Source organism: Acinonyx jubatus, chromosome D4 (genome assembly GCF_027475565.1).
Source record: "Acinonyx jubatus isolate Ajub_Pintada_27869175 chromosome D4, VMU_Ajub_asm_v1.0, whole genome shotgun sequence".
Classification (NCBI taxonomy): Eukaryota; Metazoa; Chordata; class Mammalia; order Carnivora; family Felidae; genus Acinonyx; species Acinonyx jubatus.
Window position 1 is genome coordinate 23,195,214 of NC_069391.1, and position 72,089 is coordinate 23,267,302.

The 72,089-nt window shown below is 42.8% G+C and overlaps 2 protein-coding genes across 6 annotated transcripts in view; both read left to right on the top strand.

Annotated features, from left to right (window-relative positions):
- The first annotated feature begins 13,935 nt into the window (after positions 1–13,935).
- On the top strand, positions 13,936–48,224 carry TXNDC8 (thioredoxin domain containing 8). 5 transcript variants are annotated; one of them, XM_053204824.1, is made up of 6 exons: positions 13,936–14,693; positions 23,841–23,945; positions 29,143–29,202; positions 32,037–32,102; positions 43,141–43,206; positions 44,134–48,224. In XM_053204824.1, exons 1-6 carry the CDS (start codon positions 14,550–14,552, stop codon positions 44,194–44,196), a joined length of 504 nt encoding a protein of 167 aa, XP_053060799.1. In that variant the 5' UTR covers positions 13,936–14,549; the 3' UTR covers positions 44,197–48,224. The 5 variants fall into 5 exon arrangements, with proteins under 5 accessions (XP_053060799.1, XP_053060800.1, XP_014924112.1 ...); XM_015068626.3 differs by lacking the exon at positions 13,936–14,693 and adding an exon at positions 20,898–21,038 and having other exon boundaries at positions 44,134–48,211; XM_053204825.1 differs by lacking the exon at positions 43,141–43,206 and having other exon boundaries at positions 14,291–14,693; positions 44,134–48,214.
- A 21,987-nt stretch (positions 48,225–70,211) lies between these two features.
- The window catches only part of TXN (thioredoxin), a 13,785-nt gene continuing 11,907 nt past the window's right edge, over positions 70,212–72,089 (top strand). The window contains exon 1 of the mRNA XM_027034809.2: positions 70,212–70,418. Coding sequence (XP_026890610.1) covers positions 70,395–70,418 — 24 coding nt within the window. The 5' untranslated portion in view covers positions 70,212–70,394. The remainder of the gene's footprint in view (positions 70,419–72,089) is intronic.

Consider the following 72,089-nt stretch of genomic DNA (forward strand, 5'->3'; position numbering starts at 1 on the left):
CAGCTAAAGCAAGAACAGCAGCAGAATGTTGATAGCAGCTGAAGCTGGGCAGGGGATACTTGGGGTTCATCATACTGTCCTCTACCTTGGGGTGTGGGTGAAATTTTCCACAACCAAACAATATGTTTACATCACACTTACTGGCTATTCGCTGAAAATACTTGTGTTTGATATACATCCATGAGCCTTAGAGAAAAGGTATTGCTATTCAATCCACAAATAGGCAAATGCATGGTATCTGGGAAACCCGTGGTCTGAGGTTATAGAACAATAAGGGAAGTCCCTTCTTAAAAAGAAAGTGTAGGGGTGCCTTGGTGGCTCAGTCAGTTAAGTGTCTGACTCTTGATACCGGCTCGGATTGTGATCTTGTGATTGTGGATCGGGTCCCGCATCTGTCTCTACACTGAGTGTGGAGCCTTGCTTGGAATTCTGTCTCTCCCTCTCTCTCTGCCCTTCCCTGACTTATGCACGTGCATACCCATGATCTCTCTCTCTCGGTCTCTCTCTCGGTTTCTCTCTCTCTCTTTTTGAAAAATAAATAAAACTTAAAAAAAAAAAAGAAAATGTAGCTGACTTGCTCTCATAGTCACTTTTTGTATTATGAAAGATCCCTGAACTTAATAGCTTCCTCCTCTGGGCTCCAGGGCACTTTGTTCACATATCTTTTAAGGCAGTTTTCTCTTTATGTCATGGCTAGTTTATGTGTCTGAATCTCCGTAATGGCAAGATTTCTTTCTTATTTATGGATATAGTCATGAAAAGCACAGGCTCTGGAATTCAACCACCCACATTCAAATCCTGGCTCCTTGCCTTACGGGCCACATCATCTGGACAAGGTGCTTGTCCAAGAGCCTCCCTTTCCTCATCTGCATTATGGAAGCAATAACAGGACCTACTTTGATCGCTGTTGTCGTGAGGATGACAAACACAAAGAAGTAGGCACTCGCACAGTTTACTGAACCAGTCAGTTTTTCTCAGTTGAGTACATTTCCTTGTGAGTCCCATTACTACACTAGCCATCCGTGGGATTGTAGCCCAGGCTGTTTTCTTTTCTAAGCCCATATTCTCCCTAGGCAACTGGACTAGACTGGAGGAAATGTTACAATACCAAAAACGATTCCTTCACAGGAAATACAGGCAACATTAGCTACAGTGCAACATTGCCGATACTCTAGACAGGTAAATGAAACATTCTGTGGATCTTATGGATTTGATGCCTTGATGGCCCCAAATCTCTTCCACTGAAGAAGGAACAACATTGAGATAACTATACGGTCAAGCTCTAGAACTGGAATTGAAGAGCACTCTTATCCTTGGCCCATTGTTATGGCTTGCTCTCAAGTTGCTAAGACAATCAATCCTATACCCTACCACCCAGTGCCTCTGCTACCAACACAGCACAAAGTCTCCTCCACTTAGGTCTACTGGCTTGGCGTTCAGCCTTCTGACCCAGGTATTAGAAAAAGGCCTTGAGGGGCGCCTGGGTGGCTCGGTCGGTTAAGCGTCCAACTTCGGCTCAGGTCATGATCTCACGGTCCGTGAATTCGAGCCCCGCGTCGGGCTCTGTGCTGACAGTTCGGAGCCTGGAGCCTGTTTCAGATTCTGTGTCTCCCTCTCTCTCTGCCCCTCCCCTGTTCATGCTCTGTCTCAAAAATAAATAAACGTTAAAAAAATTTTTTTAAAAAAAGAAAAAGAAAAAGGCCTTGAGGATTAATAAAGTCTTGGCTGGAGTCACCTGACCACATCCCTAGCTATGATGGTGTCTAGGGAGCAGTTAAAATTAGACTTTAATATAAACCACAATATTCAAAGAGTTAAGATATTTAATATATTTTATTCATCCAAAATATATTTTTATAAATTATTTTAAGTTTATTTATTTATTTAGAGAGAGAGAGCACAAGCATGGAGGGGCAGAGAAAAGGAGAGACGTAATTCCAAGCAGGCTCTGCACCATCAGCACTGAGCCTGATGCAGGGCTCAAACTCAAGACCAAGAGTCGGACGCTTAACCAACTGTGCCACCCAAGTGCCCCTACCAAAAATATATTTTTAACGTCTCTAAGATGAAAATGCATCTTACAAATGGCATGGTGTAATATAACTGGCAGTTTAATCGTGTATCTTACCATTGTGGTATCTTAGATTTAATAAGAAGCAATCAAATGGCATCTTCAGTGCCTGGCCCTGTATGAATATATTTAACATAAGGAAACTTAGAGTCTTAGGTGAATTGCTGGCCCAAGTCTCTGGAGGTGCTTTCTGGGTCTGTGAAAAGCCTTCTGAGTCTCTTTGTCCTCCCAACCCTGCTGTTGTTAATAAAAAATAAACAGCAAGATAAAGGAAAAACAAATGAGTTCTTTGAAACCCTGAACTTTGATTTGAAAAAGGCTCTTTCCTAAGCTCCATTGTTTTTGTTTGTATGAGTCATTGTGGAATGCCTCTCCAGATCCTGACCACCCCCCTCAATTCTGTTGGTTTTTCCTAATAAGTGAGTGAAGAAAACGGAAAAAAAGGAGTTGGCTAAATCCAACTTCTTTCCCCCTAAAATGCCTCATAACAGAATCATTCCCTTTCACACACGTAAACTACCTTCTCCACCCACCATCAGCCTTGTCATCAAGTTCCCTGGTGAGTCACATAAACACACATTGAAGGGCCTGTCTCTTTGGCAGTGGTATCTGAACTACACCCCCACACCCTGACTTTGTCTTCTGATTGCTGATATGATCCCCTTTCCCTTTTCTCCTGGTATGCTGATCTTTTGCTTCATAGTCCTCTCTCCTAGGAAGTATGCTTTTTCCCAAATCAGCTTCTGCAGTAACAATCACAACTGGTCATTCCCCTTGATGGCACAGTTTTCTGAATCGTTGTTATAACCAGAAGGGGAAAGGGCCTTGGGAAAGTTAAGGTCCTCAGGGGCCAAGGACTCTCTTGATTTTCAGATTTAAAAAATGGAGCTCAAGGGTGAAGGACTCACCCAGAGTGACACCATTAGGAATAACCGTGAGGAACAGAACCTTGGCCATGACCACTAGCCCTTCCCCCAGGGAATGTGTATCTCTTCCCTCAGTTTAGATTATCTCCACTGCAGCCTCAAGGAGAGCAGATAAATGGTAACACTAAGCAGCTATCATCCTCTTTGAAATCTTTCCGGATTATAATAAAAGGGTATGAGAAGGTATTGGACATCACTGTCAAAACCCAGAGAGTGGTGGCTTTATAGGTGTAGCAGTGTGGTTGGGAAATGGAGCTTGAAAGCACACCTGCAAATGACTTTATTTAAGATCAAGAGAAAATCAGTTGTCCGCATCAAAGAGTGGAGGATGTATGGAAAGGGTCAAAGCATATCCCAAGCTATATCCTTGACATCTTCACTCAACCAGGTGATAGGTTCTGTCTTTGACCCTTTAATGCCTTCTCCATTGGGGGCTCTTCCCTGGCTGGATTCATTTATCAAACATCTTTTACCGTGAAATTATATGACATTGACGTGAGGATGTATTCTCTTCCTCATGCCATTGAACATCTTGGCTATCCTCCCTCTTAAGCAAAGGCATACACACACAATCCGAAACAGATTCAGTAAAAAAATTTTGTCTCAAATAAAAGTGATAAAACTTAACAGACGTAGTAATGAGAGGTGAGGGTGCCTCTAGATGGCCTCTAGTTATCTGGTTCTTTGCTCTCTGTGACAGTGTGAGGCCTCTAGCTCCAGACTTTCATGATGTCCTCTCTTAGATGTTTCCTAAATCAGTGGAGGGAGGTACAATCTAAACCTTCCCTTCTTTCATCTCCTCACTCTCCTTTAATTTTTTTTTTCCTCCAGAAGTCCCACCTCCTGTCCCCTTTACCAGATACTACCCCCTCCCCAGAAGTTGGCCAGTCTCAAGACTCTTCATATGTATTGTTCATGTCCAGTTTCCAGCTTAGCTGTTTTCTCCTCCATCTTTTAAAGCTGCTGGATATAACAGAAGGGTAGGCTTTTTAGTTTCCAAGTAGAAAGGGAGGAATGTTGATTAAGGACACGATTTCTTTTGCTTTGTTTCTCTCTTTGGGTTGCCCCTGACTACCTGCAAGAGTTAACTCCCTACCAGTAGCACTGACTCAGAAAAAAGATGATAAATCTGGTCTTACTCTATCCAGCCAACATAAAAGAAGGAATCTAATGTGTGGCATTAAGCACTGACGCCTCCTCTGAAGGTGCACTGGGTCCACCTTCTCTATTTTTGGAAGTACATGAAATCTGGACTTGACTGTGGCACCTGTATATTCTAGATGTGTTTCCTACTAAGCACCTGTTGCTGTAGTAGAACCTCCAGCTCTCTTCTCCTGCGTTCTCAACCATTTCTGGAGGGCCTGAGGCTGTCTTACAGTTTTCCCACATAAGTAACATCTGCCATTCTTTTTCTCTTTGGCTCTGAGACATCTCTGGAATGTACATTGTGAAGTTCTTTCCAGATCTTGTCGCCATTTCCCTCCCCACCACTGAGTATTCATGCCCCTACAGTTGACCTGTGTTTATCACACTGACTTGTGATACTCTACTAATGAGGAAAAGTCTCTTTCCCCACACACCCATTGTAGTAACAGTCTAGCGTAGTGGTTGCAAATAGCACTGCTCACATTCCCAACATCCTATGAAGATTGTCTGTGAACTCCAGTTTTGAGACCAAGTTCTCCAGCATTGGCCAATGGACCCTTCTCTGAGACTCTGCTCCCAAATCTTCCTCTCTCTACTTCCAGTTACTCCTAACCTGCTTCCATGCCCTCCCCAGTTAGCCAATTAAGTAAAGCCTTGTGTTTTATTGTGAAACCTTCCATTTATGTGGTTTTACATTTTTGAAAGTGATAATATAATCTCCTAGGCATGTCTGCATCTGTTGTGCTCATGTTTTGTCTTTATCTCTTGGGGGAGGAGGTTGGGGGAGAGAAAGAGGAAGGCAACTAGGGAGGGGATGAGGGGAGAGGAGTGCACAGTGTTTTACTCAAGCACCAAACTGTTTTCGCGTGTCAATGCTGGCTGATTAAATACCAATTCAGTGCCAAGGGAAGGCTATGACAAGGTGTTTTTGTCCCAGAATTGTTCATTTAGGCAAGGTGGGAATTGCAGACTGTGTGCCTTTTCTACATCATGCAACACATAGAGCATATTGTAGTAGAGTTCTCAAATTATATCCTGGCATGTGTCCCAATGAGCATTATTGAAAAGAATGACAGTGGGAAAAGTCTAGGGAGTTACAGGTGATTGAGCTACTTACCTGACCATCCAACAGCTTCTAGAAAAATTGACTCACATATGATGAAATCTACCTCTTCTCTGTCCCCAAACACTCCTTGTGTTTGCCATATTATGTGTAGAAAAGCATGGTTTGAGAATTTTTTTTTAATGGGGAAGGGAGGAAGAAAGGAAGAGAGGGAGGGAGGGAAGAGAAAGAGAAGGTGGTCCAATCAAAGAACTATATACTCCAAATCCTCTACGTGAGTTGTTTTGCTTCTATAACGAAATCGAATTATCAAAACCCAAAAGAGGATTTGGCCTAAACAGACCAAGGAGAAGCTCCATGTCATAAATTTAAGACCTAGGTTCTACTTAATGTCTAAATGGCCTTACTGTTCATTCATCTGTATGCCTCAGTATAGGTGCCCAGTGACTGTTTGCTTGGTCTCAGAAGAATGGCAGTAGCAATCCCATGGATTTGTGGGGCACTTCAAAGCTTTCAAAACCAGTTTCCATATATAATCTCATTTAGTCCTCACAACAACTCCGTGAGGTAGGCAGGCCGGGTCATCTGAGCCCCATTTTATAGATCAGCAGTTCTCAAACTGCTTAGGTTTGGAGCAATCAGAGATCATGATCATGGTACCCTTTGAAGAACATTGTGAACTACTGACATTTAAATTACTTGGCAACTAATTATAGATTCTGGGGAAGGCAATGTCCAACTATAGGTCAGGTAGAAGCTATGTGTGGGCTTTGGGAGAGGAGGTGATTAGAGCCAGGACATGGTTAGGTGAGGGTAGAAGCAGAGTGGAGCCTGAGGAAAAAGCTCTACAGAGGTGATCTGAGGGCTTTTAAAAAAGGGATCAAATTCAAGGAGCAAGATAAGTAGACTAAACTAGGCAAACCAAGAGGCTCAGATTAACAGAAATTATGATGATACAGAGAAAGTGTGAGAAGGTCGGATAGTTGGACCACAAACAGGGCTGGGGTCCGTGAGTTCCTGCTGATTTCATGATCATCAAGTAAGGAACTGAAATTAGCCAAAAATTTGGAACCAAAATGCTGAAGTTCAGTCAGTGTCAGTGATCTTTTACCCTGATGAGATGGTCTGGACCATCCTTGAGGACTTTTCTCTAAGACCTAGGTGTAGCATAAAATCAGTTTGACCCTTTTCCTGCTTTTACATAAATTGATGATAGAGATCTCTGGTGCAAAGGGCCCACAGAAGAACTCATCCTGCATGGGACTTGGGGAGAGGGGAGGGACGTTAAGACCACCAGTAGGTCAGAGCACATGAACAGTAACCACAATTGGATTTCTCCTTAAGGATTGGTGGACCAGAAAAAAGCCACAGGAATGTTTGGATTCCCCTTAGAAGTTATTGTACAGAAAAATGGCAAGGATAGAGGCTCTTGGGGGTTACTTATCATGAATTAAGTGAGAAAAGGGTTGGCAGCAGTCCACACAGTAGGACAAAAATGTTCCTATTTTCATCAGTGGTGTTACTATTTCTTCAAGGTATAAGGCTCAGAACAGTGGCATTCTCTCTTTCCTGTCCTTTATATACCTAGAGTATATGGAAACTTGACAGATATTTGTTGAGTGGGCACCATGGTTTCTGTCTTACATGTGAAGAAATCATTGCCTTCTGCTACACTGCCACTCTTGAAAATTCCTCATGTTGGGGTGCCTGGGTGGCTCAGCTGGTTGAGCGTCTGGCTTTGGCTCAGATCATGATCTCACAGTTTGTGGGTTCGAGCCCCGCGTCGGGCTCTGTGTTGACAGCTTGGAGCCTGGAGCCTGCTTCGGATTCTGTGTCTCCCTCTCTCTCTGCTCCTCCCCCGCTCATGCTCTGTCACTCTCTCTCCTTCAAAAATAAATAAAAGCATTAAAAAAAAAAGAAAAAGAAAATTCCTCATTCTATCACTGATGAATTTCTAGAATTCCCAGCATGCGTCTCTGAATCCAGTGTCTCTGCCTCTAGCCCATAGAGCATTATCATACTAATGGCTTTTCCTCATCATTGTCCCTGTTCAAGAACCCTCAAGACCCCTTCTTGGTTGCTTATTAAACTCAAAGTTCTCTCTTTGAAGGCACTCCATATTCTGACCCCAGTTTACTTATCCAACCTTAGTTTTCTTATACATCATCTCAGATCTGCACTGTACAGGGGGATTTAATGTTCAAATATTTAACTTTCATGCAGCTGGTATCTCCATACGTCATAAACTAATACTCTGTTGTCTTTCATGTGCCAAACGTTTTTTAAAATTTATTTTAAAGAGAGAGCACGCTAGTGGGAAAGGGGGCAGAAGCAGAGAGCGAGAATCCCTTTTTTTAAAAGATTTTTTAATAGTTTATTTTATTTATTTATTTATTTTGGTGGGGGAGGGGCAGAGAGAGAATCCCAAGCAGACCTCCAGCTGTTAGCACTGAGACTATAATGGGGCTCAAATTCACAAACCATGAGATCATGACCTGAGCCAAAATCAAGAGTCAGAGGCTTAACCAACTGAGCCACCCAGGTACCCTGAGATAGAATCTTGATGTGGGGCTTGATCCCACGACCCTGGGATTATGACCCGAATTGAAATTAAGAGTCAGAGGCTCAACTGACTGAGCTACCCAGGTGCCCTGCAAAACTATTTTTTATTATATCTTTACCAGCATTGATATTTTTTTTCAGAGCTAAGAAAAGTTTTCAATGAGCAAATAATCATATTAGCTTCTATATTTTCATTAAATGTGTAATAAATAGATGTGAGTCTGAGACAAGAGTAAACACACGAACCACTGCAGGGAAAAATACTTAACATGCTTTATTAGATATAACTTCAGTAGGTTGTATAGGAAACATCACAAGACAATGGAGAAAAATTGATTGACATTCAGTAAATTGACTCTAGAGAAATGTGTGTATATCCTCATCTCTTTCCATAACAACAAATAGTGAAAGAAAGATTAAAATGTACATGGACACAACAGAGAGTATATGTAATATTTTATTTGCTGAGAGATGGGTACATCTTTTATCCTTTATGTTGTTAAAAAGAAAACCATAGGCCCAAAATGGCATCACTTAGATTAAGGTCCCACATCAGTGGTGAAATGTAAACTTTCACCAGTCAGGAATTTCCTGGTCAGTACCAATAAGGTAATCTATCACGAAGGCCCTCTTTTTTCCCCAAAGGAGGATAAGGTAATCCACCTACTAAAGCCCTTTTGTCCCCAAGTGAACGTTACTTCACCAGTAATAATCCTTCTTTCAATTTATGACTTCCTGGGTCTGCCTTTAAAAACCTCTCACTTTCTGTAGCCCTTTGGATTTCCCCTCTACCTAGTAGATCTTAACATTTACTTGGTTGAATTTTGTTTTTTTTACAGTGTATTTTGATTTTCCTAGGCTTTTATAAGTGTTTTAATTTAAAAAATTTAAGGTAAAAACTAGCATTACTTTTTGTTATTAGGAAAAAGATTATACACATAAGGAACCACAAAATGAGAGTATCTTTTCAATCTTATAACCAAGGCAAAACATGTCAAAAGACACAATCAATAGATTTGACTAAAAAAATTTAATTCCTGTGTTATGCCCAGAATTCGTGATCCCCAAAGACCACTAGGGAGCCGAGTTCGATGCAAAAGCAAAGAGCCTTTATTCGAGCTAGCTCGAGCTCAATCCCCTACCTGCACCGACGCAGCGGTGAGATACCAGGGAAAGAGAGCGAGTTGCAAAAGGACAAAGGTTTTATTGGGGCCTGGGGGCAGTTGGTGAGGTAATGGCTATGGCCTCAGCCGATTGGCTGGGGAAGGGTCCTGGGGAAGGGTCGAGTCCTGTTAGGCAGGTGAGGGGGGGGTTACTCAAGGGGAGGAGGTGTGGTCAAGGTGAAGGACACAGAACAAGATGGAGTCGGCTGGCGTAGGCCCGCCCTTTCATTCCCCCCTTGTCATGTAGCTTAGGGACCCAATCATGGGACCGGCTGCATTTATGGTGACAAGGGGAACAGAGTTTGGAGGTTTACGCAAAGTTCTGGGAACCAAGTGTCCCTGGGGTGGCTCTGGGACGTCTGATTAAGTATTGTCCCCGAGCTGGTGTCTATGATCTGCCAGGTGATGTTTTGGGGGGCGTGGGGACTCCTGGCAGCATGAGCAATGACAAGCAGAGTTAACAGAGTTACCAATATTAGGTAGGTCAAATGCGCTGTAGCTTGAGCTTGAGCGGGTTGTGTTGGTCCCGACTGATGGCCCATCGCGTGACAACGTCCTTCCGGATCGAGGAGGGGTCCGCTGGCTGAGCGTGCGTGTGATGGACCCAGGTCGCGATGCCGTCTACCTTGAGAGCGGTGGGGGTTGTCAACACCACGATGTAGGGTCCCTTCCAGCGCGGCTCGAGAGTCTCTCGGTGGTGCCTCTTGACGTAGACCCAGTCTCCTGGCCTGTACTGATGAGGTGTCGGGATCAGGCCAGCCTCGTAGATGGCACGGAAGCGTGGCCAAATGTCCTCGTGCGCCCTCTGGAGCCCGCTGAGTAAGATGTCTTCTAGTAGCTTCTTGGCCACCGTCTGAGCCGTTTCATGCTTGGTTGGGTATGCCTCCACCCAGCCAGAGAAGGTGTCTGTAAATACCAGGTCCTCGTGTAGTGCCTCGTCGAAGATGGTGGGTGAATTTTTGAATCCCTGAGGTAGCCGTGTCCAGGTGAGTTGCCCACTGTAGCCCTCCTCCGGATCATGCCACTCAAAGGCGAACAAGGGTTGGCTCTGGGGTGCCAACGGCAGACTGAAGAAGGCGTCCTTTAAATCTAGTACAGTATACCAGACCCTGGAGGGTGCCAAGGAGCTCAAGAGAGTATATGGGTTGGGAACAGTTGGGTGTATGTCCACGACCCTCTTATTTACTTCCCGGAGGTCTTGTACCGGTCGGTAGTCATTTGTGTGAGGCTTTTTGACCGGCAGTAAGGGGGTGTTCCAGGCAGACTGGCAAGGAACTAGTACCCCTAGGCTTCGTAGTCTCCGGATGTGTGGCTGGATCCCCTTCCAGGCCTCCTTTTCTTGTGTCGTCTGCCAGCTGCCGGAGACGGCGGTCTCGTTCCTCGGGGAAGTCAGCAGTGGTAGCTAGTAGTATTCTGGCCAGGTCTCGAGTCTGCTTACTGCTGGCAGCCACCATAGCGCGAGCCTGCTTGTCCTCAGGAGGCTCCCGGTTATTATATACCTTTTCGGCTACCACCAGTAAGTCCTGCAGACTTTTTTTCTCCTAGTCTATCTATTTTCTGTAATTTTCTCCTAATGTCTATGGCCGATTGGTTTACAAAGGCCATGAGAACAGCTGCCTTGCTTTCTGGAGCCTCTGGATCCATGGGGGTGTAGGTACGGAATGCCTCCATGATCTGTTCTAAAAAGGCAGCTGGAGATTCATCTTTTCCCTGTTGTACATTTCCTACCTTGGCCAAATTGGTTGGCTTTCTAGCAGCCATTCGGAGACCCCCCCATTAGAGTCTGGCGGTAGACCCGGAGCCTCTCCTTACCTTCTGCCGCGTTGAAATCCCACTGGGGCCGAGTTAAGGGGAAGGAGGCATCTATCTGAGCCTGGTTGGTGGTGGGATTCCCGTCTGCGCCTGGAACTAGTTTTCGGGCCCCACTGAGGATTCTTTCTCTTTCTTCAGTCGTGAACAGGACCTGCAAAAGCTGCTGGCAATCATCCCACGTGGGCTGATGGGTAAAAAGAACAGAGTCTAATAAATCAATAAGCCCTGCCGGTTTCTCGGAAAACTTAGGATTCTGAGCTTTCCAATTGTAGAGGTCACTAGTGGCGAAAGGCCACTAGTGATGGGGCTGATTCCCCTCCGCGTCTGGGGGTCCGGTGGCTCGCAGGGGCAGAATAGTGGAGTCGGCGGCGGAGGCGGATTGCCCCCTCTGAGCCCTTTGTCTGGTAAAGGGCAGGCTTCCCCCTGGAGCGTTTCTGCCTCCCGCTCTCAGCGTCTGCCTCCCCCGGAGGGGGAGGATGGTGTTCTTCCGGCATCCTAGAGGGGTTATACGGGGGAGGAAAAATTAATTCTTCTTCAGTACCCCTCTGTAGGACAGGGTAGAGGGGTGCTGAAGGCTGGGTAAGACTTTTCCTCTTCTCTGTCTCCTGCAAAGCAAGAATGGGTTTTGGCTCCGGAGGGAGCAGGGTTAGGAAGGGCTTAAGCCAAGAGGGTGGGTCTTCTACAAGGTCCTGCCAAGTGATAATGTAAGGGAGCTGATGAAGATGGCCCACCTTAGGCTGAGAGATGATACTCCTGACTCGGTGGATGGTAGGGAGGTCGAAGGTCCCCTCTGGTGGCCATCCGACATTGAAAGTTGGCCACTCGCTAGAACAAAAAAACTGCAACCGACCCTTTCGGACTTCCACACTGAGGTTGTTAGCTCTTCCCCTCACATCCTTAAAGTGATCAATCATAATACTTAGAGGAGTAGTCTGAGTCTGTCCCATAACGTCCATCCAGCAAGTCCACAGAACAAAACAGAGAAACACAAAAACAGACAAACAGAGGGCCCCTAGAAAGTCTTCCAACTCCATGGAAGCAAAACTGCAAGCTAGCTTAGACCTTTGAGGGGATTCCACGTCCCTCCAAAGACGACGGCCTCACGCCGACCAGCGGGAGCGACCCGCCTCGTCTCAGACCTTTGAGGGGATTCCACGTCCCTCCAGAAGGGAGAATCGGAACGTCTTCCGAAACTCCCGGCCCGTGGTCCTCCAGTGCGTCCACTTAGACCGCGTCGGGCACTACCAGAATTCCAGAAATGAGCTCACACAGAAAAGACAGAACAAACAGACACTAACCATGGCCAGTCAGGCTCTCCGGGTCGGGGGTCCCTCGGGGTCTTGGGGATCCCGGGCCGAGCCCCCAAATGTTATGCCCAGAATTCGTGATCCCCAAAGACCACTAGGGAGCCGAGTTCGATGCAAAAGCAAAGAGCCTTTATTCGAGCTAGCTCGAGCTCAATCCCCTACCTGCACCGACGCAGCGGTGAGATACCAGGGAAAGAGAGCGAGTTGCAAAAGGACAAAGGTTTTATTGGGGCCTGGGGGCAGTTGGTGAGGTAATGGCTATGGCCTCAGCCGATTGGCTGGGGAAGGGTCCTGGGGAAGGGTCGAGTCCTGTTAGGCAGGTGAGGGGGGGGTTACTCAAGGGGAGGAGGTGTGGTCAAGGTGAAGGACACAGAACAAGATGGAGTCGGCTGGCGTAGGCCCGCCCTTTCACCTGTACCTGAAAAAAAACATTAATTACTAAAACACTTAAAATACAAAGATCCTCTTACAAATTAGAATCAAACAGACCTAGTAAAAACAAATTGGCAAATACTAAATAGTTTGTATAAAAAAATAATAATGTGTTCAACCACATTAGTAAGGAAATGCAAATTAAAAGTATAATAACAAGTTCATGGACGGCCGGTGTGTGCAAAGTGGTGTAAGCACACCAGACTAAAGTTTGACATGGCACATTAAAGTCACTAAAAATAGTTATATTTCTAAGAAATCACTCTAAGAGAAATAAGAGTGTCGGCAGTGATTTATTAGACACTCATCACAGGGTTGTTTTACGATTGTAAGGTTGTTAAAAAACTTAGTAAGGAAAAAGTTAATTAAAACATAATGCACCCAAATGAAAAAGTCATATGCAACAATTAAAAATCATGGACTGTATTAGATAATGGAAAATGCCCCTGGCACAACATTAAGCGTTAAGGAATAGAACAAATACAAAATCATATAATAGTGTCATGGGAATTCAGTGAAAATGAATTACACATATTGTGATATTGTGATATACAATAAAAAAATATTTGCTCTTCGACCCGGTTCCTGGCAGAGTTCCCCAAACCCTATAAATACCTGTGATAAGAGCAGAAAAGGTGCTTTTGTTGTGTGGATGAGGTGCCTTTTGGGAAAGCCCTGAGCTAACCTGAGGTTGGGGCTGGTTGCCAGGGAAACCAACCACGTGATAGGAGGGCTGGAATTTTCTGCACCACCTCCCTCCCAAACTTCAGGGATGGGTTTGGAGGTTGACTCTTCTGTGGCCAGTGATTTAATCAACTATAGCTAGGTAATGAGCCTCCATAGACACCAAAGAGGATAGCGTTCGGAGACCCAGGTTGGTGACCAAATGGAGATTTAGGGAGAATGGCTCATCGGGAGACTGCATGGGCGCTCCAAGCCCTTTCCGCATCCTTTGCCTTTGCATCCCGGCTGTCTGGCTGTTTCTGAGTTATCTCCTTCTATAATAAACTGGTGATCTAGTAAATAAAATGTTTCTCTGGTCTGTGAGCCGCTTTAGCAGATTAATCGAATGAGAGGAGAGGGTCTTGGAGCCTCTTATTTATAGCCAGCCATTCAGAAGCACAGGTGAGCTTGTGACTGGTGTCTGAAGGAGGGCTGGGGGCTGGGGTGGGGTGTCCTTTGGGACCCAACTCTTAACCCGTGGAATGCTCTCTTTGGGTACATGGTGTCAGAATTGAGTTGAATTGTAGGACACTCAGCTAGTGTCCCCAGAATTGCTTGTTGGTGTGGGGACCCCCCACCCAAACACACACATAATGCATATAAACGTGTGTGTGACATCGAAATACAAATAGTAGTGGTAATACAATCTTAGAGATAGTATCCCAGTTACTTTTCTACTTTCTAGTTTTCAGTATTTCCAAATGCTTTTAAAATAAAAGTAATCAGAAATATATAGCTAACTATAGATTTCTACGAGGAGCATCACGTCTGTTGGAGAGATTGTAAGCTTCCTGTGGAAATGGGGGTGACCAGGAAAGTAAATAAAGAGTCTGGAGTTGGGCCATATGAACAAAATGGAAGTGTTTACCACGGTTGCCACATCTCACAGCGGAGCACCACAGAAAGCCCACAAAAGCCAGAGGCATGCGTTTGCCCCATGTTGGCAGGATTAGCTCCAGCATAATTACTGCCCTAATACTAAGTAACTCACTTTTGTGAACACTTTGCCCTTGGCCCAGTTTTCAACACTTACAACTTCATTCGTTTCCCTGAAGGCACGCTGCAGGGGTTGAGTGGAGAGGGAGAGTGGTCCTTTTCCATCTGGGTCTTTCTTCTCCGTGTAATCCAAGATGTATACAATTCATGCTGTCCACCATTGTGACTCCTGCCCCATCACCCTGAGCCATTCATTGCCAAGTGCCTTTCAAATAATGGAGCTCCTTCCTGTTCTGTTCCTGAGACTAGCCCTTGGCCTAGGGCCCTAGCACGGTTTTGCTTCCTGGTAGTCAAGGGATCATGGAAGGTTTATAAATTCCCATTTTAGCACTGAAACTCCAAGCAAATATGGTTTTTTATTTTGAACAGATTTTTTTTTTTTGCCTAGTAAAGAACTCACATCTGAATGTTGCAGTTGCCCGCCTGACGTCTGGGAAGAGCTATTATTGCCATTTCCCGTCAATATCACAGGCTGATCTTCAGTCAATACAGGTAGGAATGGCCAGTTTAACCGGTTGTTGAATTGTTGGAATATATAATGCTATAATGGAATTGTTGAATTAATGGGATATATAATGGCAGATGAGTAGCCTCTGCCCCCAGCCCCACCCCTATGTCCCCCCTCATTGAGGCTGACCCATTCACTCCCCTAGGACATCCTGGATCCAAATCCAGCAACTGAAGGTGTTGGATACCTGGCAGTGTAGCCCTCATCCCCGCCACTGAGCAGATGCACAGCTGTTGTCCCTTCTGAATGATCAGCCTCCAGGTCACTCAGGGTGTTAAATATTTCGAATGAGATTTTTGCATCGTGATGGTGTTGAAGACGTGATAACACCAGACCAACCTAAATCATTCCCGTTGCTTAAAAAAACTTCTGGCCCAGTAGTTCTCAAACTTGAGCATGCGGCAGAATCACCTGGAAGGCTTGTTAAAACCTACCCATCTGGGCCCTACCCTCAGAGCTTCTGATTCAGTAGGTCCAGGGTGGGGTCTGAGAATTGGCATTCCTCAAGATTCTCAGGCAACGCTAATGCAAGTGCTCCCGGTCCTCACCGACAGCTCCCTGATGGAAAGCTCCCTCTAGAGCACCGCTTCTCAAAATCAGTGTGCACAAGAATCCCCCGGGGGGAATCTTATAACACAGACTCTTATTCAGTGGCTCTGGGTAGGAGTCTGAAGTTCTATATGTCTATCACGCTCGCAGGTGATCCAGGTGATGCCGGTGTCTACATGACCTTGAATAGCGAGGTCTTAGGGCACTAAAGTGAATTCACTCTTCTCCACAGAAGGAACGTCCTACTTGTACATCCTTGATCCTTTCTGCATACAATTACCTGTTCATCCTCCTTCGTGCATTTATTATTCTTTTTGTTGTTCCTGTAGCTTCTGGGCTCTTTCTTTCTTTCTTTCTTTCTTTCTTTCTTTCTTTCTTTCTTTCTCTTTTAAGTATGAAATTTATTGTCAAATCAGTTTCCATACAACACCCAGTGCTCATCCCAACAGGTGCCCTCCTCAGTGCCCATTACCCACCCTCCCCTCCCTCCCACCCCCCCATCCACCCTCAGTTTGTTCTCAGTTTTTAAGAGTCTCTTATGTGTTGGCTCCTTCCCTCTCTAACCTCTTTTTTTCCCTTTATTTGCCTTAACAAATTCCCAGGCGATGCTGATACTGTTAGCCTGTGGAGCATACTGAATGGTGAGAGTCTACTAGTGAATCTAGTTCTCCGCCCTTCCTGCAAAGCACTTTAGAGAAGCCGCTCCCGTCATTCCCTGAGGATCTAGAGCTTACTCCCTCTCACCACTCACCCAAAGCCTAAACCTCCACCAAGAGGTAGATTTCACCGGGATGTTTAGTAAGAGAGCACAAACTGACTTTTTTTCCTTAGGATAAGGCTAATAACGATCTGAGTTTTATATTAGATAGTTATCTACCTATTTCTGTAGTTCCTAACAATCTGATGTGACTCCATGCATTGTGAGAGGGATTACAAGTAATGCATATGAATGACTTATCTATTTTTTCTTCTTAAAAAAAATTGTTTTTCGGGGCGCCTGGGTGGCTCAGTCGGTTAAGCGTCCGACTTCAGCTCAGGTCACAATCTCGCGGTCCGTGAGTTCGAGCCCCGTATCGGGCTCTGGGCTGATGGCTCAGAGCCTGGAGCCTGCTTCTGATTCTGTGTCTCCCTCTCTCTCTGTCCCTCCCCCATTCATGCTCTGTCTCTCTCTGTCTCAAAAATAAATAAACGTTAAAAAAATTTTTTTTTAAATTGTTTTTCGCTTTGTCCTTTCTCCTTTTTTCCCCTCCTCAGCTATCGTTTCTTCTTTTCTCTACTTCTCTTCTGCCCGCTCTCTGTTGTTTCTGTCTTTCCCAATTTTTTTCAAGGTTTAAAATCCACAGCCCACTCTCCGGATTCCACTCTGGATAAACTAAAACACACAGACACACACATACATACACACACACACCTGACTTCTCAAACAGACTCCACCCAGACTACATTGAAGCTTCCTGATTCCAACAGTGAGGTCACAAATGAGTCTAGGAAAGTACCTGTGAGTGCATGTCAGGGAAACAAAGAAGGCAGTCAAGTGCAAAGGGATTGCTCTTTTCTAGAGAAGACTTGACCAGCAGCTTTTTTCCAGAACTTAAAATTTGCCCTGCTTAACCCAAACACTTTCTCTGCAAACAATAAAAGAAGATGGCCGCTTCTATGAACCTGGCCATTTTCTGAGTTTTAATAGTGTTTAATTCTGGTTAAGAATAAACAGACTTCTGTGAGCTGTCAGTTTATAGTTTCCCCGCCTTTGGGCTGGGCAGGCAGTTTAGCAAATTCTGTGGAAAAGTTTATATGTGCTGAAGGGCAGAATTAGTGGCCTCGCCTTCCTCAACTTTCAAGAAACCCAGGATGGGGCAGGAGTTTGTCAGTACAGAAGCCTGAGAGTTAATTCTGTACTATTTTCTTTACAAATGCAGTGGAGAAAAGTTTAAGAAGAGCTCATTCTGTGAGGAAAAGGAGGGTAGAAATTGTAGATGTCATCTTGGTGCCGAGAAAAAAGGAATTCACTTTCTGAGTTCAGTTCATCCATTGCTAAATGGCTTTCTAAGAGACCTGCATATTTTAGCTGACTCCGTGTTCCTCCTTATGTGACAGGTGACCCACACTTGGATTCTAAATTAATTCCAGCAAAGATAAGTTATCGAAACTTGTTGTACTCCCATCATCTCACCTGTAAAGTGGACACAGTCACCTTAACTAACTGGGTACTTAAAAGATAACTTAAATGAAAGTGATGCCCACACTTCAATGCAGTGGTTCTTAACTGAGGGCTTGGAGGATGTTCAATACGTGTCAACATTCATCTCTCCTTCTTGGATGAAAAAGGGAGAAAAGGAGATATGATCCTCAATATAGAGCCACGAAGAAAATTCCTGGCTGTGATGGTAGAAAAATCAAAATCACGAGTCTCAAACTCAAGTGAGTTTGAGATGCCAGGCAAGTAGTATAAGTAAAACACCCTAGAGGCAACGAAGAAGGAATGGAACAGACAGTGGACAAAGTATTGGAAATACTTCAAATGCCTATTGTAGGAAACGTCAAATAGCTGCACACTCACAACAGAAAGGCACCTTGCCACTCTACCTTGAGTTCTTGAAGCGGGAAAAGAAGGTGGGGATTGTAGTCAACAGGAAAGAGTATGCTGCCTCCAGAGGGACAGTCACCACTCTCCACCTGACAGTTATGCAATACAAGACTAAAGGCTCAGTGCTGCCACATCGCATGACTCTTGGCAAGATGAATAAGAGGCTCTGTTTATTCCTAAAACATTTCGTTAATAAATGTTGGCCAACACTACGGTATGGCCAACATAGCATGCCATTGAAGTCTTGTGGACATGTAGGCAACAACTATACTTTTGTTTTCCTTTTTTGAGTTCTGCCTGCTCAGAATGAAGCACACTGAATTGCTATTTGCTTTTTATTCTCTAAGAGGTTAGAACTCGGGGCGCCTGGGTGGCTCAGTCAGTTGAGCGGTTGAGCATCCGACTTCAGCTCAGGTCATGATCTCACAGCTTGTGAGTTCGAGGCCCGTGTCGGGCTCTGTGCTGACAGCTCAGAGCCTGGAACCTGCTTCGGATTCTGCGTCTCCCTCTCTCTCTGCCCCTAACCCACTCGCATTGTGTCTCCATCTCTCTCAAAAATAAATAAACATTAAAAAGAAAAGAAACCCCTTTCTGAAGTATCGCCTTGGGAATCCAGAATGGAATGCATGTTTTTGCTGCTTGGGCTAGAAATTATATACACTTGAGCAGACTTTTTAAATATCTGTTCATTTTCACCATATTCCTATGCAGTGGAACTTACCCCCTTTCACAGATGAGGAAATGAGCAATAATTTGCTCAAGGTCGCAGAATAGCAGCACTCATATTTGAAACCAAGTTATTTTATCCAAGTTTAGCATCTGTCCTATACCATGAAGTGGAAAAATAGCATTTCTCTGAGTCCAAAGCTCATGTTCCTTCCACATTCTCCCTGGGTATTTCAGAGCATTAACAAATATTTTGAGCCTGAACATACTACAAACTGGAAATGAAATTCCTTGATCGTAAAATTAGATTTTTCCCCTATTATTGCATTCCTTATGTGAGAAATTTTATTTTATTTAAATGTTTATTTATTTATATTTAGAGAGAGAGAGTGAGCGCGAGTGAGGGAGGGGCAGAGAGAGAGGAAAGAGAGAGAACCCCAAGCAGGCTCTGCACTGTCAGCACAGAGCCCTACACGGGGCTCCATCTCATGAACCGTGAGATCACGACCTGAACCAGAACTGAGTCAGATGCTTACCCGACTGCACCACCCGGGTGCCACTTACATGAGAAATTTTAAAACACCAATGACAATGTGAGTCATTCTTGTGGTTTGACCCAAGTGGAGAAATTTCTATCATATTGCATTTGAATATTTTCCAGGTAAGTGTCAGAAACCCCAATGAATCCAATTTAAACTAGAAAGGGATTTATTGTCTATGGAAATGTGAATTCCAGACTTAGCTTGAGCTTCCGGCCATGCTTAATCCAGTGGATCAATGTATCACCCAGGTTTCTTTTATGTCTCCTCACATCTTTGTGGAATCTAGGCCTTAAACAAAGATTGGGTTCCTGTGTGTTTTATAAGAGCTGTCAGTCAGCATCTTGTTTATATCTAAATGAGGAAAGAGAAAGTTTTAGTAACTGTATCACAAGTGCTAGAAATGCCATTCACTTGCTTTCTTGTTCTCTCTTCATTAACCCTTGACCTAAAGATAGGATTGTTGGCTGGATTAAGATAATTAGGGTCTACCCCTGGATTTAGGGTTAGATTAATCCCACACAAACTGCATAGCTGCTATAAAATGGAGGAGGGATAAATTTGCCCAAAGGAAAATCAGTGTATTTTTGGTGGAAAGTAAAGGAAATGCATACTGGGAGGTGACTGTCAGCTATCTGCTACGATGGCTATACAGGAAATATTCATAATTTGTACTTCATCAAAAAGGAAAAGGAAAGAGAGGCAACTCATTCCTGAGAGACATGACTGGATGTCTGGAAAAACCAGAAAGGAGCATTTTGCTGATTTTGTGTTATTATAGAAATCTGCAACTTCTTTCATTTTTGTTGCTATTCCTCTACAGAAGATTTGGGGAACATTGGTCATGGCCATTTTGGGGTTTTTCTCTGACGTTAAATTCTGAAAAATTAACAAGTCACCATGTGTGGGTTTAGCAAAATGCTGTTTTTATAAGGTCCACCAGCTAAGAATGGTTTTTACATTTTTAAAAGATTATAGGGGTACCTGTGTGGTTCAGTCAGTTAAGTGTCCAACACTTGATCTCAGCTCAAGTCTTGATCTGAGAGTCATGAGTTCAAGCCCCGTGTTGAGATCCACATTGGGCATGGAGCCTACTTAAAATAATAATAATAATAATAATAATAATAATAACAATAACACAGAGTATGCAACAAAGACCACATGCATGTGGTCCATAAGGCCCAAATTATCTGGTTCTTCACAGAAAAAAGTTTGCCAACCTGTGATCCAGTCCATAAAAGTGAAATTTCATTACCTCCTAAAATTAGAGCAAAATAACAAAGTTTAAGGAATCCATGACTCATAAAACCTAATATGTAGAAAACTTATAGGATGAAGCCTTTAGTATTTTTTTTCTACTGCAAGATAATCCCTTCAAAATCCTAAATGAAATAACCTTCATTTACTTAATATTAGCTTGCTTATTTCTCATTTGGTGGTTGCAAGGAATGGAGAAGGAAGAGAGGGGTCATGGAAATAGATTGTAGAAGATCAAAAGTAGACGCATTATTGAGTCTGCATACAACCAGTTGGCTGGTTCTTGGCTGACCATATGTTGACCTAAAAGTCAAATTAGCGGGGCGCCTGGATGGCACAGTTGGTTAAGCGTCTGACTTCAGCCAGGTCACGATCTCGCGGTCCGGGAGTTCGAGCCCCGTGTCAGGCTCTGGGCTGATGGCTCAGAGCCTGGAGCCTGTTTCCGATTCTGTGTCTCCCTCTCTCTCTGCCCCTCCCCCGTTCATGCTCTGTCTCTCTCTGTCCCAAAAATAAATAAACATTGGGAAAAAAAAAAGTCAAATTAGCTTCAAGTCTGCCAAAGTTCTAGGTTCTGAGACAGTCACGTTTAATGATGTCATAGAGAAGTTACCCTTCTATTCCAGCTAGGATCCTTTAATTAATAAGAGACTGCTGCGGTGAGCCTGCTGAACCAAAAGGAAGGTTTCGTAAGCAATTCCCAGTAAATCATGGTTCAGATTATTAAAGACATGGCAAGTATTTATTTTGGCTTCATTGATATTTCAAAAGAAACCACCTTGAGAACAGACTTGATAAACTTTAAGAATGATTTCCCCTAATCGTATTCTTTCACTGCTCCGTAGCAAGGGGAGATTTTTTTATGTCTCTCCTTTCTGTGCTCGAGGGATGGCACTATCTGGAGTGTAGCCAAGGGATAAATTGATCAGAAGGGTTTTGTTCCTCTCTGATTCTCACTTCCTGCTCTGACTCTAGCTGGATCCAGACCAACTCCTAACACATCCCATCCTGTACCTGATCCCACTGATTCCACCTTTGTTGTACCTGGAACATTCTATGAAAGTAAAAGTCCACATATTTCTCTTATTCTAAGACAGAGCAGAAACCTCAGACATGCCTAGGGATTAGGATAGGAAAATGACAGCCAATAGTATCAGCAATCCTTTAGGTGGTGTTTTATAAGATCACTTTCTATCCATTGTCCAATGTTACTGCCACAAGAACCTAAATGCACATATAGGCCAGGGAGAGTTGTTTATTTACAAAGAAGAAAATTGCCTTTAAGAGTGGTGATGGTCCTACTCCGTTTAGGAGTGAAGTGGGCATTAGAACCCAGACATTCTGATGTCAGGCCCTGTTACACGAGGACCTGAACCTGGAGGGAAGAGGGAAGGCATAGGGCCTGGGCTTGCCATCCGTCAACACCCTCAGACTTAGACTTTTGACATTTTCCCCAAATGCAGCTATATATAAGGTTACGAAAATGAGGCTGGCCAGATTGAAAGAAGGCATCGCTGTGTAGTTTGCTATGAGAAAATGTTGTAAAATAGCACACATTGGCCGATGCCTTTGGTACTTCTTTTTTTGATTTTCTGGGAATCTCACAGAATAACCCAGGGTCTCACTAGCCCCCTGAGAAGCCCTCTCCCATCTCCTCCTTGGAGACCTCTCCTGAGGGCCTGTTGTCTCCTTCATGTCTGTATTTAAATGTCACCTTCTATTCCAGGCAGACCATGGCCAACCAAACTACAACTCTAATCCAGCTCATTTCCTTCTTTCCTGCTTTATCTTTCTCCTCTTTTATCAGCAACGATCACTAACACACTACATATTTTACTTCTTGATTTTACCATCGGCTTCCCCCTCTAAACGTAAGCTCCACGAAGACAGGGAAAAGTTTGTCTGGTTTTTTGTCCACAGCTGTATACTAGCAGTGTGTCCATTACTTGGCACAGCATGGGTCTCGATAGGTACATGTCAAGTCGATATGTACCCTATGGGGGTATTCCTTTCAGAGAACTTAGCCAAGTCAAATTCATAGATCTGGCAAGGCCCAGTTTACATCCTAGCAACTACTCAGACGTGAGGGTGTTGAGGGCTTGTGAGGATGGCATCTACTGCATGATTTCAGAAGCAAGTGAGAAATTGCGGCTTGGCATGGCTCTCTGAGGAGTTAAGTACCCCCTCCCCTAGAGGAATATGGGTAAAGGAAGAAAGTGTATCTTCCTTAAGTCATCTGTTTCACCTGCTTGAAACTAAATCAAATGGCAACATAATTGTTAAGATTCTCTTACTGCAGAGCGGTGTGCCATCTGTATGCAATTAACCCCATCCCTAATTCCAGTGATAGGCACTGCTTGACTTGATCTAATTAGTGATCCCATCTTAATGATTGGTCGAGGGGATGAGCACATGATGGAATTAGGGCCAGTGAGAGGGCAAGGGAGCCCCACAACAAGAAAGAACTCAGGAGATGATTTTGTGTAGGTTTGTGTAGTGGTGAGGGAAATGGACTCTGGAGTTAGGCTGCCTAGGTTAGCAATCCCAACTACACCATTTGCCAACTGGTTGACTGAGAGAAAGTAATAAACTTTCATTTTTTCATCTGTAAAATGGAGATAATACCCACTCAATAGGGTGGTTGTAAAGATTAAGGGAGAGAACACCAGGCACAGAGTAAATTAGTTACTATCATCGTAATTCCAATGAGAAAAGGAAAAATAAATCTTGAGCAGAACACTATATATTAGCAAATCATTCATCAACTAAACACCCCATGAGCACATACTGTAATGTGCCCAGTCAGAGGCCATGGAGGTTCACGAGTGAATCAGGATTGAATTCTGTAGGGATTTGTTGGGGGAGAGAAGCCATGCATGAAATAACGTGTGGACAGTCAGTGTTCATAAAGCAAGGAAGTTCAGATAAAATGATCTGAGGTTCCAGGAAAGGAAACATTTACTTAGGTGATCTGGACAGCTGATGGGAAATTCGCTTAAGACATTCAACAAGAAGCATCTCAAATCCTTAAATATATGGTTTTTGACTACAGCTTTGGTAATGAATTCCCTTCAAAACAAAAGCAAAACAAGAAATGATTCAAGCTGTTAGATTACCTCCTCTCCTTTTAAATTTTACCACTAATGTATGTTTAGGCCCTTATTTAAAAAAATCAAATCTAGATGTCCAGCTTGAACAACCATCCACCACTACCCTCCACGCTTTATCTCTCATTGGCCAATATCACTTTCTCCCCAGAGGTAACCAACCATTACCAACCACCATTTGGTAAATACACTCCTAATCACTTTTTGCAGATTTACTCCCACCTATGTATACTTGCAAAGATCAATATATGTGACCTCAGGGACATTTAGGAAAGGTGTGTCCCCTTGAGAACGATAGGGTGGGGTACCTCGCTAAGGTTTTCAGGAACTGAAGTTCTTCATTTCAATAAATGAGGAACATTTATTCTCTGCAAGGCTTTTTGAGATTTAGTGATTATGCATATTTTTTCTTTTATGTTCTGGTCTCAGGATGAATTTAGCAGATTTTTGAAAGCTGCTGGGTGCAAACTTGTGGTGGTTGAATTTTCAGCAAAATGGTGTGGTCCTTGCAAAAGGATTTATCCTCTTGTTCATGTAAGTATCATCTATATATATTTCACAATTTTAGAAGGAATTTTAAATCCCCTAATAATTTTTTCAGTAAATCTTAAAAGTTTATATTTATGAGCCATATGGAATCACTTTTCAAAGCATCCTGATTATCCTGAAGCTAATATACCAATCTCTATTTAGATCATAGTACACACACCAGAAGATTAATACTACTTGTCTATGGATAATTCTGCAAGGAAAATCTAGATGTACAAAAGAGTACAGTTGTACAAATGAATGGATTATTCGTAATAATGGCATTTTACCAAAGTTCCAGAGTTCATAACTTCCAAATATTGGAATAGATTATAGAAAAACATGATACTTATTTTTAACTATAATACGAAAGGATAAACTCCCCCCATCCTTCAACCCTATTATCAAAACTTATGTCTTATATGTTCCTTTCATGTCTGATCTACTTTATAAAATGTCTTGTAAAATATTCTTAGTTGTAATCATATATTTATATACAGGTCTATTTTCCATGTACACATTCATTCATGTTTTTTGTAGGGTCTGTAAATTAACATTTTAATGTCTATACAATGTTTCATCTAGTTAATTTCCTTGTTGCCCCATTTAAAAGTTTTAACTTTTATTTACTTTTGGTATCACATGCCACAGAAAGAACTTGGCATTTTCATTTCTCCTCATCATGCAGAAGTTTCACTTATGGTCAGTTTTGTGAAAACTATTTCTTCAAATTTAAAGAAGTTTTGATTTCTCTACACAACCAAAAACACTCTGGTTTATTTTCAGCAAAGTTTCTACTATTTCAACTTGAACTCTTAAATCCACCTGAATTCATTCTAATCACAGTCTTTTGACATTTAATTAAAAATAAACCTATATTCAGGGGCACCTGGGTGGCTCAGTCAGTTAAGCATCGACTCTTGGTTTTGGCTCAACGCATGATCTCATGGTTCATGAGTTCAAGCCCCACATTGGGCTCTGCACTGACGTGCAGAGTCTGCTTGACATTTTCTCTCTCTGCCCCTTCCCTACTCACTCTCTCTGTCTCTCTCTCTCAAAAATAAATAAATGAATAAATAAACTTTAAAAAATAAAATAAAATAAAATAAACCTATATTCAAATAGGGAAATTGATTACATGATACCTCAACATCCATTTTCTACCTAAAATTCTTGGAATATCCAGAAGAAGCATTTTATCATTTCACAGTCCCCTTTATCCTGATACTCAAAACTTAAAGAAAGTCTTCAATGTTCAGCTTCCAGAGTATAAATATACTCACATGCCACAAAGTCAAAGCTGATCAAATTCCGACAGCCAACATGGGGCATTTTCGGAAAGTGCAATGAAATCTAAGGCTTTGTAACTTCCCTCTCATACCTTTGCCATAAGGGCATTAACAGCTGTGCCACTGTTCTGTCCAGGCTCCTGCAGCTCTTCCTACACTCATTCCTGCCTTCATAGTTATAGCTATCCCTTTGGAGATAAACCTCCCCAAATGATGTGCCATCTGTTTCCTGTTGGAATCCAGACTAATGCAAATATAGTTTTAAAATAAATTTTGGCATGTCCATACTGAAATACTATCCAGATGTTAAAAAGAATCAAGTAGACCCATATGGAATGGTGGCATCATCTCCAAGACAACATAGCATTAAGTAAAAAGAGTGCAGTGTAGAAAAATTTATATAGTATGGTCTCATGTATGTAAAATAGACACATATATGTATGTGTATATATATAAACCCACATATATGTAGAGAAAAGGGGAACAGAAGGATGCATATCAAAGAAGGTTTTTTTTTTCAGTGAAAGGGTGTTAAATTTGGATGGCTTTATTTTTCTTGTGATGTTTGAACTTTTGCATGATAATGTAGTCATTTACCATGTGTGTAATTTTTTCAAACTGGTGCGTATAGGCATGGAGAAAAGACTTCCCTTCTTCTAGGTCACTTTATTAGTCAAAGATCAAAGCAGGCAACAGAAACCAAATTAAACAGAAAAGAATTTTTTTTGATGTTTATTTATTTTTGAGAGAGAGAGCGTGAGGGCGGCGGTGAGAGGGCAGAGAGAGAATCCCAAGCAGGCTCTGTGCTGTCAGCACAGAGCCCAACATGGGGATCAAACCCGTGAACCATGAGATCATGACCTGAGCCAAGATCAAGAGTCAGACACTTAACCGACTGAGCCACCCAGGAGTCCCTAAACAGAAAAGAATGTTAATACAAGGAATAAATTGCTTATAAAATTATTGAAAGATTAGATGAATAGGAATGACTCAGAACACCATAGACCCACTTTTGGGGATCCTAAGTTCGCCACAATCAGAAGTGAGTATAGATGGGAGGCCACCGCTGGAGGAAAAAACAAACTGGCAACAGAGCAGCAGTTGGGAATCAGAACCAGGATCAGGAGGCTACTGTGGCCACAGGTACCTCTGGACGTCCAGAAAGCTGATGTCCGGGCACCAGATCCTGAGTTTGGCTTCTGCTGCTGCTTCCAGCACAACCACTCTCAATACCCACAGTCTTGCTTTCCAAAGACAAGAAGACAAAGAAAACAAGAAGAAAGTAGCTGCTTTCTCACTTCTGACTTCCAAGTCTCTCCTACATTTATCTTGTTGATAAGACCAATTTGCATCCAGAACTCCAGCTTCAAGGGAGTCCGAGGAATCTCTACCTCTTTTCCTTTCCAGGCTCTGCGGGAAGGTGGAATGGAAGTTAGCCAGCTAAACTTCTGTAAAGGAAAGACAGTCAATCTTTTCAGGTTTTCAGGCCATATGGTCTCTGTAATAACCACTCAGCTTTGCTGTTGTAGTGCAGAAGCATCCAATGGCAATGCACAAATGAACAGGCAAACTGTATTCCAATGAAATTTACTTTACAAGGCCATGTGGAGACCTGGATTTCTTCTACATGGTGCAGTTTGCCGACCCTGGGCTAAGAGGATCACCAGACCTAGAACCCTGATAAGAGCATTTCTGGGAAAGGAGAGATTATAAATTTCTTTAGAAATTACATGATGTGATCATGAGAAGGCAAGTGGTCTGTGAGGCTAACTTACAGTGTATGTAGCAGAAGCGGAGACAAAGGAGCTTTGAAAAGAAGGTTGAGGCCAAATCAAGAAAGATCTTGTGTTATAACTTAATGAGTTGTTGTAGATAGTCAAAACAGAAGTTCTGAAAAGGGTTTTGCCATGGTCAAATAGCGATTTTAGAGAATATTTTTAGCAGTGCTGTATAAGAATGGTTTAGAAAGACCGAAGGCGGGTAACCCAAAGTGATGACAATCTCAATGACAGGCAGTGGTTTTGGAGAAAGAAGAAAAGATCCAATTTAGGAGATACTTTAGAGTTGAAACCAACAGAACAGGTGACCAAATGGTAGAAGACTACATACGAGGAAGAACAGAGCAGAAGGAAGAGTTGTTGAGGGCAGAGAAGAGGTCCTAGGTGGATGGAGTGAGATAATAAGGAAAGACAATGTCCATAGGGGAACCCCGACCTAGCAAAGACCCATATCTATGCCATGACTTCTGGGTGCTACTTGATGCAAAATGCCAGCTGCCATATTCCCTATTTCCTGATAGACTTGCAAGGCTCTGAAACCTTCATAAGTAGAATTAGATGTCCACATAGTTCAAACCTATTCCCATGACCCCTGTTGGGGAGCATCCATATATCTTCAAACTCGAAAAGTGCAAGACAATTGCCCTAGAGTTTGTGGGTGACACCATTTTCCTGCCAGGCATTGAGCCACTGCTGACCAAAATCAGCTTTTTTATCTAAAAAAATACTCGGAAATCCCCAAGGCTTTTGTGTCTGTTATCTAAGAGTTTTTCTCCGTTTTCACAATCTTGATGGGCCACTGAAGAAAGAGCTCCCACTTCAGTCACAATCCATGAACAAACAACTGGAGAGAATCTGCCTGCAGTAGACCTCAGCACATATCCACCTAATCCATGTCATGCTGCCTCCTGCTTCTCAGTGGGAGCAGCTCCCAGTGACAGCTGCATTTCTTCCTGTCTCCACTGTCTCTGGACACCCCATACGATCAGAGAGAGGTCCCGTCAGAGAGAGGTCCCATTAGAAATAGGTCACTGGAAATGCTTGAGATACGATGTTAAAGCAAACAAACCAAGATGCTATTAAGTGCCCTTAAAGTATGAACACGGTTGTCTGAAAGAAAAAAAAAAACCCAAGAGCTGATATTTACAGGCTGATGCTGCTGCATCTACTACCCGCAGACCCATTACCAACACCTTTGTCACCACTGCTGCCAGAGATGCTTTCAGAACAAAACAGAAGCAGAAGAGAGTTGTTTCTTCCCTCTTCACACCTTCTGTTTTCCTCCAGATGCATCCCATTGGCAAAACCTACATAGAAGACAGCTGGCAAAGGATCCTGGGAAGTACAGTTTCAGTACATAGTAGAGCATGGAAGATGTCAATAAAAGCACAAAGCAATTAGGCCAAGGGTCGACACACATATTTTTGTATCATCTCAGTCATAAGAGCCTCCCAAAAAGCCTGGCAAGAGGTGAAGGTCAAAGCAGAGTTTGGGTATCTGGTTCAGGGATCTGTAATTTTTTTTTTTTGTAATTTTTAATTTCTTTTTTTGAGAGAGAGAAAGAGCATGAGTAGGGGAGGGGCAGAGAGAGAGAGAGAGAATTCCAAGCAGGCTCTGCACTGTCACCATAGAGCCTGATGTGGGGCTCCAATCCACCAACTGGGAGATCATGCCCTGAGCTGAAATCAAGAGTCAGATGCTTAACTGACTGAGCCACCAAGGCGCCCCTCAGGGACCTGTATTTTGAAGACCACTGAAAGCAGCCTTCCACCTCTTGCCACCCCAGGAAAAAGCTACTATCCGTCCCTTCACCCTGCAGGGTAAATCTGGACACACCACATACATGTCATCATTTCTTCACTTTGTGCCCTTTCCTAGCTTTGAAACTCTGATCTTCAGTTTGGTTCTTCAGACTCTGGTTCTGCCGCTGATCTTTGCTTGACCTGTATCATCCCATATTTGACTTTGGTGCTTCCAGTTCTAGCCTGTAGTGAAATGCCAGAGTGATGCTTAGCTCTCATGAACAACCTTTTTGCTCATTGTTTGTTTTTTGCCAAAAGACAACTGTGTAATTCTAGTATGTAATTTAGTATTAACGCTAAGTTAATAGGGAATTTTTATTCTTTTAATTTGAAGGCAATGTCTCTGCAATACCAAAATGTAATGTTTGCTAATGTGGATGTGGATGATTCTAAGGTAAGAATCTTAAGTCCTTCTGTGGGGATACATAAAATCCAAATGCTGCATCGTTGACAGCACCTCAGTGATTATATAATCAATTTTAAGTTGAGGACAATTTCATGATGTTTTCGTGATAAATGGTAGTAAACTTCCTCGTAATGTTCTTGCGTTTTGTATCAATTTTAAAAACAAAATCCAGCAAGTATGTGACTCTCCCGCTGCCCCCTCCCCTCCCTTACTATGGCAGACTCCACTCCTCAATCCCAACATTTTTCTCCATTTACCCTGCTCAGCAGAATTGGCTCTACACAGACAATACCAGTTGGGTGGTGTTGGGCTCAAGGTGAAAAGTGTTTTTCACCCTTGTAGTAGATTATTAATCAATGTCTGAAACCCAGCTCAATGCATTTATATCTTGCTTTCCTCTTGCTATGGTTATGGTTTTTGTGGGTTTTTTAAAACATCACAAGGAATTCCAAGAAATCCTTCCCTCCTGTCCGTCCCTAGAGCCTCCTTTCCTCTCCTTCCCCCAAAATAATCAACCTCATGCCCTTAGTCAAAATGTGCTTCATTAATGGGGTGTCTGGGTGGCTCAGTCGGTGAAGCATCCAGCTCTTAATGTTGGCTCAGGTCATGATCTCACAGACGTGGGATTAAACCCCAGGTTGGGCTCCATGCCAAGCATGGGGCCTGCTTGGGATTCTCTCTCCCTCTCTGTCGGCCCCTCCCCCACTCATTCTCATTCTCATTTAAAAAATATATTTTTTAAAATGTGCCTCATTAATATATACAAGGTACCCCAAAAATTATTCTTCCTAACATTTGCTCATTTACAACTAGGAAAAAACAGTAACAAGTGATCTTTGCACATATTGGATTGAATTTGAGCTTTAGAATAACAAAAAATCTGTTATTTACCCACTCTTTTCTTTAATAGTTTTGTGACCTCTTATCAGTTAACTCTATAAACTTCAGGTTTTTTTCACTGTAAAACAGGGCAAATAATACTTCACAGAATATAAAATGAGATAAAATACATAAAATATATGACATAGCATCCAGAACATACTAGAAGTTCCATTTTGCCCATTTCTTTCAAGCTTTATCAAAGTGCGACAGTGTTTAAGTGCCCTTTAAACCAAATCATATACTATGCATTCAGAACACATCTAGGATCATTATCTCTTTGTCCTTTTTTTATATTAACAGAGTTGTGCAACCATGACTACAATTAATTTTAGAACATTTTCACCACTTCAAAAAAAAAAAGCAAACACTTTTGGAGTTCTCCTGGTTACCTCCAGTTCCTTCTGTCCCAACTCTGGGCAACCGTAATTCTACGTTCTGTCTATAGAGTTGCTTATTCTGAGCATTTCATGCAAATTGAATCATCAAATAGGTGGTCATTTGTGACTAACTTCTTTCATTTAGCATAAGTTTCCAAGGTTCCTCCATGTATCAATACTTCATTCCTTCTCATTGCTGAATAATATTCCATTGTATGGATATACCACCTTTTATTTATTTAGCCATTCAACTGTTGATGGACATTTGGGTTGTTTCCACCTTTTGACTTTTAGGAGTAATACTGGTATAAGCATTTATGTATGTATTTTCATTTCTCTTGGTATGTATCTAGGGGTGAAATTGTTGAGTTTCCTAAAGCAGTTGCACCATACATTTCCACCAGCAATGTGTCATGAGGCCTCTGATTTCCCCACATCCTCACAAACACATGTTATTGTCTGCCTTTTTGATGATAACTCTTTCCCTTTTAAGGAGAAACAAAATACACAATTTTTTTAACAGTAATTTATTTATTATCATTGCTGTGATCATGAAAATTATAATTTAGTGTGTGTGTGTGTGTGTGTCTGTGTGTGTGTGTGTGTGTGTGTGTGTGTGTGTGTGTGTGTGTGTTACAGGCAGCAGGGGAGAGATTCACCCCATAAAATGATAGGTATATTAGAGAGAAAAGTCCAATTCTGTTGATCCTGTGGGTGGCTAATTTTCTTTGGACTCTAAACAAGATAAAAACGGGTATTTAAGAGCAGATTGTAATGGATTAAAATAATTGGAATTCTGATATATTTGCTTTTTTTTGGTTCATCTTTCACAAAGATGGGCAGTGAAGTGGGGAGTAGGGCTTACAAGAAAGAGACCTGTAAACCTTACTTAAAATGTAAGACCAGTATATCACCCCATGTCTCAAGTGTGCATTATAAGGATACCTTTACTCTTCCTTATTTTTGCAATATGCTGTCTCCATACTGGGTTCCACTGAGGTTCCTCTGTAATCTTTCACAATTTCTTTTATTTTTTTTTAATTTTTTTTAATGTTTACTTATTTTTGAGAGAGAGAATGAGAGACAGAGCACGAGGGGGGAAGGGGCAGAAGGAGAGGGGAAACACATAAACCAAAGCAGGCTCCAGGCTCTGAGCTGTCAGCACAGAGCCGGACGTGGGACTTGAACCCACAAACCCTGAGATCATGACTTGAGCCAAAGTCGGACACAACTGACTGAGCCACCCAGGCGCCCCTCACAATTTCTTTTAAATAGAGCTCCTTTCATCCTTCAGCATCTGTTCTATTTTGGCATCCATTTCCCAGCCCTCTCCTAGGGCTCTGGGATGAGAAGCCTCAGGAATGTGAGGAGCAGCCATTTTCTATTGTAACATTCCTGGAGGCTTTGAAGACATGTTAGAAAAAGGCTTGGCAGGAGAATCAATAAAGTGTTAACTGTCCCTGGGTTTTCAGACATGCCTCCTGAGAAGTCACCAAGTTCTGGGCTCTGTATAGAGAGAGGATACCAAAATTGTGACCTCATGCCATTTCTTTCCTTTCCCAGGAGTTGGCCCAAACTTATCACATCAGATCAGTACCCACATTTCAGATGTTCAAGCAAACCCAGAAGGTATGTTTCCATGGTAACTGGCAGAGTTGAATTATAGAATCATCAGAATCTTTTTAAAAGGCCTGGGATATCCTGGGTGGATGAAACAACTGCATTTATTTTTAATATTTAGCAACGTGATGCTTCGTTTCTGAACTTTTCATATTGGCAAGGCGTACAAAAAAACGCATGAATGATAAAAAAAATGTCCCCATTCAGACCATCTGAGGTTTCCAAATCCGTAAGAAATATCCACTACTATCCCTGTAATATCCCTTTTGATGGGGCAGACCCATCAAAAAAGAATCTTACAGAAAAGGACACGATGAAATTCTCACACAAATGTATACGGATTGTTAGCAACACGTGGGAAAATGTTAAATCAAAAACAATCCCGAGTCCGTGTAGCTAGTGGTTGAGCGTGCAGGCTCTCGTTGCAGGTTTCTGTGGTTCAGATATCCATTCTATCACTATCTAGCGTTTTCCTTAAGAACCTCTTTGGATCTTAGGTTCCTTATCTGTAAAAACAAAGATCCTAAGTTTTTCCTCTCACGGGGTGTTGTGAAAAGAAATGAATTTACGTGACTCAAGTTCGTAGACCCATCCTGATGTGCGTCAGTGCTCGGCACGTTAGGGTAGTTGTTATCACAAAGATGTTAATGAAGTAAAATGTCTAAAATGCTTCGTGTGTGATTAAACTAGTAATCCCACGTATGGCTGGGAACACTGACAAGTGTACGTACCTTATGACAGGTGACTTTGCAACACGCTTAAGAGGAACAAACTGTATATTCCCGTTCACATAATCATCCCATTTGGGGGAACTTTTGCTACAGAAATACCAGCAGGAGAAATAAGCAGCTAAGTACATAGTAATGGTAGCATTACTTCTAATAAAATACGAAAGTAAACTACATGTCTTTTCTCGTGGAACTGCTCAGTGATTTGATTTGTGATACATCTACTTGAAATAGTATGCAATTTAAAGCGTTAGGAAGAACATATGTAAAGCAAAACCATTCATGCTTAAACCTTGTGAAGATTGTGGCTACTATATAAAGAATGAAAGTAGTTGATACGCTAAGTGTAGGATTTGATTCTCAGCCTCTATTTGTTGCGTATTTACCATAATAGAATTGGCACGATAGATTTAAATAATTTTTCAAAAAGAATTAACACTACCTACCACTCCTCTTGAGTGTTTACTTGAAAGTGAAGCTATTGAGCGCATGCACCTCAGCTCCCCTCCCCACCACCGCACATCAAATTGTTTTTGTGTCATTTTTTGTTATCCTCTCCTTCTCTTCCATCTCGGAAATGAGAAAGCATCCTCCTTTTGAAATGGATTTCATCCATTGTACCTTGATCGCATTCCCTCCCTTGTGCCCCAGGCCTCTATCCGTCAGTTTTCTCTTTTCAAACCTCGTGTTGGGACAGTCCCTTTTGCCACCGTCAGCCATTCTTCAGTCTCTATCAGCAGTTCTTTGATTTTCTTCCAGGGAACCATTCCCTTGCCCATCCTTGGTCCATGTGCTTCCTTAGGGCTCCATCTCCATGGCTAGACCTGTGAATGAACTTCGTCCCCATCAGGAATGGGCCCTTGACTCCAGTCAAGCCAATCTAAACCCAACCAGAGCTAATCCTAGGATGTGGCTTAAGCAGCTAGGTAAAAGCCTTCTCTTTCGATTTCATTGGATTTGTTTGAACTTGGGAAGATATGAAGCTGAAGGTACTACAGCTAGCTGTATGAAGCTGAAGGTTCTACAGAGAGAACCTGAAAATGAAGCCACCATACAATGAAAAGCAGAGTCAAACCAGGAAATACCAATGGCACTGATTGAACCCTGAATCTATCCATGCCTGAAGCCTGAACTACTCCCATAGATTCCATGAGTTACATAGACCTGGGGTTGTTTTTTCTGTTACTTGCAACCAAAAACTTCTAATGACAAAATTAATGTTCTTTCAGACTTCTCTCCTTCGTTTCATGATCTAATTCTTGAAGAAGTAGAATATACTTCCTGCTTTCAATTCGAAGTTTCCACTTATTCCTTCATCTGCTCTTTTAAATGTCTCCAAGGCTCTTTCAGCACCTAATTCAAATAGCCATTTCTCAATCCTTGTATTCCTTGGTTATACAAAAGCACCATAACTAATCAGCTTCTAATTCTGGAAATTTCCTTGTCTTTTGGCTTCCATCCCTGATCTTTCCCCAAGCTCTCCTTTGGCTCCTTTGGCTCCTGCTGTCCCAAAATATAAGTGTTTCCTAAGGTTCTTTTTCCCATTCTACCTCTTCTCCTTTAGTAATTTCATCCTTACCTATAGTTCCAGCTGTAATGACCTTTGACATGAACAAGTACAATAGCCCCTCTCACCTCCAAGTTCACACCATAGCTCTGTTCTCTTTTCCAAATAGAGCTTGGCATAGTTCCATGTATGTCATTCCCTTATTTAAATTTGGATACCCCTTCCCCTCTGTTGTCTGCAGAATCAAGACTAAACCCTCCTAATCAAGTCTTCCATTTAAATTTCTCCATAATTTTGGCCCAGTCTACCTTTCCAAGCCCATTTATGTTTGACCCAGACCTTAATGTCATGTATTTGTGTCCTACTATCTCCAGTACCTAGAGGAGTTCATGTCAGTGTCTAGAAGAATCCACCCTAGGTGGAAAATATTCATGTTGTGTTTGATTCATGAGTGAGTAAGCAAGTGAATGAATAAATGAAGGCTGATGTCTTTGTCCTACATCCCTGTCTGCTCTGCCTCCCCTTCTGACTCTGTCCTCATGTCAGTCTGACTCAGGGAGGGTTTCTCTCCAGCTCAGAACAGCTGTCTGGTTTCATCTCTCCTGCTGATGATAGCGCTTAAGATCTGCTGCCATTCAACAGTTTGTTCTATGTTTTATGAAATAAAACTTTGGGGTCTCAATTGACTTTGTGTCTAGGCTCTTGAGCAAATCCATAGCTATGCTTTTGAGAAAAGGCTTGGCCTTGCTTAGTCTCAGTTCTGTATGTAGGTGGAAGAACTCACAGTTGGGGGTAGGGTGACCTCTTATATTCAATTATTTCTTAACTGGTTTCTACAGGGTACAGATCCCTTTTGAATTGATGGAACAAAATGCCTGTATTTTAGGCATCGTGAAGGATCTCGATTTTAAATTTTATGCCACTTAGTTGATGGAGAATAAAGTTAATTGAATCAATGACACAATGCATTAAGCTGATCCACCTCCCTATTTTCTAACTCCAAAGTCAGGTAGCCAGCCTCTGATTATAAAATGAATACCCCTGTCCCAAAATATTTTCTTGAGAATTGAGTGTCTCATTGAATATTACTGACTTAGCATACTGGTTATGAGGTTATTTAAAAAAACAAAAACAAAACCTTGAGATAATTTATGGCATAATATACAAGTAAGTCTACTTCTGAGCTTTGCATGTATCTCCAGAAAGATTCATACTTGAATCAATTTAAAAATCATTTGTAAACCTGCAGAAAATATTTACAACGCTGGCTTCCATTTAACAAAGAATATCAATCTTCTGTGGAAAAGACAACAGCAAAAAAATGGGGGCAGGAGATCCTAAAGAGACAGTATTGCATATCTTTTTACCTCTTTCACTCAGTCCCCAGCATTTGGCATCTGAGCATCCATCTAGGGCTTCTGCAGGGTCCCCACTTCTACTATTGCATCCAGAGCTGCAGTCAAAACCTGAGACCTCTGAAATCACCCCCAGGTTCTACCTTGCAATGGTCTGCACAGGAAAAATCAATGGAACCAGAGAAAATTGGGCATGGCCATGCGATAGGACCCATCTATATGAATTTCCCTCCTCAGTAGAATTGACTAGGAATGACATTCATTGTTCTCCTGGGGGTAGAAAAAAAAGCTAAATTCACTTCTTTGAGACCACTTCCTTCCATCTCTCTTTCATCTGGGACAGCACACCTGCAAATTAACTTATGGAAGCAGTTAAGTACTATTTATCTAGTATTAAAAAAACAACAACAACTTTGAGTCCAGTTTCTATTAAGGGATGTTATAAGAAATGTACTCACATTTCTGGTAAAACACCTGGCAAAGAACCACTGTCCATTCTGCCTTTTAAAATGTACATTGTGTAAAAAGCCTTGTGATTATTCCTCATAGACAGAGTTTGGAGAATATTTGCCTCCCTTGATCTACTCCCTTGCATTAGATCAGAAGGCTTAGGGAATCCCTTGGGTTTCTCTTTTTCTATTGCTGCCAATAATCTCAGGATTACTTCCTTGACTCAAATACAATAGCCTCCCTTATCTGTAGTTGCCTGGAATTCCCTAATTGCCATCTCCATACTGAATCGTGCTTTAATGGTTTTGTTATTTTATCTTGCCCTTGATTCTACCTCATTTCAAATATTTCCAAAATACATAGACTATAAACAAATAAAACTTTAAAAAACTAAAACAGATAAAGCTATATAACTATGACCCAGGGTTGCAGTCAGTGGGCATTCTGTGATGCTGGAAGTTTTTATGCAGATGTGGATGGTCATCTAGCAGGGTTGTACCATAAACAGCAGCTGTAAATTATTTTACAGTGTTAGGGTAAAGGACAGCAAAAGCAAATTCCAGGTAATAAATAAAGTGGGATTGTTCCTTCCTGCTGTAATCCTTAGTGTTTTCACCTGGGACATCACATCCTGTTCCAGTAAGATTAACTGTGGTTAAGAAAAAAAGAATCTGTGGTGGCTCTCAGATGGGACATCCAAAACTTTGGCCGATTTTTTTAACCAGAATATTACACTGTATTCTGTTCTAAGTAAAAAAAAAAAACAAAAAAAAAACAAAAAAAAAACCACATATACACATAAGCTGCAATGTGAATATGATATTAGTTCAGAGGCTTCATTGAGCCTCTGAAGCCCATCAGTAGATTCCCCAGGTTTATAACATTGCTTCCAGACCAAAGTTGACATATGTCAATGGAACAGCAGAAAAGAAGAGTAACAAAGATTTAGCAACTCTTGGCCAACAGCTTAAATTTATCCAACATCGAAATTGGTTCCATCTTTCATTCTTTGATTTGAGAGTAAATGGCTTCTCAAAACACTTTAATCCAAGAGCAATGGGATACGGATGCATGGATGCTAATAAGTGAGTTATTTGCAAATGAATAATTCAGCTCATAGGCTCATATCTAGTGGGAGGAACTCCTGCTCCTTTGCTTGTGAACAGCAGGGCTCCTGCTGAGGTTATAGAAGTCATTTCCAACAGACACCCTCCTTGAGGTAGGTACAGACATGAAAAGAATCTCCAATGGGCAGCACCGTGGTATGCTTGAAGGAGGACAGGATTGGAATCTTCAAGGGCCAGGCAAGGACAATACATGAGAAAATAGGAAGTGAGGAGGATGGTGGTCCTTGGAGAATCACCCTCCCAAATGCTCACAGTTCAAATTCATAAAAAACAATACTTGAGCCACGCCCAAAAGAGTGTCTGTGACTAGTTTTTGTCATCTCTGGAATCAGACAGCTGTGGGTTGAATCCCAGGTCTGCTTCTTATTCATGGATGACCTTGGTTATGTGCCTTCACCACCTTTTGCTCAGTCTCCTTCTCTGTGAAATAGGGACTATATCATGTGTCTTTGAACTGTCGTCATGAAAATTTGTGATGATATATAAAGCACTTTAGCACTGGACTTGGTATATGCTATAAAATACGGCTATTGCTAGAGCCCCATAATCTGTGCACCAATCTTCCTGAAAATTTACGACGAAATAGAAATTTGGAAACACTGGTTAGGAGAGACCTCTAAAACTCTTTGAATAACTACAGTGACCAGGTAAGCTAAGTCATCTTAACATTGGAGAGTTACCTACCCAGGGATATTCAACCTGTTAAGGACTGTGTTAGGTAGACACAGAGGGGTTCCACCTCAGGGGAAATTTAAAAAAAAAAAAACAAAAACAAAACTCTCACATGGTGTTCAGGGCTCTGAAGGGTACAGATCCAAAAAAGAAGTTACTCAGCCCCATAAAGCAGCTGATACATAGGCACAGATTAATAGACTGGAAGGGGCAAGAACTAAATGAGATGGAGGGGGAGAGAGAGAGAGATGGGCAGCAAGCATTTATCACCATTTAACACTAATGCTAAGGATAGTGCTCTGGTGTTAGCAACTGAAAGACAGTAATTACTTATATACCTCTTTTCTCCAGGGCAGGGATTAGGGCGAGGCAAGTGAGGCAGGAAATTGCAAGTATAGGGTGGAATCCTGTCTTTATTTGAATTTTTGATATTTTGTTCATTATGGATTTTTAAAATATTTATTAAAATATTAATTATCTTGGGCACCTGGGTGGCTCAGTCGGTTAAGCGTCTGACTTCAGCTCAGGTCATGATCTCACAGTCTGTGAGTTAGAGCCCCGCGTCGGGCTCTGTGCTGACAGCTCAGAGCCTGGAGCCTGATTCAGATTCTGTGTCTCCCTCTCTCTCTGTCCCTCCCCTGCTCATGCTCTGTCTCTCTCTGTCTCAAAAATAAATAAAAAAAAACATTAAAATATTAATTATCTTGATTACTGAGTTCTGAGAGCCCCTTAAATTTTACAACATTGTCCTAGCCCTGTCCTGTAAATTTTAAATCCTAGAAATACAGGAATATTTCATTCAGTGATTGGCCACAAGGACTCGCAAGACCCAGTAATAGGTTCTACTTATAGCTGAGATTTATTACAACAAAAAATACAAAGCGGAAGCATTGATAGAGTCCAAAAGGGTCCAGCACAGGCTTCTGATGTTCTTCCTTGGCTAGGAACACATAGGTGTGTTCTGTCTCTGTCTCTGTCTCTCTTTCTAGCAATGAACTTTAAGGACACATGTGGTTTGTCTCTGCCTAGGTATGCTCTTTTGAGTCTCAGGATCTGAGGATTTTATGTGGGGACTGGTCACACAGACATTTCTTGCTAGGCAGTCATTGCTACACAACCAGCTATGACAATGGAGACTAGGACCCCAATAGTAAAACCAGGTGCACATCATCAATATTGATGTTTATGCAAAGCAAGCCAGTGGGCTTGGTCCATCACTCCAGGTATATATAACAAAATCATCAATCACTAATACAAATAACAGTTTGGTGGGGGAAGGGACACATTCCCTGAGGGGTTGGTGAAGAATCAATCATGGTTGCCTTGGAGACAAGCAAGAAATAAGGAACCAGATCTGTTGTGTTAACACTTCTCACACAGTCACGTGGAAAATGAAGATATCACCTTTATCGTAAGTAGCAGTGGCGCTAAATTGTGCTAAATACACAACATGGTGTGGACTCATTTATATCAACAGACTTCCTACTATTTCCTTGAAGCCTAGATTTTGAGACGACTGCCTAGGGGAGAATCTTCGGCTGCAGAGGAGAAACTCACCCACTTAGGTGAAGGAGATATTGCTGCTTTTCACAACTCTCAAGCTGCAAAAGTGAGGACACAGGGTGGTAGCCTTCCAGACCTACTTTAGGCCTGCTTCAGATGTGCTTTCCAGAAAAAGAAGGACAGTGCAAGGAAAACAGACCTGTCCCTTGGGCAGAACACCCCCAAAAAGGGAGGGGATAATCATGAACTCATTCCTTTGTCTAGGCTCAACTGATAAGCTCACCTCAACTTGGGGAAAAGTCAGTGAAGGAATTTCCCAATATTGGACAGTTGAGTAGATTTTCCAATGGAGACATGCCAAGTATAGGTCATTAGGTCATTGAAGGCAATGGCTCCAAAACCATTATTATCCTCATGAACAAATTTTCATTCTATACTTTGAGTAACAGGCCGAATGACATCTCCTCTGGCCAAACCAAAATCACTTTTCCTTATTCTCAGTGTGGCTTTACGATAAATTCCCACAACATTAGAGTCATGCTCCTTCCCCCCTTCAACAGAAAACCACATTGTACTCAGTAATGAACTCTCAAACAGCTTCATGTGTCCGTCCAACACCTTCAATTGATGGCAAACTATGGCCCCAGGGTCAAGTCTGAGCCTCCACGAGTTTTCGTAGATAAAGTATTACTGGTACACAGACATGTCCATTTGTTTAAATACTGTCTTTAGCTACTATCACACTATGATAGCAGATCTGAGTAGTTTCAACACACACCATCTGGCCTGCCAAGCCTAAAATAGGTATTATTGGGCCCTTTACAAAAACATTTGTCAACCCCCTAACACAGAAGAAGAAAAGCACTTTAGTCATTATTTATGCCACTAGTGCTTTAAGAAACAGATATGTAGCCAGAGTTTCTAAATCAGCTATAAGAAAATGAAAGTAAGTTCGTACTTTACCAAAATCTCACTAGTGGAACAAGTTGAGAAGAAGGCGAGTGTACATTTGAAAAAATTAGATAATAGATTACTTTCATACGCTGTTTTCTTGAATCCAAATGCATATAAATTCAAGCTGTTCAAAACAGTCTATTTCCAAGAGGCCCTGCCTTCTGAGTTTGATTTTGCCACACTCCAAAAACCACAGTTGAGCTACTTGCATTTGCAAGGCATGCCCCGCAACCTGTTGTGAAAGTCCCGGGGAGGGGGAAGTGTGCAAACACCTGCATTGTGACGCAGATGGTTCTGGGGGAAGGAATGGGTCTGGTTGATTCGGGAGAGCCAGAGAGCTGAGACCAAGATGGGATCAAAAAGTAATTAAGACTGTCTAGCTCTCAATAGGTGGAGGCACTCACTGTTAAACGTTCTCTTGTTAGATACATTCTTCCTATCTCATTAATAAGATATAATGCCTTAGCAAACCCTTTGTTAAGAAAAGGAACATCACACAGCTTATAAAATTGGATTGTACAAACATCTCTAGAGCCATCTGCCAAAAAGTGTCTTGTGTAGGTTGGTTGTTTGGGCTTTTTTGTTTGTGTTGTTATTGTTGCTGTTGCTTTGAGGGTTTTGTTGTTGTTTTTAACTCAGTAAAGATGTCTGGAAAATTGCTGAGCTTTCATTCAGCTGCTCCAAAGCTAACTTCAGTATTCTTAATTGCCTATCAACTGGCCAGAGTGTTTTATTGTAATTAGTCTATGTATGCATCATTAGACTCCTTAATGGATACTCTCAGAAGTCCATTTGTTAGGAAGGGATCCCTGTCTCTGGACCCTTTGTATTTTCTCACTAACAGTAATATACTTTTTGTAGGTGATTGAATGTCTTTGGCATTAAAAAAGAACACAACAAAAAACCCTGCCTCTGTTTAGACCTGGGCGATGGGTAAATGCGGGGATGGGGAATCACTTTATTGTTCTCTTTTTGTGTGTGTTTGAAAATGAGGGGTGCCTGGCTGGCTCAGTTGGTGGAACTGCGACTTTTGACCTTGGGGTTATGAGCTCTAGCCCCACATTGGGTGTGATGATTACTTAAAAATAAAATCTTTATTTAAAAATTTCAAAATGAAAGATGTTTTTAAGGGACTAGTGGACATAGGTGGTTGTGTAATGCAGGGATAGCCACCCCATATCCCTTTGGGCTCTGCCACCCGGAGCTCATCATTTCCATTAGTGGTCATTACAGATGGCAACGGTGCATGTAAACTGAAGACATTGAGAAGAGAGAATGAAACGTTGCTTCCTAATGCTTCAGGCCTTTGAGAGACACAACCAAACATTCAGTTGAAAATGAGAAAACATTCTGGGCAAAAATTGTATGCTAGTGTCCTTGCATATAGAGCTTTTCAAAAGAAAGCTATTATATAATAAGGTCTATCACTAAGCCACTCCTCGTTCATTAACTACATTTATGAAGCTCCTATATGCAAAGCCCCATGCTAGACAGACACATAGTATTTGCCTTTGGCAAACTGGACAAAGAATAAAACAGATAACACCTAGTCTCTGAAATTTAACACTCCCTAGAGTCTTGGGTCTGTCCTTCAGTGACCACAAATCAGCTTAGTTCAACTGTCTTCAGGCCTAAAACCATTAACAGAAGACCTACTCTGTATAAGGTTCCTAGCTAAATACTAAAAATATAGAGGAAAAAAATAAGGCAGAGGCCCCATCCTTGGTCAATGGCAGCAGACATAACATCAACTCCTGAGCAGTGGAATTCATAGGTTCTGTGAGATCACAAAGACTTCCGGAGTTAAATCTTGAAGAATGGTTAAGACTAACGGGTGAGAAATGGGAAGAAGCAAGAATTACAGAATAACGTGGGAATATGTCAGGATTTTTTTGATACTAATACAATAGTATAAAATTATCACTAGAATATGAGCTCCAGGGGGTGATTTTTGTCTGGTATGGTCACAATGTTTGGCTCATAGTAGATGCTTATTATATTTGTTAAATGAAATAAATAAATGAATCCAACTGTGAAGTGTTGCTAAAGGTCAGAGCTTAAGGTGGAGAATAACAGTGAGGTAGACAAGACAAAATCAAGGAACCCCTGTAAGGACCTTGGATTTTATGGTGGTGGAGAAACACTGAAGAATTTTACAAAGAAGGAGAGCATGACTGGTTTGTGTTTTCAGGCTTCAAGGGAGAGGAGGGAACTAAGGGGCACAAGACTGGAGGCAGACAAGTTATAAGCTCTTATTAAAGTCCAAGGGAAAGTTGATGAAGTAAAATCCATGAAATTCGGTGGCAAATTTAATATCCCCTAAAGCCACCAGAATGGCTAACATGGAAAGGAACTGGCAATAAACACCAAGTGTGGTCAAGCATATGGAACACCCAGAACATTCATCCTCTGCTGGTGGAATATAAATTGATAAAATTTATATTTTATTGGAAATAAATATATTGGAAAACTGTTGGCCAAGTCTGGTCATTGAAGTGGCCAAGCTCTGCCTGTGTTCTTGCCAGGAGTTGTTGTGTTGATACCTGCTCTGGTCTCAGAGGATTTTGAAACTCCCTTCATGTCTATAGCCACCATCCAGCTGCTGTCTGACTCTTAGAAAAGAGACACTTTTGCAGCTCCTTTCTGACGCCTTCCTCCCCTGGCAGCCAATGCCAAGAGAACTATTTATAGAGGAAATGGGTACAAACCAGGCAACCCAGATAAATCATGAAATTCTGCACCCACACTTAGGTGACTCTATTCTCAAGACTCAAAAGAGCAATTTGCTGTTATGGAAATGGATTCATGAGCGAGCCGGTAAGTGAAATGGGATCAAGATGGAGTCACAAGTCTGGGGTTTACTTTCAAGAAATAGAATGAACCATGATACCCCCAGGCAGCACCCAGATAGAGTGATGCTGCCTGGAGAAGCAGAATCATTAGAAGCAGATATAGTTTCTTTGCAATACACTGAGCATTGAAATTGTTCTAGAATTTTCCAACCCCTGCCCCAAGGGCCTAACACCATTTCTGGCTGCTGAAACCTCCCTTACTGGAAACTCAAATCTTCAGCCAATCCCAGCCTCAGTTTACCCACACTCTGCCTTCTCTACAACCACTTCATGTAATTGGTACTAAAGTGATAATGCATGGTAAGGGTCTTAAACTTCCATATTTCACCAAATATAAGATGCCCATTGACAGATGCCCCATTAGATACTACTAAAAAGTGTTCCAAACAAAATATACCATCCACTATGAAATACACCCTGAGTCAGAGATGTGACAATTTGAAAAGAAAATGTGCTTCTTAGTGCCAATTAATTATAATACTATTACCTGTGGCAAAGTTCAGGGAATGGGAAATCACATGTCATTTGATTTCAGAAAATCATGTTTATGAATTAACAAGTTCTCAAGACCAATGCAAAAAGGCTCTGAGAGGTTTCAATGATTGAGTTTTCTCATTTCTAACATATTCTATGTTTGAGATATCAGTTTAGAAGAATATTAGGGAGAATTATATAAACCTGGCAAAATATTAGCATAAACAATTTTGAAAAGGTGCCAAATAATTGAAACATCATGAATGTAATGTGTTTGTTGTGTGTTTATATTTTAAGTATTTTTCAGACAATGGAAATGAGGATAACTTAACAAACAAAAACAAAAACCCCTCCAAGCTTTAACATCTTTGTGATATTTGAACCAATAAATATCTCACCTTTGTGTATTTGTGAACAGATTTTTGAATTTTGTGGAGCTGATGCTCAAAAATTGGAAGCGAAGATTCAAGAATTAATGTAAGCCGATCTCCAAGACGAAATACATTTGCAACATTTTAAAAGGCCACAGCAAATGCGTTTGTGTTTTTTATTTGCAGCGAATATTGGAATGTTCGATCGGTCCCCCTTCTAATGTTTTACAGGTTGAACTCCACTTTCCTGCAATCTCATTCCACAATTGCTTGAAGCTCTTGCAGTATCAGAGAATGTATCACTCCCATTCTCTAACTTAGCTTTCCACTTACTTGAGCACATTTCTTAGGTGATGTTTTTATGACCTTCACAACAGAGGCCCTGCACAGCTAAGTCATACCATGCCATTAAGTAGGTTTTCCAGAGATCTCTGAAGATGGAACTCTTCACAGTGGTCAAGAAACAAATAAATACCGTATTGCCCTGGTGTACTCCAAATAGGTAGAAGCCATTCTTTTTCTTTTTCTTTTAATGTAATGTTTATTTATTTTAGAGAGAGCATGAGCGGGGGAGGGGCAGAGAGAGGGAAACACAGAATCTGAGGCAGGCTCCAGGCTCTGAGCTGTCAGCACAGAGCCCGTCGCAGGGCCCAAACTCACAGCTGTGAGATCATGGCCTGAGCCGAAGTTGGACGCTCAACCAACTGAGCCACCCAGGAGCCCTAAGTAGAGGCCAATTCTAATTGAGCCATCATTTGTGGTACAAAATTCTTCTCTGATGCATCCATTTAAATTAGAACGGTGTCATTTTTCTCTTCCCCACTGCCTTTCTAAAATTCTTCTATAAATTAAAAAAAAATCCACATATACATACACAAAAGCCAGAAAGTCTTTTTACTACCTGCGATGTTTTGTTGTTAACTGAGATAGCTCTGATGTTTAGGACCCAGAGAAGACAGTTCTTCTCACACTGACTACTTGGGGTTGCCATCAGGTGAACGCTGGGGATCTGAAGTCGTAAAGTCGAGCCAGCTTTCCCTAGCTGTTAACGACTGAGATTTTGACAAAATCCTAGAATTCTTTGGAACGTAGAGTAGAGGACACCAAGAGCTGCTAGCTTAAGAGAAAAGGGACACCTTTTAATCATTCAGTAAATATTTATTGAGCACCTACTCTGTCCCCAGCACTGCTATGGGTATCTAGAATAACACTTGATTCATAGAATCCAAAGATAGAAATATAGCCAGCTTCGCATGCAGTCAGCAACATGAACGGGATAGAGATGGGGAGCCCAGGGTATTTCTGTGTACTTCTGTCCTCTGCTTTTCAGTTTTTGTCTGAATCATCTGTCCATTGCTGTAGCTAGTTCTTCTTCATTGTTCAGTCTTCATTCTGAAATGTAGCTTCCCAGTAGAATGGTGACTGAGATCTTAAGATGAGAAGTGTCACTAAAATTGCAGGCCTCAAAGTCAAACAGACTCAGACCTCACAATTACAAGAGCATTTTGGTTCCAAAAAAGTTTTTGCCCCCCCCCTTTTTTTTTTTTTCATAAAAATACCAAGTATTGTTAGTGATACTTTGCTTCTTTCTAGCCCAAACCCCCACTGCCGGGGGGTGAGGACAGACGGAACCTTCATGGGGTGAGGCAGCCGTGCACTCTGTTCATGGGGTTCAGCTGTTTGTCTCCCTGGAGCCCAAATCAAGCCTGGCTTTTCTCTTTTCCACAAGCCTGCTCTCACCACAGGAACAAGGATGGAAGGTTCTAGGGCCCCTAATCTTTAAATCTTTGGGACCAGATGTGCTAAGTGCATCAGGCAGGACAGAAGAAGAGGGGCACCTCCCTGCACCAAAGCAAGACCCCAGGGGTCCTGAAGCTGTCACTCATGCCCTGTCCCCAGACATGCCATTCTACCGTGCCCAGGTGAACTCTGGGTAGGGCTCCGACGGAGGCTAGGCCAGATGAGGTGTGAGGACTGTAGCCTGGAGTTAGCCGGCTCTAGAGGGCCAGGCTGCTGGAAGGGCAAAGAATATGGGCTAGGAAGCTGTTGGCCAGGCTGAGGCCCCTGGGGCCAGACCAGCACTGGCACTAGTATGAGTGAGTGAATACGCCTATCAACTTGACTAAGGCCTTCACCCATCCCCAGAGCACAGGCCACTGTGGGGGAAGATGGCTGGGAAATCATGATACAGCTGGTGACAATGGAAAGGTCCAGTTCTCTGTGTGAATGTGTCGTAGGTACAAGTTCTGTGAATGAAAGTCAAGGACACTTGTACACCAAAGTCAACTCATACTAGTCGCTGGCCTCTGGAAAGAGCAGCCTGAAAAACGTCTCTAGAGTGGAGGACAGGGTAGAGGATGAGTCCCATGCCCAGAGATGGATGGAATCATTCTGGCAGCCTTGGGTGTGTCACATTTTGTAGCGTCTCTGTACATGTTGGAGCGGGCAGAGGTTTCATTTTTTTCATTGTTATTTCAGGCCCGCCGTATCATTTTAACAATAAAACAGGACACGTCAGAGTTCAAGAGAATTCCCTGGAGACCAGTCTTCTCCATCCCATTTCAGCAGGCAAGGTTCCTGTGTGACTTCTCTTGCCTAGAAATGGAAAGAGTCCATGCTTTTATAATATCCTTTCTATTTTGATAGGAAAAGAGAATGGGAAGTCACTTAATTTTTGCCTTGTGGTCTATTTCTGAGGTGCACATTTTTACCAATGCAGTATTTGTTTATCAAGCACTAACATGATTTTCTAGCTGAGGCATGATCCAATAATGGTTCATAAAATGCAATTTAGTGGGTCAGCATTCTCTTAAAACAAAGCAAGAAATGTCAGAGTATATTTACTATAGCAATGGTAACTATCATTTCATGGAACTTGTTCAGTTATATGTATATTTATACTAGGGTCACCATGTAAAATATGTTTCTCAAAGTAGGTTCTGGTGGGTCACAACTGAAAGCCATTGCCTGAGGGTTTCATCTTTGTCAGGGGTGACATGGTACTCAGGTTTGCAAAGTGAGGTTCTGGGACCAGGAGCATCCCCTGGGAACTTGTTAGACATGCACATTCTCCCACGTAATCCACATCCTGAATCAGAAGCTGGGTGGGGTTGGGGAATCATGAGAGGAATCCGGATTATTCTGATCTACACTGACGTTGAGCACCACTGTTAATGTACATCAAGGGACCAATTGCAATCATTATTGAGGCAATAGAACCAAAGAGGAAATGGGGAAAACAAATTGCAACTCTTGATAAACGATGAGGCTCAAGAAGTCCACACACTATTTCATTTGATCTTCAAGGTAGTACTGTTCTCAGTTTACAAATGCAGGGAGATGAAGTTCTTTGCCTAAGGTCACACTGCTAGTAACTGATTGCATCCAAATGTGAACCCAGGTGTGCTAGAGAAAATTAAAGGAAAGATGAACTAATAAAAGATTCTCTCAAGGCAAATAAAATCCACTGCCTTGGTCAGTCCTTTTATTGATGTCATACAAGCCCCTGCACCCTGATCCAGAAAATGGATTTCAAAGAAATTTCCGTCAACGAATAGTCCTCTCTCCCAGAATGTTGCTGAAAATGACCAGTTTTAGACGTATCATGGGTACTCGCTGTTTTAAAAATCTTGAGCCCTTCTGTTCTCATCAAATTTTTATGGGCACATATTTGGGATTTTCATGTTGGTATCCTCTTAAAAGGAAGCATCCATCTGACTATATTTCTTGTCAGGGCTTTTAAGAAAAGGAATATGGGACCAGATGGGAATGAGAATGAGAAGTCGGAGAAGAGCAGCCGGGGAAAGAGTTTGAGCAATATACTGGACTCCTGCAAAGCCACTGCTCTCCCAGGCAATCCTTATTCCTTCTCCCAAAGAAGGTGGAGCTTTCCCCCAGAAAGCCCCATAAGGCTGAAAAGATTCAGCGGGAGTGTGCCACCAGGTAAGAGGACAGCCTCAGCTGGGATACCTTAGCCCTGAATTTTCTAAGCTTTGGTCATCCACATGCCACTGTTATTATCAACCTATTTACTTCTTGTATAGGAATAAATTCATTTTGCAACAAAACTTTTTGTCATCAGAACTTAAATGGAAGATGAATATTGTTCTCAGAAGTGGAAGAAAGCCTTCGTAGACAAATACATTGAAAAGAACTGATTTTTGTGGTTTGTCAAAGATTCAAAGCCTGAATGATCTCTTCCCCACCCTCCCTTTCTCTCCTTCTCCCTCTTCTGTCTCCTCACCCTCTCTTCCAACACAAAGAACAGCTATTAGGTGTTAATAGCTGTTAGGTGTTAATGGAACAGAATCGGGGCCCCTGGCTTGGCTCAGTTAGAACAGCATGCGATTCTGAGCATCATGAGTTTGAGCCATGTTGGGGATAGAGGGTACCTAAAAAAAAAAAAAAGGGATAGAATAACACCAAATCAAGACTTTCATCTTGAGTAATAAGAAATAATTGAAAGCCAGTAACAAAAAGGAACCAAGAAGAGATATATGGGAACACACTGTACTTGCTTAATGTCTCTTAAACCCCAAGCTGTTATAAAAAATAAAGTCCGTTAATGTTTTTAAGTTGTACACATACAAATAAAATTAAGAGCTTTAAGTTGGAAAAAAGATTCCCACCCTCCCTTGTGCGAGTCAAGGCTATTTAATGCTGCATTCCCCATACTATCCCAAATCATCAGAAATTACTACCTAAAATTACCTCTCACAGTAACGTTGGTCCATGGCCCACATTTTGTGAAACCCTCCTTAGCCAAAATCAGAGTATACAAAAAAAAAAAACTTTTTTAAAGTATTAGATCGGGGGGTTTCCTGTTGATGCCAGAGTGAGGTTCTGAATCATTTGTCTTTCTGCCGAAGCCCTTCATGACCTGACCCTCACGTTCATCTCTGCCCTTCTCCCCTTGCCCACACACCCCAGGCATTCTGTCAGACTCTGTACTCTTCCTGGAATTTCCTTCCCTGCATCTTTGCCTGTCAAATCTTATTCAAGATCCCCCAGCAAATGCGTTATTCCTTTAAGCTGGCCCACACAGTCTCATGAAGCTTTCCTTGGCGGTCCTCTTATGTGTCTGTGGGGTCCTGTGGGCACAACCATTAGAGCCGCCATATTTTTGTCAGATGTGGTGGGTTTTCATGTGTGCCTACAGTTATAAGCTAAAATACATGGGACCTAGTTAAATTTGAATTTCAGATAAACAGGATAATTTTTTTAGTGTATGTTGCATGCAATATTTAACAGGCTATCCTGTATTTTTTATTTGCAAAAGCTAGCAACCCTGTGTTTGTCTCCCATGAGACTCAGCTTCCTAAGGACAAAGGCTGTGGTTTTCCATCCTTGTGCGTGCTGTACTGAGGACATTACCAGGCACTTAGTAGAGACTTGGTAACTATTGGATGGATGAATGCTGCCCAGACACACACAGGAAACCCTAAGATTCCAGCTAAGATCAGGAAAACATTTCTATCTCTACCTAGAAATGCAGGTTTGGAAGGGGGAAAGACACATTTAATCCATAATCTATAAACTAGACCTGTCAGAAGGAGCAAAGGTGTCTGAATTATTCTCTACCTGGTCTTTAACACATATAATAACAAGTCACACACAGCGTGGCTTCTATATACTTTACAAGTCTATAATCAGCTCCCACACAAATCACATTATGAGGGTGAGAAGTTAGTGTACGGAATCCAAAACCAGGCAGAATAAATAGCGTCAGCAGCCAAGAACAGATCTACTCTATGTCGGGGCCAGTTCTGCCTCTATTAATCAGGTTGGCAATTAATCACCATGCTTTGCCATAAAGCTTTCCTGTGAGGGCAGTGTGCAGTGATGGAAGGATCACAGGCTCTAAAGTCAGACAGACTTGGGTTTGCAGTTATGACTCAGCCACTGCCAAGCTGGAAGCCTCTCCGGGGCTTAGTTTTCTCATCAGTAAATCAGGTTATAATGGAACCTCCTAAAGGTCAATGTGAGTATTAAATGAAATAATGTGCATGGAGTCTTTTGTATGGTACCTATCCATAGCAAGTGTTCAAGGGTGTTAATGAAGATGGTAAGGATGATGAGGCTTTCACTTCTCTTGCAGCCAGATTATAATCTTTTTGAATGTGTAAACATAGGCTTTATTTATTTTTATTTTTTTTTACTTCTTTTTTATCCTCCAAGGGCCTCTAATAAAATGTGCAATAAACAGTCGTCATCTTCTAGACTTCCAAAGAGACTGAAGTGTTGGAAATGTAGTGTTGTAGTGCCTTTCATAAAGTTGATGATATTTAACCACAGTTGGTTGGATAAGACCAAAAACTAACCTTTGTAGGTGACTAGTGGACTGCACACTATCTTTCATAAGTCCCTGATAGACTAAATCTGGGCAGATAAGAAACACTAGAGATTAAAAAAAAAACACTAGCCACTTCCTTCTTAAAATAGTAAAGAACAGTTTGGGCATAAAAACGATTCTTCTCACATTTTCCACCAAGATGTTCTATTGGCTATATGCTCTAATCACAGGCGCACACCTTGGAGAACATACCTCCTTAAGATGGTGCTTGCCATTCTCACCAGCTGCTGGAGAAGGGAGTCCAGAATGATTGCTAATCCACTCTCAGTAAATGAATACTCATCAAATAGAAGCCATTCTCCAGTCTTCATCCTTATATGCTCCCAGCTTAATTCAACTGCAGCCATCATTAAACTTATATTTCCGTATGAAAATACCTTGACCTAAACCTAGCAACATCCTTATGGGCACCTGCCTTTATAACTATGTCACCACCACCAACACCACCATGACCACCAAGTCTGCTTGGAGCTCTGTAGCTTTAGACAATTTGCTTTAGCTTGGATATATATATTTTTTTCATCTGTACAATAAGAAGGTTGGAATTGTGTGGTCTCTAAGCTCCCTTATCCTCTAAGCTGTAAGGATACAGCTCTGTATCCTTAGGACCTCATCCCTCTGTCTTATTGCACCCCTTTTAGTTGAGCCAGAATCTACCCCCCACCCCCGCCCCATGCCTAGGGGGATTTCCTCCCCATCAGTCTAGGAAACACAACCTTGGTCAAATTGTTTCTTCCCATCATTTTTGTGTTCATTTCTAGGTCAGCTCAAATGTGTACTCACCAAACTGATTCAGGTAAAAATGATCCAGAGATTGAGGTGTAGCACTTATTAACCAGAAAGTCCACTGACAACTCATTTCCAAGGCTTGGGGATCAAAAGGAGCTTGGCACCTAGAAAACATTCAGTAATTGTTGGTTGTGTCGTTGCTGTTACTGCTATCAGTGCAATGGGGAAAATTCATATACTGGAATTATCCCATCCTTGTCTGTGCCCTTGATTGAGCCTGGGAATGCCATCCATCTGGCCACTGTTTTGTGCAGAGAAAGCCAAGATACAGGGAGAAAGAAAAAGAAGAATTAGCTAAGCCCAATGGCCTTGATTGGTCTATGTGCCAAAATAAGTGAGCGAAGTTAGATCTTCCCAACTTTTCTCTGCAGTTTCTTTACTCACTCACCCCATGATTGTAGTTTGTATGGGGAGCTTGTGCACGTTGAATAATTTAAAGGACTCCAGATGCCTCAAATTACACCAATAGTTATTCCTTTCCTTCTGGTAAACTGTATCCTCTGCCAGTGGTCTTTAAAATGCAAATGTATCCAGGTGGTAACACATCAAATTCCTAAGTAACACTTTTTTTAAGGTAAGTTTCTTGTGGGTAAAGGAAAGAAAGAAAGCTTCTGAGAACATTTCAAAGTTAGAGATCAGGCAGAGGGAGAGTGGTGGTGATGTGGGTAGAGAAAAGGATGCTGGGAGAGGGCACAAGATTCTAGAAAGATGGTGGAGGGGACAGAACACACACTCCCACTGCTTTATGGTTTCATCTCTGGGCTAACCACCACCCACCACCCCCCTACCGTGCCCAGGATGTTAAGAGTCTGTGAAGTCCTTTGGGAGCTAGATCTGCCACATGCAAATCAGAATGGCTCGGTGCCTGTGGCAGTTGTGACTTCAGACAGCATCCCATTGCCCTGTCCTCAGGGGACCTGGAAGAAACAGCCCTAGGACACTTGGTGATGAGTCTAGTGTAGGGATATTATTGAGGACATTGCAAATCACACCATGACAGGATTATGATTATTATTCTTGAGAGCCTCTGGTTTCTACTTTGTGGGCACTATGAACCTTGAAACTGAGCAAGATTCCTCCAGTGGATGGTATAATGTCCCTCCGATCTTCTACACCAAGTGGAGGTCCCCAACCCTCAGTTGTGACTATTGGTTGATACTGGCTCCCGGCTGCCTCCCTTCTTCTGAGAATTAACCTTGGCTGATGGGAGCCCCTTGCTCAAGAGGTTATGACCCTCTAAAGGCAGCCCATAGTCAATGCCTAGCTAATTGAGGGAGGCACAAAAGGCCCCTTGCGTTAAGAGAGTAAAACCATGATGGGGCTTATGCTTCAGAACCCACTTCCTACGGATCAGCCAGACACTAGTCGTGACCTGAGACCCTGCTTACCTCTGTCCCTTCCCTCTCTTGCTTCACTCCCTCCCTGACAGGCTTTTTTTGAAAAGGCACTCCTCAATAAATTGGGTAAACCCCAATACCTGTCTTAGGCTGTGCTTCTATGAACTTGACTCTTGTACATCCTACTCTGTTGGATGTCAGTGTACTCCCAACTCTATTATTTTATATATCACCAAGAAAGATAAGATGCTGATAATTCGTATGTGACACATAATGTGTATATTTAGTCATAAGACATGTCATAATTTCAATGCAAAAATATGCATCTTTGAACAAATTAAATATGGTATGTTTAATTTATATGATCTCAATATATTGCATACCTCTCTCTAGGCCACATGTTCCCACATAGACCAATAAACTTTCAACCATCTTTCTATTCCAAATGATTTACAAATCTGGAAAACTATTGCTATGGTCTGAGTGCTTGTGTCCCCTTCCAAATTCATATGTTGAAATACCATTACCAAACAGGGTGGGGCGTTTGGGAGGTGACTGGTTCCTGAGGGTAGAGCCCTCATAAGAGAGATCAGTGCTCTTATAAAAAGAGACCATGCAGAGCTCTCTAGCACCTTCCACCATGCGAAAATAGAAGCCTATGACCCAGAAGAGGGCTTCCACCCCACCATGCTGGCACCCTGATCTAGGATTTCTAACCTCCAGGGCTGTGAGAAATAAATTACTGTTGTTGGCAAGTCACCTCACCTGGGGAATTTTGTCACAACAGCCCCAACCCGCTGAGACAGCCATATTACCACACCTGAATTCCCTTTTAAAGCTCTTATTTCTGGGTGAGTTTCATCATATGCTGAGCCAGAGCAAGCAACGAGAACTGTTTTGAAAAGCAAAGGAAATAATTGTATCTTACACAGGGTAGCCGTTTATCAAGGGCTTTCAGAAAAAATATTCTCATCCACAGAGGATAAATCAGACTTTGGGACAGTTTCGGATTTACTGAACTAGAACTGGGGAACGGTAATGGGACGGTGAGACTCTGGGAGAGCATCACTGCTGGCCACAAGGGCTGTGCCCGATCTTACCCCAACCTACTTCTCTGCCTTCATCTCAGAACACTCTGGCCTCCACCTGTGCACACAAGTGCACCGCGCACACACACACACACACACACACTACAGCCACTCAGGCTTCTTTCTAGTTTAGGAAGGTGCTAACCTCTTTCCCACCACAAGGCTCTTTTTTAACATGCTTTCCTCTTTCTGGAATGCTCTTCCCTCCAACCTCTTTGCCTACTTACCTTTACTCAAAGGAGTCTTCTTCCAGGAAGCCCTCTCTGATTTCCCAGATTGAAAAGGGTCCCTTCGTTTTATATTTGAATAGCATTGTATGGTTCTCCTTTCTGTTACTGCATGTTGCAACTTTCCATTTATTCCTGTAACATGATTAAGATCTATTCCCTTATTAAGTTACTTACTCTCTGAGGGTAGCTCCAAGTTCTTGCTCACTGCTGGGCCTGTCCCCAGTGTATAGGGCACCCAGTGAATCAGTCGGTTGGCTAATTGAGTAAATCACTCTGTGATAACCTCCTGTAATAGGCTGCATGAATACTGAGGAATAGTGCAACAGTTAACTGAGTGTCTAGACCTTAAATCAACTGCACGGTTCAGGATAAAATCCTGGCTCTGCCACTCACAAGCTATGGGATTTGGGGCAAGTTAATTCACATTATTGTGTCTCAGCTTTCTCACCTATAAAATGGGTATAATAATTCTGTATTGTATAGACTCCAGGTTGCCCTTGATTATAAGACACCGCGTGTACCATTAAAGAAAAACCTACCAGTTAAGCTAGAACCCAGTGTTTTCTTATTACTGAGGCTTTTTCCAAACAAAACCACCCTCTGTTCCATCAATAGGATTAGCCAAGTAGCGTTTCGCAAAGAAGCATTCCACTACACGTGCCTCACCTGCTCCTATCTGGGGGACTCTCTTCCCTGTCACTGGCACCCATTCCACAAGATGATCTTAGCAACAGGTGTCAACAGAGGTTTCAGGTAAGAACCAGGAAGCTGTTATAAATAGCAAATAACTCAACACATGCAGTAGCAATGCTCACAATTCAACTGAAATGCTGAGAACATGAACAGCTATACCCAAGAGTGATATCGTAGGCCATGTCCCCATCACTACCACACCCCGTGGATGGCACCTAGGAGAGGTCATGGCTTCTAAGAGACCCATCAATTTCAGAGAAGATGTGAAGATAGGTGCATTGGCAAATTGTCTGTTTGTTCATCACATTCCGTGTTGCTTTTCTTTGATGCAAAAGCTCATTTCAAATCTATATGCAACCAAACTGAATACAAAGTCTTGGTGAAGGAGCCTGGTGGTCTCCTTTACAAAAACATATGGCCACTGTCCTTTGGTCTTAGCCAAAGCCAGCGTCATCTGCATTGATAGTTCTTGTCACCACGTGTGGTATGTAAAGCTCGACAAACCTGGATCTATCCATCAGCAATGTGACCTTTATACCCAGTTTCATCCTCAAGCTCCTGAAAAGGAGCTGCTTCTGGGCTTCCGTCGTCATTGACGACACCTGCCGGGATTTCTAGGCATTAGCCTCCCAGTCGGTGGCTGGAACTGCTCCATCAGATACACTCATCACGAAGAGTTAGTTCTTCGCAGCCCTGGAACCACGGCCACGCCATCAGCTGATTGTCCTTTCCTGGTTTGTGTTTCACAGAGTCCCAAGTTCTTGCTGTACCGGTAGGATCCATGTGAGGTTTTTTTTTTTTTTAATTTTTAAAGTTTATTTATTTGTTTTTGAGAGAGAGAAAGAGAGAGAGAGAGAGAGAGAGAGAATGAGCATGGGAGGGGCAGAAAGAGAGGGAGAGAGAGAATCCCAACCAGACCCCGCACTGTCAGCACAGAGCCCGATGTGGGGCTTGAACCCACAAACCTGATCACGAACCATGATCATGACCTGAGTGGAAACCAAGAGCGGGACGCTTAACTGACTGAACCACCCAGGTGGTGCCATGTGAGTTGTTTTTTTAAGCTTGACCCATTTTCCTTCTGAGATTAACTCCCCTGAAATAACAGGCTGTTGGCTATTTTGAGACGAAGGTGTCAGTTCTTGGTTTTTCATTTTCAAACTAGTTAGTTTTTACCATCTTCAGGCAAGAAGTTCATGTCCAAGGTGTGGGGTGAAGGGAAGGGGGTACGCCTTTGGGAACGGCTACAAAAGGAGAAAGGACAAGGCCAAGGCGGCAATCTGAGGGGGTGCAGTGAGTGCTACTGCTTTTGGATGTTAGGTTGAGAAGAAGGTGTGTTCGAATATATGAAGGGCACAGTGTATTCATATGAAATTCCAGGCACACAATGACAAATCCTCGTTATCTTCCAGCAGATACCATGGCCTCTGCCAGGCAGTCTGTAGCCACAGTGTCCTTCTCTTGGGCATTTCTGGAAGTAGCAGGCCAGCTAACCCTGCACAGACTCCCAGACTCAGCACAGCCCTCAGGCAACCCCATTCTTCCATTCATGATTGCAGTAGAAACGATCCAGAGCCGGGAGAAATTCAGGCTTTTTCAATTTTGTGGCCGTGGAATAGCAACCCCACACAAGAACTATAAGGGCCGTGAAGGCAGCGCCACAAGGGCAAGGATTTTCGTCTGCTCATTCACTGTCTTAATCCCAGGGTCTAGGACAGTGCTTGGCACTTAGCACGTACCCCGTACATTTAGCTGAATGAATAGGTGAATAGCTCTATAGATATTTAATAGAGTTAACAATCGTGATATGAGAGAATTCGCACTGGAGGATATGACTCACAGCTGAGTCAAATGTAAAAGAGGCTTAAGTCCTCTGGTCTCCCCTTTTCTATGGCAGCCTTTAAAATATCCCAGTTTATGGGGCAATTTTAATGGAAATAAACTTAATAAGTTGAAGTTATATAATTAATTATATTCCGCTGCCATTATAATTACTTCCTCATCCAAGCCTGCTCGCAGAACACCTGGCAACAGTGAAAGGAAGACAGCAGCAGGTGTTTGGACTTAGTTCATGCTTGCTAACTAATTAGATGAGGATTTTTCCCCTGGAAATCCTAAGGCGTTTTCATTTGGTTCGGAACCCTGAGGCCTCAGCCAACTCTGTTGATCTTTCCTGCTTCTGGACTAGAAGACGTTCCATCACGAAGTTGCTTTTGCACAGAACTAATCTTTTGCCACAGAAGTCAATTTTATAGTTTGTCTCAGGCTTCTGAGGATGCCAGCTCTTACACGGTGCATAGCAGTCAGCCCGGAGTCAGACTGTCCTGGGTCAAGTTGTAGCTCTACCACTTCCTAGCTGTGTGATGTTGAGCATGTTACTTAACCTTTCTCTGCTTCGGTTTCAAAAATCTGTAAGATGAGGATAATGATAGTATTTACGCCCCTAGAGTATAATGAGGATTAAGCAAATAAACAATGCCTTGGACACAGTAAGTGCTATATCAATGTTTTAAAAATAAATCCTTAAAATTAACTTTCATTTCCAAGACTTTAGTTCCCGATAAAATTCTTGTCAATAATTGATTATATGATAATTTAGGCACATGATGGAAGATGTTATAAAAGGCTTTATACATACACCTAGTAGAAATTAAGAATGTAGTTCCTAGGGGCACCTGGGTGGCTCAGTCGGTTAAGCATCTGACTTGATTTCAGCTCAAGTCACAATCTTGCGGTTCGTGGGTTCGAGCCCCGCGTTGGGCTCTGTGCTGACAGTGCAGAGCCTGTTTCGGATGTTCTCTTTCTCTCTCTCTCTCTCTGAAAAGAAGTAAACTTAAAAAAAAAAAAAAAAAAGAATGTATCTCCTAACTATAGGCTTGGTGTGTTCAAGGATTGCTTTGGTGAAGTGTATCAGCTAAGGATTTTGACAGCATGCAAGAGAAATTCACTCTGGCTACCCGATACAAAGCCACTGGGGAGGCCTCTGGAATCGAGCGTCAGAAATCAGGAATCAGGCATTTCCAGGGGTGTCAAGAGCAGAGACCCATGAAGAATCCCTGTAGGAATGATCCCAGTGAGTTTCCCTCTTGCATCACTCCTTAGAAAGCTACGTTCTTTCAAGGAGTTTGGTCTGAAGTCATGTGCTCACCCTCCGGCCTCGTGGTGGGAGCGGGTGTGCCTGGATGGCTGGGCTGGGCGGGACTACTAGAAATGAAGGAGAGAGAGTCTCCCAAGGAAAAGCAGGGTGTTATCGCCCAAAGAACTGGGGAGGGTTGCTAGGCAGGCCAAAGAAGCAGCTGTCCGCCTCATGAAGAAAGAAAGAGGGTGGGAAGTGTTTTCTGAAATATTGTGTATGTTTGTACTGCAGGCCTTTCCAGGAATTTAAATGCTTCTCTCCTCAGAGGGTACTCCCTGAGAGGCTGGCTCATCCGTGGGGCATAAAAGCAAAAAGAGCAAGAATCTGGCAATAATCATAAAGGGCTTCTCTCCGGGGCTTAGCGAGACTGCTCTCTAGTTGTTTGTGTTGCATTAATTTAAATACTAATCTTGGCCTCACAAGTTCATAACAGCAATCATTTCTAGTTCAATCAAAACATATTATGCTAAACTTTCAGAATCCAACAAATGACAAGCTTACAAAAGTGGCTCACATATTCACAAAGCCCTTTTCCAGTGGGTTGTTCTTGGCTATAAGTACCAGAACACCCAACATGGTGCTGCTTCAGCCAAACAAAAATGTATTGGTGCACAGAACTGAATGTCCAGATGTAGGACAGGCGTCGGGGGACTTAATCCAGCGGTTCCAGCTCTACTTCTCTGCAATTACCCCGATGATTTCTGCCTTTGTTTCCTCTCTGTGTTCTTTATCTCAGGCTGGAAGCAAGAGGGAGCAGAATTTTCAGGCGCCACGAGTACCCAACACAACAACTGCAGGAAGATGAACTCATTTATTTTAAATAATTTTTTGAAGTTTATTTATTTTGAGAGAGAGAGAGAGAGAATAAGTAGGGAAGGGGCAAAGAGAGAGAGGGAGAGAGAGAATCCCAGGCAGGCTCCTCTCTGTCAGCACAGAGCCCGACACGAGGCTCAATCTCACGGACCATGAGATCATGACCTGAGCTGAAACCAAGAGTCAGACGCTTAATCCACCGCCCAGGCATTTCACGATCATTTTTCAATGTAAGTCTCCGGAATAAGGTAACTTTCCCTAGAATCTTCGGGTGGACTTCACTCTCATCTTTGGCCCAGATTGGATCACATGTCCAATCCTGCAACAATCCTTGTGGCCAAGAGGATGCCTTATGCTAACTGGCTTAGATCTGGGTTCTTGAACCAGTCACTGGCAAAGAGAATTATTTTCTCATTCCTGGCTCCCAACTCACTGGTCACTACACAATGAGAAAAAGGAGGAATTTATGTCAAAGGAAAATGAGGTAGGCATTGATTTTATTTTCCCCCCAGTATCTGAACCTGACTACTGCCCCAACCCTGTGTCTGAGAAATTTAAGATTTAGTGGAAGACACAGGCCATTTACCACACTAACAATGGAGACACCATCAGCTTTCCCAACTTTTCTCGCGTTTGGAAGAGGGGCATGTAACAGAGGCGCCACCAATCAAATATAGCTGTTTCAGTGAGGTTCCTTTTGGAACCCATGGTGCAAAGAGCCTCCTGAAAGATCCGTTTGAGTGGTTGTGGCAGCTGGTTTCCAGGGACAGCAGTGGCAACAGCAACAATACATCCGGTATAGAGTTGCCAGACTCAGCAAATGAGAGTACGATTAAATCAGAATTTCAGGTAAAAACCTAAGATTTAGTATAATTTTTTCTGTATATCTCAAATATTGGATGGGGCATAGTAATACTTCTGAAATCTCACGCACTGTGTACTTAAAACTCAAATTTAACTAGGCATCCTGTTTGATTTAACTATAATCCAGGGGCACCTGGTTCCCAAGGGTGGCGGCCTATTCGGTGACAGTGGCACTTCTCTCCAAACCCCAGACTGGGTCTGTGACTTTTATTTGGTTGTGGTCCATGCAGCTAGCTCCCTCCCTCGCTCCTGCTCGGTTTCCAAGCCCAGTTCTGCATCATTACCGGAAAGTCCGTGAGAAGAAATCCTGCAGCACAAGCTTCCGTTGCTTGCTTGCAACTGTGAATTCTTACCACACAAACCTCAACATCCATTACCAAAACTTGAACCCTTCCTTGAGCAGTGATATCAGGATGGGATACAAAGGCGGCAAGGAACATTTTTAAAGCAGAGGCAGTGTGGTACTGCCTTCTGAAGTCTGGGCCCTGGGAGACTAGGGTTTGTTTGAGATACATATATATATATATATATATATATGTAAAGTTTCTGCTTTATCAGTGGCTTAAGGAATTTCACATAATGTCTCCCGCTTCAATTGACCTAAGTGTGAAATGGCAACAGTTCTGGAATGTTAGATGAATTCAAAATTAAGGATTACAAAATTCTGGCATAGACCGAATCTTTCCCTTATTAGGACTCTTCCTTTCCTTTAGCCTCTCATGACTGATAAAAGTAACCTCTTCTCATATAATCACCCTATTATTAAGTTTCATAGTATGAATACATTGAAAACCTGTAACATGAAAAGGATTAGTAATAATTTTTGGCTCCTAAATTATATCGTATTTCTATTAACCTTCTTACTTTCCCAGAATAATATGTTTCCTCTTGGGGAGCAGGGGCTGATGTCAACTTAGTGGTTGCCATTGGGCCAAATAATGAAGCAGTTTAATTAAACTAATGGTTGTAGCCTGGAAACGCTACCCTTCTTTCTTCTCTAGATATGAAAGAAGCATCTTGGTTCTAGATCATGAAATTTGTATCTTGGACACATACCAGGGGATATTGGGTGTCATGGACCATTGGCTAAGTGATTATAAAGGTTGTTGTACGTGGTGCTTATATGCCGGACACACCCTCTCTGACCCTTTCTAGTTTATTCTTTCTTAGCTGGAGCTACTGGCATGGCTCTAGAAGCCAAATATGAAGCAAAGATTCTCTTAACAACTGGCAGTGTTGGAAATGCACAGGCTACTAAAACATAGGGATGGCAGGGGTGGGGAGGTGGTACTCAGCATCTATCCCTCCTTTCTGCATAGGGAAGTATGGCCCCCTCATAATATGAACTCTAAGAGGGACAGCAAAGTCAAAGCCTGCCGTCCTAAATAAGCTGAGGGGTCCCTGAAGGTTCCTCTACAGGATCCTGTTTCTCATTGCCCCAGCCTAGCCCAAGTGGTAGAGCATGTGACCTTGGCCTGGTCCAATATGTGACCCCAGTGACTGACTGGTCCTCTCAACCACAACCAATGGGACACAATAAAACCTGGACTGTGGCTCCTGAGGAAAATTTTTGTTGTTGTTGTTCTTTTTCACTGGATTTGAAGCGATAGGAATTTAGGTTTCGAACTGCAGCAACCAGGATTGCTACCACAGAGAAGAAGAGAAGGCTTGTCTGAAAACAGGGTTAATCAAAGGTTGTAGAACCAAAAGATGAAATAGAAACTCGGTCCCGGTGATGTCACTTGATTTCTTTCCTCAAGTTTCAAGGCCAGACCTAGCCCCAGAATTGCCAAATTCCTTTTTCTAGGTAGGTCAATTTTGGTTCCTGTTCCTTGGAACAGACAAGAGTTCTAACTGATACAATGAGGTCCATCCACTCACTGGACAGTGTGAGACTGTCCAGAATGAACGACAGTCACAGCCAGGCCTGCGACCAAGTCCTGGGACTTTCAGGTCCCCATCAGGCAGAGTCCTCTCCAGGATATCCTGCTGTTATACCATGTAACTTCAGGCAAACCACCTCTCTTGGGTGTCTCTGTCTCCTCCCTATCAAAAGAATATTCCTACCTGCTCTAGAGAGTCACATGGTCATTGTGAGGATAGCAATATGGAAGGAACTGATATGGCAAAGCACTTGCTACAGTGTTGTTCCGTTATGACATAGTGGTATTCCACTTGCTTTCCAAGCAGTCTGTGGAGCTTAACCAAAAGAAGCAACTCTGGGGGTGGCTCAGTCAGTTGAGTGACTCTTGATTTTGGCTCAGGTCATGATCCCAGGGTCAAGGGATCGAGCCCAGCGTCAGGCTCTGTGCTGATCATGGAGCCTGCTTGGGATTTTCTCTCCCTCCCTCTGCTCCTCTCCCCTGTGTGCTCTCTCTCTCTCTCTCTCTCTCTCTCTCTCTCAAGAAAGAAATGAGCAACTCTGGAACTACATGTTTGGTTTCTGTTTCTCCTGAAGGGCATGATGTGTTCCAAACCCAGAGAGTTTACTTGATATATTACCTTCTAATTCAACCAGTTCATGTTTTGCTTCACATTTCAGTGTTTGGTGATCAAGCCACATTTTCCACTAAGAGCTCATGGCCTGTGGGAATAGTTAAAAGTTAAAATATCTGTTTGAGGTCTATTAATAATTTTTATAATAATGTGCAAGAAGTACTATTTCATAAAACCCTGCCTGCAACTCAGGATTAAATGAAATTGACCTACTGGTTTGTTCAGTTTGTTTGTTTGGTTTGTTTGGGCAGAGGTGGGACAGTGCTAGGTTACACATTTCAGTTATCAAATTTCTAATAGTTCTCTAAATGTGTTCCTGAGAAAATGACTAAGTGTAACACTACAATGAATTTCCTGTAAATTATAAAAGTGATAAAGAAGAGAAAAAGCTCAGTGTCTCTCCAGTTGTTTTAAGAACTGTGCTAACATGGTAATGGTACCATAAACATGCCATTTTAGACAAAGTGTTTACTGGTTTCTGCAATTATCAAGAAATAAAACAGGAAGGGCCCTGAAGTAAGTAGAGACGAAACCCCTATACCTCAGCCCTTGTATTTCTACAGGGAAATTTTGGCTCCTAAAGTCTGGTTATAGCTACACATCTGTATTCCAATCCAGCATTTTAATTATTAATTTTTTTATTTTTTTAATGTTCATTTGCTTTTGAGAGAGAAAGAGAGAGAGAGAGAGAGAGCATGCACAAGTGAGTGGGGAGGGGCAGAGAGAGAGGGAGACAGGGAATCTGAAGCAAGACTCACACCCACAAACCATGAGATCATGACCTGGGCCAAAGTCAGATGCTCAACCCACTAAGCCACCCAGGTGCCCCAATCCAGCATTTTTAGGAATAAAGCTGATGTTTTGTGGGTATGACTCCTGTGTCTTCTTCCATGAGTTAGGAGCTGATCCCAAAGTGGGAACATCTTGAAGAGAGGAACTGAGGGAAGCATCATCTTATTCAGGGAACGATGAAAAGATGATTGGAGGGTTTCAAGCAGAGTGACATGTTCAGATTTACATATTGTTGTGTGAAGAATGGAGTATAGGGAGGAAGTATGGAAGAAGGGAGATAGGTTCCCAGTGGATGGCCGTGGTCTGGTTAAGAGATGAAGTGGTCTGAACTGGGGCAGTAGCAATGGATGGAGAAATAGAGAAATTCCAAGTGCTTTATTTGAGTAAAGATATCCTTTATGAGCAAAATGAAGATCACCCCACATCTGGTATACATTACATACAATGATACATTTTAAAGTTTTGTTGTCTCTTTAATTCACCTTTATTTCTGATAAAGACTCTAATTTAAGGACTTAGCTCTATTACCCTGGGAAAGAGAGTCCTGATAGAACATGCCTCACAAACATGTGCTGAGTTACAATGATGAACAAAAAGTAAAGGGCAATATAACAAAGTAATCTGACTGATAATGTGTTTTATATCTTGGGTTGTGACACCTTGACCATACCCTCAAAGTTGCCACATCAAAATAATCTTGAATGTGCTTGTTGGACCATTTAATTACTTCTTTGTAGTCAAGTGATATCTAAATGGTTCCAGGATTTGATGTCCTGGACAACTATGTATCTCATTTCATTTGAACACTTCTTTTAGTTCTTAAGGATCCAAGCATGTAAAACCCTTTTCTGGGATCAGTTTCCTTCCCTTCAAGTTTAACTGTTTGTAAGAATAATCATTCATAGTTGGGTTATTGATAGAGTACCACTGAATGATTTGGCATACCAGCACCCTCTAGGTAAGGAGTAGATAATAAAAAATATGTACTTCCTGGTTGATTGATGGTTACAGATCAGCAAGTTGTCCTTCCCACAGGAGTCAAGGTTACCCTTGGCTCTAGACCAGTGGCTAAAGGCATTGGACAAAGATATTCTACTCACATTAACTCACACCTTTTGGAGAGAGAAGGTTTCCAAAGTACAATTACAAGAACTGGATTCATCTGGCTTTAGTTGAAAGGGTTTTCTTTTTTCTTTTTCTTTTCTTTCTTTCTTTTTGTTTTTTTGTTTTTTTTTTTTTTTTTTTTTTAGAATTTGAAGAACATATTTATTTACATGAGATAATTTTGTGAAGGCAGATAGATTATCCTTATCTCAGTTTTGTTTTACAGTTCAGTGGCTTTTAGTATTTTCACAAAGTTGTATAATCATCACCACTATCTAATTCCAGAACATATTTAAGACCTCAAAAAAACACTTCCATATCCATTGGTAGTCTCCATTCCCCTCTTCCCAGAGCTCCTGGAAACCACTCATTTACTGATGCTATGTATTCACCTATTCTGGACATTTCAGACAAATGGAACCATTAAATATGTGGCCTTTTCTGGCTGGCTTCTTTCATTGAACATGTTTTTAAGGTTCATCTATATTGTGGCATGTATCATAACTTTGTTCCATTTTATGGCCAAATAAATAGTGTAGTGGATATACTACATTTTGTTATCCATTCATCAGTTGATGGATATTTGGGTTGTTTCTACATTTTAGCTCTTAAGAATAATGCTGCTATGAATATTTGTGTGCAAGTTTTTATGTACACATATATTGTCAACCTTCTTGGGTATACATCTAGGAGTAGAATTGCTAGATCATTTGGTAACTCTGTGTTTAACTTATGAGGAATTGCCAAACTGTTTTTCATAGCAGCTGTGCCATTTTTCATACCCACAAGTGATGTGTGAGCATTCCAATATCTCCACATCCGCACCAACACCTGTTACTGTCTTTTATTTTTATTTTTGTTATTTTTTAGAGAGAGAGTATGTAAGTGTGGGAGAGGGTCAGAGGGAGGGAGAGAGAGAATCTCAAGCAGGCTCAGTGCTCAGCATGCCCAACACAGGGCTCGATCCTATGACTCTGGGATCATGACCTGAGCCGAAATCAAGAGTCTGATGCTCAACTCAGGTGCACTGTTGTCTGTCTTTTATATAGCAATCTTAGTGTGTATAAAGTAGTATCTCATAGTAGTTTTAATTGTGTTTCTCCAATGTTTAATTACGTTGAATGTATCTTCGTGTGTTTATCGGCCATTTGTATATATTCTTTAGAGAAACACTCTGCCAATTTTTTTAATGAGCTGTCTTTTTACTGTTGAGTTGTAAGAATTCTCTATGTATTCTAAAATCAAGTCCCTTCACAAATACATGATTTACAAATACATTTCTCCCATTCTGTAGGTTGTCTTTTTGCTTTCTTGGATGTCCTTTGAAGCACAAATTTTTATACTTTTGAAGTCCAATTTATCTCATTTTTTTGGTTCCTTGTTCTTTGTTATCATATCTAAGAAATCATTGCTTAATCCAAGGTGACAGAAATTTATACTTATGTTTCCTTCTAATAGCTTTATAGTTTTAGCTCTTACGTTTAGATCTTTGATCCATTTTGAGTTAATTTTTATAAATGGTGTAAGGTATAAGTCCAACCTTATCCTTTCTGCATGTGGGTTGATATTCAACTGTTCCAGCACCACTTATTGAAGATACTATCTTTTCTCCTTTGAATGGTCTTGCACTCATGAACTGAACATAAATTTTTTGGTTTATTTCTGGACTTTCAGTTCTATCCTGTTGGTTGATATGAGTATCCTTTTGCCAGTACCACACTGTTTTGAATATTGTAACTTTGTAGTAAGCCTTAAAATTAGAAAGTGTAAGTCCTCCAACTTTGTTCTTTTTCAAGATTCCCTTGGCTATTCTGTGTCCCTTGCATTTCCACTAAATTTTAGGAACAGCTTGTCAATCTCAGCAAAAAAAGCACCTGGGATTTTGACAGGGATTGTATTGAATCCATAGATCAATTGGGGAAGCATTAACACCTTGATAATATTGTCTTCCAACCCATAAACATGGGCTGTCTTTCCATTTACTTAACTCTTTCATTCCTTTTAATGAGATTTTGCAATTTTCACTGTACAAGTCTTATACTTCTTTTATTAAATTTATATACAAGTAATTCATTGTTTTTGAATTCTGTAGATTGAGACAAATCTTACATCCTTGCTAATCTTGCTTATTCTAATAGTTTTTAGGATCTTCAGGATTTTCTATATACAAGATCATGTCATCTGCAAAGAGAGTTTTGCTTCTTCCTTTCCAATTCAGATGGCTTTTATTTCTTTTTCTTACCTAATTGCTCTGGCTGGGAACCTGAAGTACAATGTTAAAAAGAATCAGTGTGCATTTGATGTGACCAGATAAACTTTTTGAACCTTGATTTTCTTCTCTGTACAATGGAAAGAATAATATCTACTTCCAAGGGCAGTGTTGAGAAGAATGATACAATACAGCCAGCTCTAGGCTTGGCACTTAATGATCGTTCCACATGTGTGTTCCTTTTCCTTTAGTCATCTTCTCTACTATGGTACTTTGAGCTCCCAATTTTGATATCACTTACCATGTTTTTAAATCAACTCTTGCTAAACAATCTTCAAGCCCGCCCACCGTGCCCCAAGGACTGGTTGTATGTATGTATGTATGTAATTTCAGTATAGTTGACACACAATGTTATATTAGTTTCAGGTGTACAGCATATTGATTCCACAACTCTATACATTATGCTGTGCACACCACAAATGTAGCTACCATCTGTCACCATGCGATGTCATTACAAAATTACTGACTCTATTCCCTATGTGTACCTTTTATCCTCATGACTTATTCATTCCATAACTGGAAGCCTGTATCTGCCATCCCCCTTTACCCATTTTGCCTATCCCCTCCAAACCTCCCCCTCCCACCTCCCCCTTCCCCTACCTCACCCCCCCACCCCTGCCACCACACCACTCTCTGGCAACCAAAGTTTTGTTCTCTGTATGTATAGATCTGATCCTGCTTTTTGTTTATTCATTTGTTGTGTTTTTTAGATTCCACATAGATAAAGGAAATCATATGGTATGTTCGACAGTCTCTGTCTGATTTATTTCGCTTAGCATAATACCCTCTAGGTCCATCTGTGTTATTGCAAACGGCAAGATCTCATCCTTTATTATGGCTGAGTAATATTACATTGTGTGTGTATACATTTTTTTCTATTAACTCATCTATCCATGGACACTGGGCTGCTTCCATATCTTGGCTACTAGAAATAATCTTGCAATAAGCATAGAAGGGCATACATCTTTTCAAATTAGTGTTTCCATTTTCTTTGGGTAAATACCTACTGGTGGAATTACGGCATCATATGGTATTTCTATTATTAAAGTTTTGAGGAACCTCCAAATTGTTTTCCATAGTGGATATTTCCAAAGGATATTTCTTTGAAATGCAGATCCCATGGATCTACCTCAAAAAATTGTTATTCCATGCATGTGTCTGGGTGTGGTCCAGTGTCATCAAGTACCCCCAGCTATGCTGAATGAGATGGTCAAGGGCCACACTTAGGGAAATCTATGATCTGAGAAAAAGCTTGCTTTAGAAACCCTAGAGCTGCATTTTCTTCAAATTCAGACCTATACAAAGACCGCAAACCTAGTTTTCCAGTCCCCCATGGAGCCTCAGGCTGAGCTGACCCAGAAACGTGAAGCAAGTCCATCACCCATGCTACTTGTTCCTGTTCTGCTTGATGACATGGAAGTGCCATTTTTGCCTGTCCCGCATCCATTTCCCTTTTCTCTGCTTACCCTCTGGATTTCCTCACTTCTGGTTAAAATGGTTCAAGCAAGGTGGCTGCCCTCCCTCCCCACCCCCCAACTCAAGTCAATGAAGGTCAGCCTCCAGAACATTTCCTAGAACAAAGGAAAGGAAAGCTTTTCTTTCAGGACTATGGGGCTGGTAGGAATCTAAGCCTAGAGTGGCCGGGGCTAGTCTCACATAAGGTGGCAAGCCTACCGAGAAAGAAACCGTAGAGAAGGTGGCCCTGTGACATCTTTAGACCTCTGGAGCTCTTGGTAATATGAGTTGCTAATTCTCTTTTTGGTGTGAGTCGGTTTGAGTTGGAATTTCTTCTTATAGCTGGGAGTTCTAAGACACAGAACTGACCCCTCAAATGGAGGCCTTTACATCACCCTGTCTCTCCTCTTCTTAACCTCTACTTCTCTACCCAAACAAATCCTCACTGGGCTGTCCCAAACAATTCCCCTGCACCTCACTTGCCTCCCAGGATGTCACCTCCTTGCCACAATGGGACACAAGTTTCCCATGTCCCTCCAGGTCGGGGACTTGTTCTTTAGGGCCAGGTTTAGTTCATTTTTCTTCCACTCTTGGGGACAAAAATCCTTTTCCTTTGAGAGGCATGTTATAGAGCTCACTGTTCATTACTGATTCCTGATCACTTAATTCACTTAGGATTCTGACACCTGTTTTATAGTCTCCACTTCCACCTCTGCCATCATTCCAGAGGGATTTCACCATTCCACTTAATAGCCTGTAATCATAGCTCATGTAGCATTTACTGTGACCCGGCATACTTCTAAGCAGCTTACATATATTTTAGCTCACTCGGCCCTTGTTAATAGCATGAAGTATTATTATCCCCATTTTATAGATGAGGAAACTGAGGCACAGAAAGGCTATTTAGACTCTTCTAGAGTTACCCAGCTCCTAAGTGGTAGAGTGGGAATGTGAACACAGAGTCTAAGTGCAGAGTCTGGGCTCTTAACATACATGCTAGCCTCCTAGTTCATGTTCTCTAAAATTGTAGCATCCCCCATATCCACTCTATATTGGTCCTGTGAAGGTGGCGGGCAGTCAGTACCTCTTCCAACTGAGTCATTGTATATCTGGAAGGTCCTTGGAGAAGAGGAGATATCAGCTGAGGGTGGTCTGGATGGTCATAGAAGGTCTGTACCTCCCCCTTTGTACAGCACATGATTTACTGCCATTGCCCATGTAAATGTACCAACTAATGGAAAGGCCCCAAAACTGGGATTTAAGTTGGGCCAAAGACACAGCAACAGAAAAGCAGTTATATATTCTGTCCTGGTACCCCATAAAACCTCTTCTGCCCCACTAGTCCTTATTCTCCTGGGAAAGTTTCTGCAATCAGGCCACTCCTCAGAACGTGTGTCTTGTCTATAGCCTTACTCGTGGCCATGTGCTCCTCAACCCTGTAGAAGGTTTGCACAATAGGTTCAAAACCTCTGGTTTTCTTCCTTCCTCTGTTTGCAAGAGCAGGGAGAAGGAAGGCAGGGGACCGTTTCACCATCCCAGCCAATCACACCTACATGTAGCTTCATCCAGAGTTGTTCCACCCTGAAAATTCCTGCCCAGACCCCCACCCGACATCATCCCACGTCAATGCCTTCATTCCTCTCTCCAGCTCAGCAAGTTCTCCACCTTCACTTCCCGCTGCTGATGGGCCCTCGGCTTTACACTGCCTGCTAACACAACTCCACTGCTGCCAGACCCAACCTGCAAATGCATCCCTGGATCAACACAAACGACCCACTTCTCTCTTCCAGGTTCTACCACGGGTAGAAAAAAACTCAAACGTGTGTACTGGCGCCATGATAAATATAAGATCGCCAAGACCAGCATGCCCCGCTCCACGACACCAAGCAAGCCTAATTAGTACTCACAACGGCTTTAATTATAACTATTTATTGAGTGCCTACTCCGTGCCAAGCACTTGTCTTAATCACTTTCCAAGCACTTTATTTAATTCTCAAAACACCACCACTCTGAGTTAGAGACTATTCATGGTTCCCATTTTACATAAAGTAACACTGGGACTCAGGTAGGTCGGGAGGAGCTCGTGGTCACACCTGCATCCCTCTAGCCGCCAAGAACACCGCCTGCAGCTGTCTGCTCGTCAAGAGCCCGGCCCGTTCCCGGCAGTCTTTACCACCCCAAACTGCAGTGTCACGCTGGAGCAGCGTTTTCAAGGGTGAAAGTAAAAGAACAAGAAGAAAGGAAGAGAAGAAAACCATCGCGATAAGCTCCAGAAAGGAGGGCGCAGAGATACTTCCTGGTCAGCGTTACTCAGCACTTTGTGGGGTTTGCGGGGCTGGAGGGCGGGAGCATAGCGGGCCTTTTCGAGGAATCCACCCCTGCCTAAGCGGCCCCTTCACAAACCCAGGGGCGTTTGGTTAAGGCCGGCTGACCCCTTCCCAGGTGGCCCTGTGGCTCTGGGGGTGGCCGTCCGCGTCCCCGCCTGCCCACCCCCTCGTGCACAGTGTGCGCGTCCCGTAAGCCGCTCGGCCACCCCGACAGATCCCGGGTCCCAGCTGGGACGGGGACAGGCGGGCGGAGCCACCGGCTTTGAGTCCTGGTCACTCCCTGGGGCCCCGCCCAGCCCCCGCGCCGGCCCCGCCCCCGGGGAGGCCCCGCCCCTAGCGGACGTCCCGACGGTTCCGGGAGGCGGGGCCTGGCCTGGGCGCCTAGGCGGGCGCGGGCGGCCCGAGCGGGCGCGCCCCCGCAACACGCACGCCGCGCGCGCCCGACCGCCCCGCCCCAGTTGCTATAAAGGGAAGGCGGGCTGAGCCCTGTGCGAGCTCTGTCCGGCGTTTACGATCCGCCTTCATCGGTCTGTACAGTAGCTTGTCAGACCCCAGCCGCCAAGATGGTGAAGCAGATCGAGAGCAAGGTACGCGCCTCTCGGGGAAGGCCAGGACGCGACGCGCAGCCTCCGTAGCCAGGGAGGGCGAGGGCGGGAGGTGGGCAAGCGCCCCTCCGCAGCCTGGGGGAAGGGGACGCGACGGTCCGGCCTGAGACTGCGGGAAGCCCGGGCCTGGGCGCGCCCGAGGCGGCCGAGCACGCCCCGGAGGAAGGGAGGAGAGGGGCGAGGGCGCTCTGGATGGCGTGCTCCGGGTGCCCCCCGCTGCCTGTGTCCGGTGCGCCAGGCGTCCCCCCACGGCGCCTCCTGCACCCCCGTGGTCGGAAAGCCCGTGTTGAGGGGATGAAGTCTGCCCTTGGCCCCGGTCCGTCTCTGGATACGGGCCGGGCAAAGAGATGGAGGGCCCCTTGAAGGAGGCGCGGGGTTGCGGGCCGCCACTCCCTCCCCGGTGGGCGGTGTGATCACCCACGTTGGGCGGGCAGCGTGAGCTCCCCTGGGAGCGTATCCGGGCCGAAGACCCCGGGCGCCTCCATCGCTGCCCGGCGCCAGATTTGGCGAGTGCTGTCTCCACGCCAGGGGGCGGCTCTGGTCTGGAGCCCCCCTCGCAAGTACGAGTCCGGCCTCTAGGCCCAAGGGGCCCAGGTGGCCGCAAGGAAGTGAGGCCGGGGCCGCGCCCTCGGGACTCCTCCTCTTGCGGCGCTGGGCGTGTTTCCGGCAGCCCTGGCTTTGGAATGACTCAGTCCCCAAGACTGGGCCCAGGGGCCTCCTCTGCCCTGCCCATCCGTGATTCACCCACGGTCGGGGGTTTTCGCTGCAGCCAGGAGTGCCCCCGAGGCGGGCGCGCCAGGTGGTGGTTCTGCCCTATTAGCAATGTCCAGGATAGTGTTCCATCATCGAGAGTTATTGCGAGCCTAATGCCCTGCTGCTCAGGAAACTGAGCCTGACATAGCGTCTGGTTGGTATGCAGTAGCCACTCAAGAAGTGTTTGTTAAATGCAGTCAAAAAAGTGAGTGGGAGAACATTGATGTTGCTCGAACAGTGGAAAACCTCTCCAAAGCGTTTACCCTGCGGTACCTCCCATCCCAAGCCCTCGCCCGCCTTGAATGTCTGGACCTCAGAGGTGCTGGGGTGGCTTTGAAAATGGAAGTTTCTCTGTAATGGTCCCTTTTTGTTACTTTTATAATCAGGAAACGTATATGGTCCTTGTAGAAATTTTGGCGAGAGACAGATCTCCTGTTTCCTAGAAACACCTGCAAAGTAGTTGAAATTATGTATCCTGTTTTCTGAGCCTCTCCCTACCCGTCCCCCACCCCGCCCCCCAAGTTTAGCCTGAGCCCTTTTCAGGTAGTTAGAAGCTTTTGTAATCATTTGAGTATCTGAACACATTGCTGGACATTCAGGCAGTTTTTAGGGTCTCCAGTGCAGCGATTGGGTCAAGGGACATGAACCTTTTATTTCAGGTTTGTAAATGCCCAAACCACATAGGACAGTGCTTTTACTCCACCCCCATCAACAGTGACATTCCCCCCCTAACTTTGACCAAATCATTAATAAGAAAAATGGTCTTGTATCTTATTTTAGTGATGCTGAACTTTTCCCTATATATATGTTGATTGATTATAGTTCATTATATGCTTGTCCTTGATTTTTTTTTTCCTAATGGCATCCTTTTTATTATTATTGTGTGAACTTTTAGATTAA

Coding starts and splice junctions, on each gene's coding strand:
- TXNDC8 (XM_053204824.1), top strand. CDS start 14,550: ATGGTTTTTTATTTTGAACAGATTTTTTTTTTTTGCCTAGTAAAGAAC. Junction 14,694..23,840: donor CTGATCTTCAGTCAATACAG/GTAGGAATGGCC, acceptor TTCTGGTCTCAG/GATGAATTTAGCAGATTTTT. Junction 23,946..29,142: donor GGATTTATCCTCTTGTTCAT/GTAAGTATCATC, acceptor TTTAATTTGAAG/GCAATGTCTCTGCAATACCA.